At 42.9% G+C, this 72089-nt stretch overlaps 1 protein-coding gene across 1 annotated transcript; it reads left to right on the forward strand.

The window, feature by feature from the left end:
• The first annotated feature begins 27156 nt into the window (after nt 1-27156).
• CUNH13orf42 (chromosome unknown C13orf42 homolog) lies at nt 27157-57582 on the forward strand. The gene is made up of 4 exons (XM_033177659.1): nt 27157-28982; nt 52252-52399; nt 54451-54691; nt 55674-57582. Exons 1-4 carry the CDS (start codon nt 28569-28571, stop codon nt 55846-55848), a joined length of 978 nt encoding a protein of 325 aa, XP_033033550.1. The 5' UTR covers nt 27157-28568; the 3' UTR covers nt 55849-57582.
• Nucleotides 57583-72089: the final 14507 nt, after the last annotated feature.

A 72089-nucleotide genomic window follows, 5' to 3' on the forward strand; every position in this document is an offset into this window, starting at 1 on the left:
CCTGAGAGGTGTGAGGTGGTATCTCATTCTGGCTTTGATTTGTATTTTTCTGATGATTAGTGACATCTTTTCAGATACTCGTTGGTCATATGTATGTCTTCTTTTGACTAATATCTATTCAGATTCTTTGCCTATTTTAAAATTAGGTTATTAGGTTTTTTTGTCGTTGTTGTTTTTGGCTATTGATTGTAAGAAATGAAAGCTTTTAACCTACATGCAAATGTGCAGTACAAAATCACTGTAGTGTTCACAGATAATCACAGGATTTCTAAAACTGTGAAGTCACAATATGGCACAGCAGTGGGGGCTGATAACAGGCCACAAATTTGAAGTTGTGTAGTGAGCATCTTTCCATTTTGTAGGTGTAGCTCTATGAGTGAATCCTGGCATTTGGGGATCCTCTGCCCCTCCTCCTTGCCAGGGCCTGCCCTCAGCTCATGGACATTCTAGAAGAATGGCAGACAGAAAGTAGCATGGAAAGGAGGGCCCTGGAAGTGCGAGGGTGCTGAGGACAGCGCTGATGACACAAACCCTCCTGCCTCTACACCATAGAACACCATGTAGCCATTTAGAGAGAAGCTGAAGAACAGTAGACAGTAAGCTGAAATAAAGCACATCCATGGCACATTTGTAAGTAACAAAAGCCAGTTTCAAAACCAAACTTTGTGCATTGTGGGTCTTCTTGGAGAAGGTATATATACATATGCCAGAATACGAAATTGAGATGAAAAATCCATGAACCCACTGTGGGATTATGTGATTTTTAGTTTTCTGGCTTTCCTAAAACTTCCAGAGTTTTTACGACGAATACGCACTACTTTTGTAATCAGATAAAAGTATTTTATTTTAAAATGCTAATATGCAAGAGAGAGGAAAGAAGGAGGGAGAAAAAAGGGGAGGAAAGAGAAAGGGAAGGGCCCCTTTCTGTTGTGCTTGGTTGGCTGGTTTCCATCTGTCCTGGGGCTCCAGAGAGTGGGAGACAAAAGGACCGAGAGTCAGGGAGTGGTCCTGGGCTTGGAGCCAGCAGGGGGACAGAGTGGGATATATAGAGTCCTCCGACAGCCCCTTCAGGGAGGGACAGTATAGACTGGGACAGTCTGTACTCCCAGTGGCCTCATCACAGCCCTGTTCAAGAGTGGCAGGACCTGGGAACCCACAGACAGATGCAGGCTGTGACTTGGGAGTGACTGCCGGGCATCCCAGGGTTGCGCAGACCCCACATCTCAGAGGCTGTGCAGGGTTCAACTCCCTCGCTGAATATCTCCAACTCTGGTTATTAGTTATAAAGCGTTGTCTAGAAATGTGTCATGGTGTGCAATTTTAGTTAGTTTATATAAACACATGTACTGTTTATAATATAAGTAATTTTTAAATTTCCACATGCACTCTCTTCAGTTTTCAGGATAACAAAGAGTTGCATAGACACATAGCTGTGCAACACACACACACACACACAGCTCTTCTCCCTTATGGGGCCAGGTGCTTGACTTTTGCTACTTCCATTCCTCCCCTTTCCAGCTGTCACATCATGTCCCTGAGGGGTCACCTTGTCCCCAAGAAGCCCTCAAAGGAGTAGCAGGGGCAGCAGAAACTGGACAGCAAGTTTTATGAGGGCTGGGCCACAGCATTGCTCACAGCCGTATTCCCGGTGCCTGGCATCTTGGTGCTTGTTGAATCTTTGCTGGTGAATGACCCAATGCATGAATGCATCCTCAGCACCTCTGGCCTCTCAGGGCCTTGCTCCAGGACTCTGGGGGTCCTGGCCCTGGGCAGGTTACCCTCCTGGTGTCACTTTTTCCTCCTTCAGGACTGGGGAAGAATTGTCTTTGTGTGCTCTTTTCCCACTAGGAGTGGTCCTCTTCCTTTGTGGATTCCAAACTCCAGCATGCCTAAGAATCATTTGGGGAGTTTGTCCCCGACCCCGGTGAGCCCTGGGACCTGCTTTATAGTGAGGTGACTCTGAAGTATACAGCCCCTCCCATGGGGGCTGCACTTTACAACTTTACTTTTTCTTGATAGCACTTAGATGGGAGCTGTCCAAATCCTTCTCTGCCATGACTAAAAGACTCAGAATCTGATTTGCTCCATAGCCATTCGTTGAGCCTTACGGTTCTGTCTTGACAAAGACAAATCAGAGTCACTGGGGTTCTCTGGAGGACTCAGCCAGTCTGGGTTTTAGATTCAAGTTGACCTGGGTTCACCTTGCTTCTTATTTTGGGGGTGGGTTGGGTTGTTATCTGTGTCTTCCTACCAGTGGAATGAAAACTCAAACATGCAGGGTGGTTGTGAAGATTACAGAAATGATCTAAGTGAAGTGCCTAGCACCGACCAGCTCAGCAATGGGAACACAGTGTGGTGGGGCAGGGGGGTTGATCCCACAACCTGGGATCTGGGGTTGCCCAGTGGGAGGCCTGGGGGAGACCAGAGGGTGGGCAAGGGGAAGTGGGGAGTTTGCGGATGGATGGGACTCTTCACTCTCACTGTGACCTTGGCCCCTAGGGGTGGAGGTCACTCCCTGCAAATGCTAATCTCGGGTTTACCCTCATCAGCTGCTTGCCTGCTGTACTCTTCCATCACCTGTGTGACCAGTGCCGTGAATTACAGTCTACAGTTTTCAATATACGAGTTGTTTCTATTTTTTTGGTTAGATCCTGACTGATACAGAGAGGAAATGCCACAGAATGAAAGAAGTGAGAGGAACTGCCTCTGACCAGGCCAGGGTAGGAGACGAAGGCAGATTGAAGGCAGATACCTCTTGGAATCTTGCCAAGTCAAGGAGAGGGGAGGAATCTAGGAAGAAGAAAATTGTTGGGTTAAGGATCACTAGAGGAGTTTTCTTTCTTTCTTTCTTTTTTTTTTTTAAGGGACAAAGTCTTGCTCTGTTGCCCAGGCTGGAGTGCAGTAGCGTGATCATAGCTCATTGCAGCCTCAAATTACTGGGCTCAAGCAATCTTCTTGCTTCAGTCTACTGAGTAGCTAGGACCACAGATGCCTGCCACCATGACTAGTCAATTAAAAACATGAAAAAAAAAAAAAAAAAAAAAAAAGATGGGATCTCTCTGTGTTACCCAGGCTGTTCTCAAACGCCTGGCCTGAAGCAGTCCTCCCAGATCCTCCCATCTAGGCCTCCCAAAGCACTGGGATTATAGCCGTGAGTCACTGTGCCCTGCCAAGGGGGTAGGGATTTAAGCAAAGGCTCAGAGGTCTGTGGCTGCCCAGGGAGCATGAGATCCATCTCAGCACCTTCTCTGGTTCTCTCCACCTGGCCTCTTTCCAGGGCTCCTGGCTGCTCTACTTTGCCTCAGTTGCAGCCACAGCTGCACCAAGAGCCTCTCGTACCCTCACAGTTCCACTGCCAGTCTGGTTCCTTCCTCCTCTGACAGCCACAGGTACAGCTCCAGAGCAGGCCCTGAAAACTGGCTCCCAAGAGGCCTACAGAGGGGTCAAGAGGTTGGGTGAGCTTTGCCCAGGGCAGGCAAGGGGTGGGAGATGAGGGCAGCACCTTCAGTGCTCTGATAACTGCTGGGCAGTGAGATTTATTCTCAAGCCTGCAAAGTGCACAGCTGTGGCAAGGCAGTGGCTGGCACGGTCATGTGTCCCTGGTCTCTGCGTCCCATGGTGCCTGTCTCTGTCTCTCTTCCTTCTTTCTCACTGCCTGGAGGATGTGGGCCAAGACAGGTCTTCTGGTTTCCTGGATGAAGACTAAGGCTGGCAAAGCAGGTTGGGTTCAAATTGAGGAGGCCTCTCAATGGCCTTTGAGGAGCTCAGGCTATGTCCGAAAGGCAACGTGGAGTCAGTGAAGAGTTTTCAACAAGAAAGCGACCAGTTTCACCTTAGAGAGTTTACCGAGTCCTTCCTGGGTGTCAGGTGGAGGTTCTACTGGGGCTGAGTGGGGAATGAAAGGAGGCTGGGTGTGCAGAGCAGATCAACCTTGAGGTTGTACATTTTAACAGAGGTGGGGCATGGTCCTTGGGGTGCTTAATAGGGGCCAGGTAGGACTTCTAGAACCCCCTGAGGCCACACCATGTGACACCACATTGAACTCTGGCCCTGCTGACCATCTGTGAGTTGTGTAGCAGGGCCCATCTCTCCCTGCAAGACCCTCCTGCAGGTCTTCCCTCCCTGAATGCTCTTTAGCTCTGCTGGTGCCTGTAATCAGAATGATGACAATATATTAAAAATAATGGCATCGATGTGTTCAGTACTTCATTTAATCCCTCCAAAAATCCTAACAAAGTGGGTATTTTTGCCCTCATTGATGAAGAAGTTGAGGCACAGAGAGATTTTCTAACTTGCTGAAGGTCACATAGCTACCAAGGAGCCGAGGTAGGAGAGTGGAAAGAGCAACAGTTTCCAAAACCGAGAGAAGTCTGCTGGCACCTGCTCCAGCCTGACTAACTCTGAGATCCTGAACAACTCACTTACCCTTCTGGCTGTCAACTTTCCCATGCGTAAAATGCCAAGAACTACATGAGCTGGGTATAAAACTGTGTGGTGCCTAGAAAGTAGTAAGTGTGGAATACAAGTGAGCAATTCCACTTCTGTTTCTTGTTACTATTATTTTACCACGTAGAAATCCCTGCCTGCTACCAGGGCGCTGGGCAGTGCCCAGTCCTTCCCTCTGCAACCTCACCAGCCCAGCAAGCATTGGAGGAGGAGGCTTCCAGGATCATGTTGGAGGTGTTCTCTTCACAGGCAGGCCTTGCCCCAGTGGTTTTCTTTGCATTCTTCTCTTTGCTCCCCCATCATGAGCGTAGAGAAGAGGCCATCTCAGCTCCTGTTGTCAGGAGTATGGATATTCCTGCTGTTTTTTTCAGAGGTGAACTCTGTGCCTGGAGATAGATCAATGGATTTAAATTTTATAATTAGAAAGAGCCTTGGAGTGTTCAATTTCCCTCATTTTACAAACGAGGAAAATGAAGCTCTAGAGGGGTGAGCAAGTTGCTTAGCTGGGTGTAACAGGGCTTTTTTTCTCTCCCACCTTGGTCTTTTCAGTGTGTCTTTATTTTGTCTGTTCAAATGATACATGCACCAGCTCCTGGGCTACCTTACTCCTTGCTTGCAAGCCTCAGCCTCATCAACTGCATCTATGGAGTGTGATGCTTTCAGCAGTCGTCACTCTTATCCTTAGGCTCTTAAAATCGGATGAACTGAGTGCCCAGGGCAGAGATGATGTGTACGTGGCATGGAGTCAGTCATTCACAAGGCCTAGGGCTCTTGGACTCCTACCCCTCTATGGCTGGTGGCTCCATCCAGATCAGGAGAGAAGACTGTGAGGTGTCACTGCAGGCAAACCAATCTCTGAGACCATCAGACTTGTAACCTGATGTGCTGAAAGAGTTTCTTGTCCCCTTGAGGTGGCACTACAAACAACCCCTTCCCTCTTTCTAGGTGGATTTGGGCCTATTCATAAAAAAGGGAGGCAAACACTCTAAGCAGTCACAGAAATTGCTCTGGGACAGAGAATGTGCTCACACCCTCTCACCTGGAGCTGGGCCCAGCAGGTTTTTGATGCTGGTGATCAAATTAACCTCAGACAGGAAGAATTTCCTGTCTTGCTTGTTTGTTTAATAAAGGAACAAGAACTGGAAAATAGTTAAGTTGGAGAAATGAGTATATGTTCATTCTTGCCTATTAACCATCATAAATCCCAAAGGATTTAGAGTTTGGAGGAAGATCACTGACTCTACACCCTGTAACGGCCCCTTTGCTGAGAGGTGTCTGTCTACAGCAGTTGTGTATCAGATGGGATGGTGGCTCCCCAAACCCCACCAAAACAGCTTGGTGTTAAGGCAAAGCCAAGTTCATTACATACCCCAGTAAAGGAGATTCTGAGACTTAGGAGTGCCTTGGAAAAGTGGGCAAATGTGGTGGTCATTGAGTGTGTTGAATCCTGAGTGAGTGAGTTTTTGATGTGGGGGTGGATTAGAATTGGGAAAGTTTGGGATATATTAGGGTCAGGGGACACAGGGAGGTGAGGATTTGGGCTAGATTGCTGCTATTGTTGGTCCTGAGAAGGGGGTAAATGGACTAGATTTTCAGGAAATTCTACAAACAAACCATAAATTACCTATGGGCTCACCTTCCCAAGGGAGTTTCTGGGAGCAGTGGTGTTGGTGGATGGTGGGTGGAAGGACCATGGTGTGAGTGTGCACAGGATGCTGCAGGTGTGTGGACTGTTCCTGTTCTCCTGAGGGCTGGTGTAGAGGACCCCAGGAAGACGTCCCTGGCTTTTGTTCCCTGTCCTCAAGATAGCTTCTGTCCTTTGTAAAACTCCATGTTGCTCTGCATAGGCCCTTTGGAGTCATAGTTTCCAGATGTCTGGTATCACAAAGCCCCCTCTTCTGTCTCACGTTTCTCTTGGACACACAGTGGCACAGAATTCGAGATGCAGGAGCAAAAGGTTGACAACCACTGGGGAGGCCCATGTGCATCAGACCTCAGTGCACACAGAATAGTGCTCAGACCAAGTGAAGGTACTCGGGTGCCCACACGTTTCCTGGGGCCCATCGGGGCTGTGCTGCAGGGCAGCCTGACCTAGCCCCAGGGCTCCCAGAGTGTTTCTGAAATTGCCAAATTTAATTTAAAAATATATGTTTAATAAATTAAAAATAGTAAATGTTCAGTAGAGAAAATTTCTCTTTGTATAGATTTTTAAATTGTGGTAAAATATACACAACTAAAATTCAGAATTTTAACCATCTTTAGATGTACGATGAGTGGCATTAAGTACATTCACAATGTTGTGCAAACATCACTATCCATCTCTAGAACTTTCTCATTCCCCCAAACAGAAACTCTGTGCTCATTAAACAGCAACTCCCCATCCTCCCCTCTCCCAGCTCTTGGTAACCACATTCTACTTCCTTTCTCTATGAATCTGACTACTCTAGGTGTTACTGGAAAGGGGTACCAATCCAGATCTCAAGAGAGGGTTCTTGGATCTTGTGCAAGGAAGAATTAAGGGTGAGTCCATACAGTAAAGTGAAAGTAGGTTTATTAAGAAAGTAGAGGAATAAAAGAATGGCTACTCCCCAGACAGAGCAGCCCTGAGGGCTGCTGGTGCCCATTTATATGGTTATTTTTGATGACATGCTAAACAAGGGGTGGATTATTCATGCCTCCCCTTTGTAGACCATATAGTATAACTTCCTGACATTGTCATGGCATTTGTAAACTGTCATGGGGCTGGTGGGGGTGTAGTAGTGAGCATGACCAGTGGTCACTTTCATCATCATCTTGGTTTTGGTAGGTTTTAGCCGGCTTCTTTACTGCAAGCTGTTTTATCAGCAAAGTCTTTATGACCTGTATCCTGTGCCAACCTCCTATCTCATCCTTTGACTTAAAATGCCTTAACCTCCTGGGAATGTGGCCCAGCAGGTCTCAGTGTCATTTTACCCAGTCCCTATTCAAGAAGGAGTTGCTCTAGTTCAGATGCCTCTGACATTTTCACCGCTTTTGAAATAAGAGAATTCTGAATCCTAAGGGTTGCAGAGGGATGAAGATCCATTTTCTGTTACTTCTTTGGGCTGAATAGGGGCGATGATATTCCTTACTATTAAGGTCTCTTAGAGTGTTCAGGATATAGAGGAGCTTAGAAAGCATAAGTATGTTGAGGGACACTCATAACTCTGAGTTCCAACAAAAGGTGATATCTGGAAGATTAATAAGTGTTTAAGAAAACACTCGGTAAGTATCCTGCATTTCTACACAAAGAATACAATAATATACTCCACAACAGTAGAGCAAAATAAGCAAAATTGTCCCAAGTTAACTAAATTAGAAGGCTTTCCATGAACTGGGCAACTATTGGAACCAAGCTGATATGGGGTTTCTAGATGATTCCAATACATTCTCAGGATTAGAATATTGATCCAGATTTTTATATTACCCATCCCTCTTGTTTCTTCTAAGCAGCAGCCAGAGGTCACTGGGTGGTTCATAGGAATAAGCAGGGCTAGTCTAAATTGCAGGAAAAAAACTAAAAACAACTTATGAAACTAAAGTTTAATAACAAGTGTACCATAGTTCATGAAACATAATTTTTCTCTCTCCAGTTTCCCATTTTTACTAAAGACAAATCATGGTAAGACTGATTTGGTTTATTATACTTGGCCTGATTATTCATATAAAGTACAGCAAGAATAATTATTTTTCACATAAGCTCTTTTTAAATTGGCTTTGGTGGAATTCTGTTCCATAGATGGAATCTTAGATAATACTTTTTTAGAGGTGAGCCATGGGTTTTTACCCTCAAACACCTATGAGTTGAGTAAATTCCTCTCCTTTTGTGGTTCCCAGATAATTCGGGTCTCCTAGGCCATTTCCCAGATAACTTGGGGGGGGTGGGGGTCATAGGTCTGTTAGAAAGTGACATTCTTTACTTACCACAGGTCAGGAACCCTGTACAGGGACTGTGTAGACAAGGTGTGAGGCCAGTTTTCCCAAGGGGCTTTTATTGGATCTGTAAGTCAAGTTTAATTCCTTAAAGGAAAACACACCATTCCAGTCAAAGCCTTGGTAAAATAATCAGTTTTTCCAACTGTGTCCTGTTGCAAAAGAAACAGATTCTTACTGCAATGTATTGCCATAAGTTAAGATACTCACAAATAGTTTCCAAATTCTGGAGGAATCAGGTAGAGAGAAATAAATATGCTTCAAATTTTGTTCACAGAAGTATAATTTAGTTAATTGTCAAAAGCTGTAAATACCTTAAGTTTCCTTGACTCTGAAAAACAAAACAAAGAATCAGTAACGTTTTAAGCAAAAAGTCAAAAAAGATTACTTTGATGTTTAATTTACAGGAAAACTGAATGCCCCTTTACCTTTAGCTAATATGTTCGCACATGGAATCTCTTTTACAATTAATTTTTCACAAACCTTCTACAACTTGTTCATACCTTCAGCTTTATCCTGACTTAAAACAACACTTTAACCCTGTAATCTAGGCAAAAAAAAAAAAAAAAAAAAAAAAAAAAAAAAACCACATCTCCTTGACTTTTCATAATTTTTTTTAACCAGAAACACATTTCACTTTCCTTTCATGCCTTACACATAGAACTCTTTCTTTAGTAGTCTTAACTACATGTTACAATGTTAACTCTTAGTGACTTTTACTTTTGGTGAAAACCTTGGTAAGTTCAGGGTTTTAATTATGTACTAGTGTGGAGCCTAGGACCCAGTTAGAAGTGCAGATAAGGTCTGATTCTTTCTGTTGTCTAACTCCATGTGTCCCAGGTCTTACCTAGCTGTAAAGCAGGCAAGCTGTACATTTAAGAGTCATAGTGGCATTTTTTTGAAGCATTTAGGAGGCCTAATCACCTTTAAATTGTACATTCTTGCATAAATTCCCTTTATAAATTCTTTTACAATGTACACAGACCATCTACAACCTGCTTGGACTTTCTGACTTGTCCTAAGCATCCCTCTTTTTAAACAACCAGTCATTTTACATTAGGACAAAAATTTACCATATGAAATCCTTTCTTATATAAAATCTCTTTTCTTTATAACCTTCTTTGCATAGATGGGGGCATGGCTAATTTCACATGTCCCCAGGCCGCATCTAGACTCTAATGCTCCAAAATAAATTGAACAATTTTTAAAAGTCAAAGAAGCAGTTTATGACCTTAAAGCATTTAGCAAACTTAATATCTGACCTGCATAATTTAGACCAAATGTCTTTGTTTTACCAATAATCTTTAAAGCTGTTTTTATTACCCAAAAATTACTAAAGTCATGTGAACTAAAAGGCATTACATTTTTTACTTTTCTGACAAAATATTTGATTTAAGCACTTATTTTTAAACCAATTAATCAAAGCTCTTTCATATCACATGCACAACACATGTAAATACACAGATATACAGAAGATAAAGGACTCATTCCATAAGCCAGGAATTGAACCCTGAACCTGGGCTGCCATTGTGAAAAGAGAAAGCAATTTCACATGGTTCCCAAGGATATAGAAGACAGGAGGGAAACCCCATCCAGTTTTTTTTTTTTTTTTTTCAGGCATCTGCAGCAAAGTTTATAACTGACCAGTTTGCTAGCCCATCTTGAACAGTAGGCTTATGGGTTCTAAGGTCATGTTCTATCCTAAGGTACCCCTCTTTATGAGGGAACAATACAGAAAGACACACAGAGCACACCAGATTCACTACAGCTTAAGACTAGGCTCACAAATCCTTTTTTCTATTAATCAAAACTTTACAGAGGAGATAAACAATGATTTTTATCATGGGTTCAACTGGTTTGCACAGAGAAAGAAAGGAAAGGGAAGGGAGAAAAGCATTGTCTGTGGCAGGGTGGGGAAGGCAAGGTACTCAGGGAGGCCAGAGAAAGACATGCCCGTTGCAGCCGATACTGAATCAAAATTTCAGGCAGTCCCTTGTTAGTCATGAAGGGATCTTTTCCAGCCATCCCATCAGCTCTCAAGTTTCCTTTTTTAGGGAGGAAAAAGCTCCCTAAGTCCCACGATCCTATACATGCCTAATTCTGTCATCCCCAGCTGCCAGCATGAAGTATTGCTCCTCACACTTGAGGGCATTAGCTGCCGGGGTCTGCCTGCAGACCGTGACCCAAACGATGGATGAATAAAATGTACACTGACACAGAGATATTCTGTTTTGCCTGTCTAGCTGAGTGTCCGACTGCCTGCACACCAAGAGAGGTTTGTCACTGCTGCTTGTCCAAGCATTTATTTGGTATACAATTAACAACAGAAGCTTTGAGTAAACACACTTGCGGATAATTAACATGGTTAAGAGAGTAGTTCTAGGAATGATTAAAGCTCAGTTACCCCGGTTTAAAGTAAATACCACTGGGGGCAATATCCCTGGTCAACCGCCACCTGAGAGGGCCATCTAGCTCAAAGATTAGTTAATGGAGGTAGGGTAAGCAGACTTAACTGGGAAGCCTCTGTTGTCCCTAGTATTTACCCTATGACCTAATACTCCAAGGTAAGAACCAGCTGCCTTCAGTCTGTTCAATTATTGCAAGCTGTGTAATCTTTCGGCCTTCCAAAAGGTTTGTGACTATTCCCTATAACTTTCCCTAATATTTACCTTTAATATTTCTGCCACCATTCTGAGTGAATCCCGACATTGGCAAAGAGTGCAAGGCAGATTAATTCAAAGAGAATAGCAGTTAACATCCCATAGTGCCAAATCCGTTCTTAGCTGAGAGGGACTTCACTGAGAGGGGCCTCTAACCCCCTAAATCTTAGGAAGGACTCCAACTTTCCTATGTTGAGCCTCAAACCCATGTTCAGTCAAGCGTCCTTACCTTTTATTGAGTGGGGCCTTTAGCCCACTTGTCTTAGGAGAGACTCTAACTTTCTTAAGTTGGGCCTGTAACCCAGTCCCATCCTTTACCCAGGTATATGCACCCCACTTACCCAAAGTTGGCCAATCAGTGCTGTAGTCTATTTCCTTTGGGTAGGGGTTCTCCTCAGTGTTGCCCTTGCATGGTTCAACAGAAAGATATTACCGGAATGGAGTCTCAATCCAGACCCCAAGAGAAGGTTCTTGGATCTCACACAAGCGAGAATTCAGTGCAAGTTCATAGAGTAAAATGAATGCAAGCTTATTAAGAAAGTAAAGAAATAAAGAATGGCTACTCCACAGGCAGAGCAGCCCCAAGGTCTGCTAGTTGCCCATTTTCATGGTTATTTCTTGATGATGTGCTAAACAAGGGGTGGATTTTTTATGCCCCCCCTTTTTAGACCATATAGGGTAACTTCCTGACATTGCCATGGCATTTGTAACCTCTCTTGCTGCTGCTGGGAGTGTAGCAGTGAGGACGACCAGAGGTGACTCTTGTTGCCATCTTGGTTTTGGTAGGTTTTGGCTGGCTTCTTTACTGCAAGCTGTTTTATCAGCAAGGTCTTTATGACCTGTATCCTGTGCCAACCTCCTGTCTCTTCCTGTGAGTTAGAATGACTAACTGTCTGGGAATGCAGCCCATTAGGTCTCAGCCTCATTTTACCCAGTCCCTATTCAAGATGGAATTGCTCTGGTTCATATGCCTCTGACATAGGTATCTAGAATGACTGAAATAATACAGCATTTGTTCTTTTGTGCCTGGCTTATTTCACTTAGTGTAATGCTTTCAATATGTATAGTTTTTTAAAAATGTAAATTTTATATTAAACTGTCTTATCAGCATATAAATTATTTAAATTATTAGCATATTTCAAAATTTGAGGAAGTTATATATCAAACACCCAAGACCCCCACCACCTGGATTTCATGGAAGGTAACACTTTGCAGTGTTTGCCTCATAATTATTTTCATGAAGTTTTCACTGAGTCAGTTTTCACTGACTGATAAGCCAGTCTTCCTTGTGGTTCACACACAGAAAAGCAGGGTAGTAGAGAGGATAATAAGAGACCCTGAGCTGCCTGTCTGAATTCACATCCAGCTCCCTTACTAGCTGTGTGCTATGGACAAGTTACACAGTTTTTCTGTGAATCCACTTCCCTTCTGAAAAATGGGGATGTGTCATACTAATATCTACCTCCTTGTTGCTATCACCAGGATTGAGTGAGTCAGTAAATTGCCTAGACTGAGGCTGGTTATTACTCCTGCAAGATGTGGCTACAACTTCTCTGTGGCCCTTTCCATTTCTTCCCCCTTGTCTCATATTTTTTATTTTTATTTTTTTAAGACACAGTCTGGCTCTGTGGCCCAGGCTGGAGTGCAGTGATGCTATCACAGCTCACTCTAGCCTTGTTCTCCCTGGCTCAAGTGATCCTCCTGCCTGAGCTTCCCAAGTAGCTGGGACTATAGGCGTCTGCCACCTGCCCAGCTGTCTTTTTGTATTTCTCTTCTGTAGAGAAGGGTTTCGTCATGTTACACAGACTAGTCTTGAACTCCTTGGCTCAAAGAATCCACCCACCTTGGCATCCCAGAGTGCTGGGATTATAGGGGTGAGCCACCACACCAGGCCCTTCTCTCATCTTTTAAAATTCCTCAGACACCTGGCCCTTGACCACTACTGAATTCTTCATTTGTCAGAAATAATAAGGTGTGGCATTGGCCTTGGTCCATCAAAAAGAAATGGCAACCATCTCCCCCAGTCTTGGGCAGGAACCCCCCTTGGTAATTCACTCCCCTCGTCCCTGGCCCTCAGTCCCTGGGTAGCCACTTCCCAGCCAAGGACAACACAGGCAGCACTCTCAGAAGTTCTTATTTTGGACCTGGTGAGGGGCTTCCTTTTTGCCTGGCACCTTCCATTTGTAAATACATCACTGTATGCAAATAAAGCATCACAGAACCCTGGGTGCATGTGGACAATTTAACAAATGGAGCCGAAGGTAATGCTTTTTAAATTTGTAGGTAAATTCTGGAATGTTTTAACTTCAAGGAAATAACTTTAATATGCCCTCCTGCATTTGTGTCTCATCGCCAGCTCATTAGAGTTTTGCCTGAATGTAATTAATTTAAAAATGTTATTCTTAATAGAAAAGGTGCTTTATAAGCCAATTAAATGGCAGTTAACAGATTAGAGGGAAATGCTTATTTTACTTAAGTGTCAAAACAAATACACCTCAATGCATTTCACTGGCACTGCTCTTCATATAAAATGCTAATTATAAATAAATTCATATTAAAGACAAAAACTAAGGCAAGTGGCACCAGTTTTGGCATATGGCAGGTGCTCAATGCATGTTGAACAAAATAGTGACAATGCCTTTGCCATAGCTTTTAAGATGTGAATATACATCCACCCGGCCACACACGGCACATGAAATTTGCACACATTCGCTAATTCTGACAGGCTTCCTCTCCATCTAGGTACACACGTTATTGTAATGGCCTGGATGATCCTTGCTTTGCTGTTCACACGGAGCAGGACCAGGGCTGATCCTGCGGACGTGCTGCCCCCTGGTGGAAATAAGAAGACTTGCGTGGTCAGCCAAATGAAAGAAAACAGTCACCATGTTAAGAGCTCAGTTAGCTGTCGTCATTGCATTTATTTAATGACCTGATAGATGAAAAGAAAACTATGAAGGAGACGGAGAAGGAACAGCTCGAGGAAAACCCTCACAGAGCCTAGGGCAGTGATGAGCACAGAGTAGCTCCCAGCAAATATTTGTTCATTGATGGAAAGGATAAGCTTAGGTGCTGTAGATGTTGATTCACAGACACTGGGAGGTGGAGCTTGGTGCTGGCATCCACAGTGAACTGAGTGATTCTTCACAAACACCGAGAATCCTGCTGAGTCTCGAGTTTTTTTAATATTCACTTTCAGCAATTGATTAATCCACCCAGCACTGTTAGAGGGGTGTGTGGCTTCTCTCCATCAGCTTTTTGAGTTACAGCATTGAAAGGGCCAGCCATTTTCCACTCAAAGGGAGTTTAAAAGTGTAGGGATAAAATATACACTATCGACAAGCACAATCTATGTCCTAAAAACCTAGATTGAACCAGGCATCAATATTTGATGCGAAGTAGCAGTTTCACTCAGGTTCCTTCCAAGATGAAGAAAATAACATGCTTTGCTGAAAGGGGCAAACCAGGGAGCTGAGAATTTAGTGGGAAGATAATGCAATTATAGGTCAGGAGAGACACGTTTGCCAATCTTCCTGCAAAGTTTGAAAGATTTACGACCTCTAGCTATACCTGTTCCTAATTTACTTGTCACAAATAAGACTGACACTTTTGCCCAGCAGAGAGGCTGTTAATGAATGGAGAAGCAAGGCAGACTGCTAGCAGGTACTGCACCTTTAGAGCTCTGAAATGATCTTTAGGCCCTTTTTCCAGTTAAGACTTGAGAAGAAACACACTAGTAAACCTTACATAGAGGGCTTGCCTACAGAGTAAATGTAACAAGTTTCTTTGGAGTGTGACCAAAAGGAAAAAAAATTCGTTTAACTCTCAGAAAAAATAAAGGAAGACCCTGCATTAAAGCCACTCCGTGTGTTATGGGGACAACGAAGTTTAATATAAGAATTAGGGTTTCTATGAAGGAACAAGAGCTGGGGGAGTGAAACCAGCTGGAAGGTCATGGAAACAGCTGGAAGGTCAGACTGAACACCTAAGCGGGTGGTTCTCTAACATTTGCCAGGAAACTGCTGCAATTTTCAATTTTCAAGAAACTCTGGAAAAACTCCTACCAAACCTGGTGCTTGACAAGAAGCCTAGAAGCCACTGTGAACCTTCTGTATGCTGTGGCCCCCATGACCTGAGGAGAATTGCCTCTCTTCACTCTCTTCCCAAGCTCAGGCAAGTTTCTCTCATTGGAAAATTGAACTCAACCTGTAAAAGGCAGGAGATTCTAGGAAAGGAAGATCCAGTGAGAAGCAGATGAAAGTGATGTAAAGCTGACAACTAACAACACAGCACAACCTCAAAGCACCTAAATTCCTACCTTTGCCTCCTCATTATGTAACCGCCCAATGGGTTCACCTTGTCCGCAGCCTAGACAGAGTTGATTTATCAAGACAGGGGAATTGCAATAGAGAAATAATAGTTCACACAGAGCTGACTGTGGAGGAGACCTGAGTTTTATTATTACTCAAATCAGTCTCCCCAGAGACTTGGGGATCAGGGTTTTTAAGGATAATTTGGTGGGCAGGCCAGTGAATCCGGAGTGTTGATTGGTTGGCCCAGGGATGAAACTGTAGGGAGGTCAAAGCTGTTCTCTTATGCTGAGTCAGTTCCTGGGTGGGGCCACAGAACTGGTTGGCAGGTCCAGGTGGGGCCATTCAGTTGTTAGAAATGCAAAAACTGGAAAAGACATCTCAAAAGGCGGATCCTAGGTTCACAATAGTGATGTTACCTTCAAGAGTAAGTTGGGAAGTTGCAAATCTTATAACCTTCGGAATAATGGCTGGTAATATTTAGAATTCCAGCCCCTCTTATTCTAACTTGGTGGCTGGTAGCTTTTCATTTGTTTTACAGGGACAGTTTAGCTTTAAACTATAAACTAAATTCCTTCCCAAGGCTAGTTCAGACTACGCCCAGGAATGAACAAGGACTGTTTAGAGATTGGAAGCAAGATGGGGTCAGTTAAGTCTGATATCTTTCACTGTCATAATTTTCTCAGTTATAATTTTGCAAAGGCAGTTTCAATTATGTGGGACACATTGTTCCTTCATGCACTCAATAAATAGTACTTGCGGTGTGTCAGGAATTGGGTTAGGTGATGGGGCAGATTTAACTATGTAGAAGACTTTATTCCTGCCCCATGTGAGCTGACATTGAACTGAAAGGGGGAAATGGTTTGAATACACAAACCGTGATGATATGGAGACATTTTTAGGGCTGTTCACAAATATTCTGGTTCTCCTCCAGGCACATGCTAAGATTGTACTTCCCCACCTACTTTGAAATTTGAAGAGACCATATGACTTGCTTTGGTCCACAAAGTGTGGGCAGAAGTGATATGTGTAATTTACATTTGGAAGGTTTAGGAATGATCCATGATTCACCATGCTGTCTTCCCCCTGCCATGATCAATCTGTTGAGATGAAGCTTGGGTCAGCCTTAGTCCCAAGAGGCTAAGCAGAGCCCCCAGCTGACCTGCAATAGATATGCAATATGATTGGGAAAGAAATCTGTGTAATAAGCCAATAAGAGTTTGGAGTTATTTGTTGTCACAGCAAAAGTAGCCCATCCTGACAAGAGTGAAAACAGTGTGCAGTGCTGGGGTCCCTGGGGGAGGGGAGGAACTGTTTCCAGATTGCCTTGTACACTGGTTAATCATTCACCACATGTGGCTTTGGCTTAGCTTGCTCTCTGGAGAAGATCAAAGAAAACAGATAAGCTAGGGAGATACAGCAGTGGGCAAAACAGACCACAAGTATCAATCCATCTTTCTAATCCTATCAGAACATCTCCTTTCTCCCCCATTGTTTTCAGCATGCACTGCGCCCGCCTCTTGGTTTGAGTTTAGATGACGGTGAACTGATCACCACAAGATTGGTGAGGATAGAATAACAGTGGGTGGGTGTTTTAAAAATTGTTTCTAACATGATAATCAGAAACAAGAACAAAACTGAAGAAAAGAAATGATCAGAATAGAGATCCATAAGGCCCTAAGGATTTACTATCCAATTTTTAGACAGGTCACAGCTTATTTCAGGGGACTTGATAAGGCTCTAGCTTGGTGTATCAGTCAAATCTACTTGTAGTGGGCAGGAATTCAAGCACAAAACAGCTGAGCTAGCACTTTATAACAAGATGATGGTTTAAAAAAATTTTTTTAAGCTTATACATGCTTTCTTTTCTTTTTCTTTTTCTTTTTGAAACAGTTCTTGCTCTGTCGCCCAGGCTGGAGTGCAGTGGCACAATCTTGGTTCACTACAACCTCTGCCTCCTGGGTTCAAGCAATTCTCCTGCTTTAGCCTCCTGAGTAGCTGGGATTACAGGTGTGCACCATGATGCCTGGCTAGTTTTTGTATTTTTGATAGAGACTGGGTTTCACCATGTTGGCCAGAGTGGTCTCAAACTCCTGACCTCAAGTGATCCACCTGCCTCGGCCTCCCAAAGTGCTAGGATTACAGGCATGAGCCTCTGTGCCCAGCCCAATGCTTTATTTTCTAATCATATATTCTGGTTATATATATTTCTGATATATATTCTTTAAATATGTAAATAATATTTTCAGCATTTACGTTATATCATATTTACTATTTATATATTTTTCAACCTTCCTTTTTCTCTTAATATACTAAAGATATTTGCGTATTTAAATATTCTTTTTCTACATGACTTCAAAACAACACATTTGTGTACTTAAAAGCAATACATGAAATATTTATTATACAGACACATAAAAGGGAATGTATTGTATATACTGTTTTACATTGGACTTTTTCCACTTATTACACTGTGAATATCTTTTTACATTATTAATTATTGCTCTAAGACATCATTTTTAGTAACTGCTGTGTTCCATTATATAAGTGTAATTTATTTATCTAATTCTCAGTTGTAGAAAATTTATGAGGCCAGATGTGGTGGTTCAGGCCTGTAATTCCAGCACTTTGCGAGGCTGAAGTAGGTGGATCACGAGATCAGGAGTTTGAGACCAGCCTGGCCAACATAGTGAAACCCAGTCTCTACTAAAAATACAAAACATTAGTTAGGCGTGGTGGCACATGCATGTAATCCCAGCTACTTGGGAGCCTGAGGCAGGAGAATTGCTTAAACCTAGGAGGTGGAGGCTGCAATGAGCCGAGACTGTGCCACTGTACTCCAGCCTGGGCAACAGAGTGAGACTCTGTCTCAAAAAAAAAAAAAAAAGACAAATTTTTTCAGGCTAGATTACTAGAATTGGAATAGCCAAATCAAAGTGAATGCACAATTTTAAGGATTTTGATATGTATTTCCAAACTACCCCAAACAAAAGTTATTCCAATAGATGCTGTCACTCCACTAACAGCATATTAGAGTAACTTTCCCCTGAAACTTTCTCCACCCTTGCAACCCCAGGTATTATTTTTCTCAAAGTCTGGTCTAACAAGTATTAAATGTGGTTTTAGTTTAATTTAAATGTCTTTGGTCGCCAGTGAGGTATGCAGTTTGGAATCATTCCACACTTTCCGCGGCACTGTTCTAGGTCTCTGGGCTCCGATCTGCTTGGTGAATCCTTCACAGTGTTCCTCAGGACAGGTCCCGGCCCTTCTGAGTGCAGGAGGGCAATTCCATCCTGCCCTCAACCCTGGGTTCAGCTACCAACCACTATAGCTTGTGTGGCTCGAGAATCCTTAAAACCCAACCAACAGGGGGCAGAAGAGGGCAGGGTTTATTATGATGGGCATTTATTTGTTTATTGAGATGGAGTCTCGCTCGGTCGCTTAGACTGGAGTGCAGTGGTGCAATCTCAGCTCACTGCAACCTCTGCCTCCCAGGTTCAACAGATTCTCCTGCCTCAGCCTCTAGAGTAGCTGGGATTACAGGCCCGTGTCACCACGCCTGGCTAATTTTTGTATTTTTAGTACAGACAGGGTTTCACCATGTTGGCCAGGCTGGTCTTGAACTCCTGACCTCAAGTGATGTGCCTGCCTCAGCCTCCCAAAGTGCTGGGATTACAGGTGTGAGCCACTTCGCCTATGACGGGCATTTTACTGAAGAAGAAACCAAAGGCTTTGCCAAAGTCACACAGCAATAATTGCCAGATCCGATACTAGAACCCAGGTCTTCTAACTCCACATCTGGTGCCTTTTCAGAACCTCTGAAGTTAGAGACAAATGAAAGAAGCTGGGAAGTGGTGGAAACAGTCTCAAGGTATTTCTCCTTTGACAAATATTCAGATAACCATTTTGATGACCACAAAAAGGTTGAATCTCATTTAACACATATTTATGAAGCTCCTACTACATATCTAGAAAGGCAACGTGGATACAGCAGGGAGCAAGAGCACCCACGGTTCCTGCTCTGGTGGAGCCTCTCATCATGCGGCAAGGATACCCGCTTCCAGTGACACAGCTTCTGCGTTCACACCTCGGCTCTATCACACAATAGATCTAGGATGCTGGGCACGTTACTTAAAAATGTCCGCTTCTAAATGTCCCCATCTCTGTGGTGGGGACAGTAATCATACCTGACAGGTAAAGTGATAGGATTAAGTGAGATGACACATGTAAAAGCCCAGCTTATGTAGTCAGTGCTTGCAAATATTAACCATGATTACTACTGTGATTCTCAAGTGGAACGTCTACAGACGAAACCATTTACATTATTCATAACAATGGCAACTATTATTGAGCGACCGTTTTTTGAGTGCCTATAAATCAGCATGGACTTCAATACTTTCCTAAACTTCCTTGATGGTAATAATCCTCTGGGCTGCTTTTTTTTTTCTTTTAAGGAAAAATTCCCAGCTTCTCCAATCTCCTAGAGTCGGGAGTTCCTTTAGAGGGCCTTGGTAATCTATTTGTTTTTAAATTGATCATTTTAGCCATTTTTAAGTGTACAATTCAGTGGCATTAAGTACATTCACACGGTGCAGCCACCACCATCCGCCTCCAGAACTCTGTTCATCTTCCCAAACTGAAACTCTGTCCACATCAAACACTAACTTCCCATTTTCTCCTCCCCTCAGCCCTTGGCAACCGCTATTCTTTCTATCTTCATGAATTTCATTACTCTGGGCACTTCATATAAGTGGAATCATACAGTTTTTCTCTTTTCGTGTCTGTCTTATTTCACTTCACATCATGTCTTCAAGGCTCATCCATGTTGTAGGGTGTGTCAGAATGTCCTTCCCTTTTAAGGCTGGACGCTATTCCATGGCATGTATAGACCACATTTGGTTATGTATGCATCTGTTGATGGGCATTTGGGTTGCTTCCACCTCTTGGTGATTTCCCTCTCACTCTATACACCATGGCAGCAGGAAAGCATTCAATGCTTTTCTGGCTCTGCTAGAGACAAGCGGATCAGACAAATGAGGACTCTTTTTGAGCATTTCACACCCACTGATGTCACCTGTGAATTCACCAGGTTTAGTGAAGGTTACTAAATTCCGAACAAACACTCCTTTCCCAGTGCACCCCGGTGCTATTGACCCAGTTCTGAGACCTCTCGCTTCCTCTTGATGACTTGAGGGTCTGCAGGTCACTCCATTCTTGCAGCCACAGGGCATGCCATACACCTAGTCGTTCCATACACATGGGCATTTCATACACCTGGGCATGCCATACGCCTGGACATGCCATACATCTGGGCCCGCCATACACCTGGGGATACTGTATACCTGGGCATGCCGTACATCTGGGCACACCATACACCAGGGCATGCCATGTGCCTGGGCACACTGTACACCTGGGCATACTGTACCCTTGGGCATGCCGTACACCTGGGCATGCTGTATGCCTGGGCATACTATACCCCTGGGCATACTGTATGCCCAAGCACGCAAATAAGACCAGGCTGGCTGTGTCACTAGCACCCTAGGCTACAAGATCATCTCTTTGGAGTGCTATTCATAATTATGCCATAGACAAGTAGTAGACAAACTGGATATATGGCCACTCTATGTGCAGGGATTGTTTCACCTAAATATGTTCTGAGTTCTTGCTGCTGCCTGAAGAAGAGTCACCATTTCTCATTGATGAAAGCAGATAGCCGAGGCTGCCTGTGTAAAAAACCACCACCTTGAATGCCCCCATCAGAGCAGCTTCACTCTCTGCCCCAGTGTTGCTGACACTTGATTCTAGGGAAGACTCACTAAGGCTAATCCATCAGCAAATGCCTGGTGGCCCAACACTTTGAGCCCCACAAAGCAATCAGTGTCCCTCCATTGACCAAGGAGGTGAAGACGTGAGGAAGCGTGAGGTAGGAGTCCTGCCGTGCCCCTCTCCAGGTGTCTTCTGGAGGACTGTTGCGGAGGAGGCAGCCAGACCAGTTCCCTGTCAGGGGATAAATAGGAAGACTTTGATCTTGTGAAAAGTTAAAAAGTTGTTTTTCCCTCAATGTCACTACTCGAGGTCCAGATGAAGAAAATGTCTTCTTCATCTTCTTTCCGGAACTTCTCTTTCCTAACTCCACAAATGAAACTGAACGATCTATCAGAGATTGCTAGTTGCCTCCCCTCAACCCCAGAACTGTTATAGCAACAGAAGTTGGAACTGGACACAAGATCATCCCACAAAAGACCATATGTCTTAGCTCCACATGCAGCTCTGGGTACGTTGTGAGTAGATTCTGGTCAATGGGAGGTGATTACAAGTGAAAGGAATGTGCAAAGCCTTTTCTTTCCCATTTTTCTATTGGCTGAAACAAGGATACTTCCTTCTGAGTCACTTTTGACCATGCAGGTAAGAGGAACATACTTAGGGAGTGAGGGAGCAATGACATGGAAGGAGCCTGGGTCCCTGAGTGTTCACGTGGAGCAAAGACATCTCCCCTGGATTAGCTTCCTCTGCACTGTTACACAAGAGAAAAATAAATATGTATATTCTTATCTGAGTTATGGAAGCCAAACTGATATTCTAATATAATAGCCTTAAATTAGAGAAAAAAGAAAAAAAAATAGGAGGGGAGAGGAAGATCTGGGAAGAGAGGTAGGTAGGAGGTAGGTGCAGGAGGTGAAAAAAATACTGGACAGCAGATACTTCATTTATTCCAACCCCAAAAGTACCGTCAGTCTCAGCCTTCTACCTTGGGTTTGGAAAATCACACTCAATTTTCTGTTGATTGTCATGTAAATGTTTGATAACGAAGCATAAGCATTCATGAGAAGACTATATCTTTTTTCTACAAGTTCCAATAAAATGCTGCAGTATATTACTTTAAAATGATTGAGGATAAAGCTGAGTTCCTGAATTTGTCTTTCCAAAGTATTATATAATCCACTCATAATTATTCACTTTCCTTTTACATTTTCGGAAAATGAGACCTATTCCTACAATGATTTATGAAACTCGATTTTGGGTACTATAATCTATTTTCCTACTAATCTTTGCTGAATACATTTAGAAAAATAAATTGACTAGGATATACAGTATTCTCAAAGTCAACTACAAATAATTTGGAGCTTATTCTTAGAAAAATCTGTTCAGTGGCTGCTCTCCAATGAAGTCCTCCCCACTTCCACCTGGCTGGCCATCTTAGCTTCCTAAGGAGTTGTGGCAGTCTACTATACCTGTGGCCCCAGTGAGCCATTCTCACACCCTTGTGTAGTCCCCTCCCCTTAATCTGAGCTGGTCCTGTGATTTGACTAAATCAATAGAATTGGGTAGGAAAACTAGGGCGCTAGTTCCCAGTTTCAGCCTGAAGGCTTGGCCGTGTCCACCTTTGAACTGTTGGATGCCCTAAGTAGCCATTTAAGTATTCCAGCCACCTCCCTGGAGAGATCATGTGGAGAGGGAGAGGCTCCCCATTTGTGCCTAGACCCAGACAACCCACTACTGATTGCAGCCACACAAGTGCCACTGGCACACCCAACAGAAGCCCAGCTAAATTGCAGATTTATGAGCAAATATAATGATCGTTGTTTCAAGCCAGGAAAGTCTTGGGATGGTTTGTACATAGTAATAGATAAAACAAATCATTAGCCTTTCTTGAATCATATGGAACTCCTACTTAAGTTTCCTAAATGGAATTTTCTCACAATTCCATTTGCCACATCATCTTCTGTTCTAAGTTTTTAAGCAGCCAGGTCGCCATATACTGTTGTGTGGACTGTACACTGTACCAGGGCACCTGCCAAGGGAGCCAGTGGGGACTGCTTAGCTAGCCTTCACCTGGAGAGGGCACTTTTTCTAAATTGAAGGAAAATGTCTTATGGCTCCCAGAGGTCTGATAACAGGCACCTTGTAGAATTGAATCCAAAATTGTTGAACTGACCTTTAAGACCCTCCTTTAACTGCCTGCTGCCACCTTGGCCCTTCCCTTCCAACTTTCTCCAATCCAGCCTCTCATTACTCATCTCCAAGCTTGGCTTAGCTGGGTTACTCTACCTCCCACTGTCAGATGTGTCCATTCTGCCTGATGGGCAGCAATGTACACGATCCTCCCAAATTAGGGCCATGCGTTCTAAAGGAGGATATAGTTCCACTACCAGCCCTTCGTGTACTCAGGCACCAGGACATTTTCAGTCTTGTAAACCTCAGAGGATCTAATGGCTTACAGGTACTTTTTTTTTTTTTTTTTTTAGAGGTTTCCAAACACGTTAAATTAAGAGGGGATGGTGTAGCAATGTGTTATTCTGCTTTTGGTCTTCATATGTGGAGGGCTTTGGAGCTGCTCTTTCCCCAGAGAACTGTGCTTCATCTGTCAAAGATCTAAAGCTCAGGCCTTCGCTGTCTGAGCCAGCAAAGCTGGTCTCCAGGGAAAATTCTTTCCTCAGAATTCATAGTGCAACCAGAAAGCTAAATGTTCCAATACACTGTGCAAATGGACTTCGTGACATGGGATACACATTGTTGAACTTTGTAATCTTACCCTTCATTCAATATTCAACACATTTATTTGATCTCTTCCTTTTCTCAGCGTCCCCTTCTTCTTCTGCACTCTTCCTTCATTCCCCCCACCCCCACCTCCCTGCCTCTGGGAAAGGCTGACTCAGAGTCACCTTCCTGTCAGGGGAGTGGTTGAGGGGATTTCTAGATGTGCAATTAGGGACCAAGGTGTTGATTGTTTTCTTTGACTCGGGACTCTAGATGAAGTACAGTTGCAGGCTAGTGGGATTAAAGGAGCCATGATCTTGAGAGGTGTGTGCCAGAGACTATCCCCGGTTACACCATGACACGAGGCAACGTCCCCAACTGTAGGGAAGAAAATGATGAGATGCTCACCTGAATCCATGCCAGAAAGGGACAGGGTGCCTGGTCAAATGCCCTGTAAGCAGGTGTGCTGTTCACGATAGGGGGAACCAATGAACATCTTAGGGAAACTTAGCACTATTCAGAATAGCGGGTGAAACTAGCAGTTTCTAGCTGATTGTTATTAAGGCCCATTTGAGCCTGTGATCTCTACAAATATTGCAGAATGAAAGGCCCTTTGAATTATAATTGGATTCCAAATATTTGCCTGGAATAATAGCTTGGCAACCATATGTTGGGAACTGTGAAGTAGAAATCATATTTTTATATTCCTATAAGTAATAATTACTATGATTGAGCAAATATGCCTATTAAGTGTTCTCTTTTATCTCATTTATTTTCATTGTTTTTTAATTGTATATATTTAAGGTAGATGACATGATCTTTTGATATACAAAGTGATATGGGTACTACGGGTACTACAGTGAAGCGACTTAACGTATCTGTCATCCCACATGGTTATCCATCTCCCTCCTTTTTTGACAAGAACACCTAAAACCTATTCTTTTGGCAGAAATCTCAAATACGACACATTATTATTCAATGTACTCCTCATGTTGTACATTAGAGTCCTAGACTTGTTCATCCTACATATCTGCACATTGCAGCATTATTCACAATAGCCAAGATACGGAAACAACCAAAGTGTTCGCTGATGGATGAATAGATAAAGAAGCTGTGTATCTATCTGTCTGTCTATCTATCTATCATCTATCATCTATCTGTAGTGGAATCTTATTTAGTTTTTAAAAAAGAAGATTCTGCCACTCACCACAACATGGGTGAACCTGGTGGATTCATTATAAGTGAAATAAGGCAGACCCAGAAATAAATATTCTGTACGATCTCACTGTATGTGGAATCTTAAAAAAAAAAAAGTCAAATACACACAGAGAATAAAATGGTATTTACCAGAGGCAGGGTGGGGGTGCAGGGAGGAAGGAGAAGATGTAGGTCAAAGGATATAGTATCTCATTTAATCATTACACCAGCTCTATGAAAAAGGTGATATCTAGTTTTGGTGGTGATAGATCCAGAATTCAGAGGTTTTAAATAACTTTCTTAAGCTGGTAGGCAGTTGAGCTGTGATTCGAACTCTGAATAAGGCCCATACTCTCATTCTCTCCTGCTACCCTGGCCTGCCCTTCCAGTCATGAGCAGCACCACAAGACCAGGCTCATCTAGGAGCAGGCAGAGGCTCAGTCAGCTCTTCTACACCTGCTGCCTGTAGCTGCCCCCGCCCAGCACTCCTACACAGCAAATCCTCTGGACTGCTCAGCCATCACGCTGGGGTTCTGTACTTTACATTTGAGAAATTCTGGAATAAAGCAAGTTTTGTTACACAAGTCACTTTATGCAGATTCTCTGGCCAAGCCTCAAGGTTCTGACACCATCAGGAAGAGGAAGTCTGGTTTGAGCCCAGTGAGGAGCACATAGGCAGTGGGGCTGATGTGGAGGGGCTAGGCTGGGAGAGAGGATGCAGGGTCTTCTCTCTCCCTGCTTACATGTTTGTCCACATTCCACAATGTGTAAAAAGAGTCAAGCCTGGGGAGCCTGATTTGGGGTTTGATGGGCATTTGTTGTTCCTTGTGATACACTTTGTGGCTAGGTATGGTTGCTCACTCCTGTAATCCAGGCACTTTGGGAGGCCAAGTCAGGAGGATTGCTGAGGCCAGGAGTTCAAGACCAGCCTGGGCAATATAGCAAGACCCTATCTCTACTTAAAACACACACACGTACACACACACATGAAATACACTTTGAAAAGCCACAAGGTGATTTCACACTCATTTTTTACAGCTAAGGCCATGAGAAAATCTAAGTAAGATACGTTAGAGGCAGTCACTATTCTGGATGAATTTCCTCCACCAGCAGAGGTGACGAGTATTTTGTAGGGAGAAAGCATTCTTTCCCCTCACCCGACTAAGTAGGAGCTTCAGGAGGGAGGTGGCTTCAGGACAGGACTGGCATCGGAGGTGACTGACGGGAGTCAGCTGCTGGGCCATGGCTGCTGCTTAATGTCCTGTCCATTTCGTGTTCATGAAGTGTTCTGCGGGGTTGATGTCAGTAGAATTTTCTCAATTTTTTTCTAGGTCTGACCCTTGGGAAGAATCCAGTAGGAGGTAGGAGTGAAGAAAGGAGAATATAGAGGAAGACAGTTTTATTCTCTTTGTGATCAAGAGATTAGGTCGCTTGTGGCATTCTGGATATGGAGGGAGACTTCATCTTTATTGATTTAAACTCTCTAAATCCACGTAGAATAAGCGTAATCATAAACCCACTGGCACGAACTACTGAGAAAGAATGTGTAGTCATAGCCTGTGGATACCTCTGAGAAGAAGTTCAGTCAGCACCATCCATCCGGGTGCTTTGATATTATGCATTAGTTCAGGTAGAGAAGTGGGTCGGAGAGAGATTCCTCCTGGATACCTGGGAACTCAGTGACTATGAGTTCATTGCAGTGAGGGGGCATTGGGACCAGCATAATGGGTTGGAAGCCGGACAGTTGGGTCTGGGGACTGGTTCTGCAGTCGCCTGATTGAGACCACAGACAAGTCTCATAACCTCTCCAGGGTGCCCCTTCTTCATCTGTGAATTGATGACAACTAAAGATGATAATGGAAATAATGCTTCTCTGCCAAGGAAGCTACAAATATTCAGTAAGTTAATATGTGTGGGAACGCTTTATCACTGCCAAAGCATGCTGCAACTGTAAAGCTGAAATGCTCCACTAGCACTGCTAAAGCATGCTGCAACTGTAAAGCTGGAATGCTCCACTATCACTGCTAAAGCATGCTGCAACTGCAAAGCTGGAATGCTCCACTATCACTGCTAAAGCATGCTGCAACTGTAAAGCTGGAATGCTCCACTATCACTGCTAAAGCATGCTGCAACTGTAAAGCTGAAATGCTCCACATGTGAGGGGTTGTGCCACCCCAGTGCTCAGAAGAATGCCACAGGCAGAGGATGCCCTCAATAGGAGAACATTTAAAATGATATTTTACAGTCATATAAAGGAAAGTATGGTTATTGTTCTGATGCAGGATAAAAACATTTAAAAATGTTTTTATTTGCATCACAGACCTCTGAATATCTGAAAAAACCATGAATCTTTTCATTCTCTTAAAACACACACACACCCCACACACAAAGCAAACAGCAAAAATAAACCATGCTAATACATTCATTCAGTGATGCTTTACATACAATTTCTGGGGGCTCAAAGTTTCTCTTAGCTCATAGCTTAAAAAAATGACTGAACTAGAGACTGGTGCAGGCTTCTACTCTCTGACTGTAGTCTAGGAGAGAAATAGACTGCATAGAAGAATGAACAAAAAAAACAATGTTTAGCACCTGCCCGAGAAAAATGCTACAGAGAACATCTCTGGAATTCTAATAGATTCATACAACCCTCTTGAAAAAATAGTTTATGTCTGATCTTAACTAGTCGAAGTTAAAAACGTGCTCAGGCTAAAGAAAGGGTCTACCCCACCAATGTGGCCACCCTTCAGCTCACTGATGCTTTTGTGCAAAAAGTCGTGGTCCGGATATCTGAATCCTCCTCCTGCCTCCACAATGGGCTGCTATCCGGTAACGGCTGCGAGGTCCCATTACCGCAGGGTGAGGCTCCTCGAGGACGCTCAGATGCCTGCTCAGAGCCCGGCTTATCGGAGGATCTGCGAGCTCCTGCCAACGCCCTGGTGTGTCCACTCTGGCCTATCTCGGGGGACTAGATTTTACCCTGAGCAACACATGATTTTTGGGTAAGGGCTGTCCCTGCTAAGTAGAATTTCATTTTGGATTCAGAGAATTCAGAACTGGAGCCAGCTCAGCCCAGGTGGAAATGTAAAAATCCACACCAAGATGAGCTCAAATTGAGTGAAACCATGGCCAGCGATGGAAAGTGAAAAGGAAAGAAAATAACTGAGCAGGCAAAGCTCTGTCCCACTTTCTCCATCCAGCTGGGGCCTTCCACGGGAGAGCACAGAAGCTATTTGCACCAAATGCTTCATAAAACCAGCCAGGGCACTCGTTTTTAAGCTCACAGTGCACTACCTTCTATCTTCGGGTTGTTATGGCATCTTGGTCATAGGATGTAAACATCCCCCATGGGAGATGTGCAGGTCACCCACCTGATCAAGCCGGTGCTCACTGGGATCCCAGAGATCAGAGGCCTCCTGGAAGGCAGATGGTGCGAGGCCTGGATGTCGGCTTCTCTCCACGCATCTAGATCAAGTGGCGGCGGCACAGGCAGCTGGAAGGTACCCACAGAAAGAAATCGAGCGCTATGTTCAGAAAGATCCACTCCCTCTTTAACTCCAGCCCGCAGAGAAAGACGGCGGCTGAGAGCCCCTTCTACGAAGGAGCCGGCCCCGCAGTGAAGCTGATTCGAAGCAGCTCCATGTATGTGGTCGGGGACCACGGGGAGAAATTCAGCGAGTCCTTAAAGAAGTACAAAAGCACCAGTAGCATGGACACCAGCCTGTACTACCTGCGGCAGGAGGAGGACCGGGCGTGGATGTATTCGCGCACCCAGGACTGCCTGCAGTACCTGCAGGAGCTGCTGGCCTTGCGCAAAAAATATCTCAGCAGCTTCAGTGATCTGAAGCCCCGCTGCACCCAGGGCATTTCCTCAACCTCCTCCAAATCCTCCAAGGGAGGGAAAAAGACCCCTGTCCGGTCTACTCCCAAAGAAATAAAGGTAAGTGCTACTGAGCAGTACAATTTAGATGAGGGTTCTTCCAAGAGCCTTGGACAACTGTTTGAAAGCTTCTTCCCACCTCTGCGTGGCTAAATGAATCTGACACATTCTGAGCTATGGCGCAATAGTCCTCAGATGCTTTATGTGGCCATCTCCCCAGCCTGGGGAAGGGTGGCTAAGCTCATGTTTATTACTCATTTATTTATTATTAACTTGATTTTAGGTTCAGGGGTACGCATGCAGGTTTGTTATATAGGTAAATTATGTGTCACCAGGTTTTGGTGTACCCAGGAAGCGAGAAGGAGCAGGTAACAGTGTCCACAGAGCAGCTCGGTGGGGAAGACACGGGTTTTGGTGTCAGGCGGCACCATATTCGCGTTGCACATCTGTCATTTACTGCCCAGTGTTATAGGTGAGATAATGCTTGCATGGCATTTGTATGACAGCAAATCATTTTTCAACAAATTATTGGTTTTTAAAAAATTATTGTTGTCACATCTAAAAATTCTGGTGAAAAGTAAAATCATATGACTAGATGTTTTCAAATATTGAGGTGCTTAGCCCTATGCAAGCCAAACAACTGGAAGATTCCTCCATCTGTACCTCAGACCCAGGTATGCGGTGGCTCAGGTATAGCCACAGAGAGAGTCTGTGTCTCTTGGGAGATTCCCGGATGGCTTTGGGCACTGGAGGTCTCCAGACAGTCACAAGCATGAAATGAGTGAAAGAAATAATTTGCATTTATCTCTTTGTTTATGCTTATTGCAGTGTTTTGTATATATCATCTTTTCTTGAGCATCCCAATAAAGCCAGTACAGTAGGTGGGGAGGAACTCCTTCAGTATCACAGAAGGGCAAACTGAGGCTCGGTGACCCGCCTCTACGTGCTAGGTCACCTAATTTTAATTATGAGCCGGCAATTCATTCCGTTACTCTTTCCTTCATTTCCTCAGACTTGTCTTTATTTATAGACAGAGTCTCCTCTGTTGCTCAGGCTGGAGTGCAGGGGCATGATCATAGCTTACTGCAACCTCAACCTCCTGGATTCAAGTGATCCTCTCACCTCAGCTTCCCGAGTAGCTGGGGCTACAGGCACCTGCCACCACATCTGGCTAATTTAAAAAAATTGTTTTGTAGAGACGGCAGTCTTTGTTGCTCAGGCTGGTCTCAAACTCCTGACCTCAAGCAGTCCTCCCACCTTGGTCTCCCAAAGTGCTGGGGTTACAGGTGTGAGACGCCAAACTCAGCCTGCTTTTATTTATTTCTAATGCCCGTAGGTTGAGGCTGTTTTGTTATATACTTCCATCAGTCATTTTCTTGATGACTGGATGAGATGTCTGAAGCAGCAGGCCTGTCTCCCGCTTCCTTGCTTTCTCCCCAGAGTGTCTTGCAGGCCGTGCAAGCTCCATTAATGTTGAATGACTGATTGGCCCACTATCAAATCTCTAGGGCTTGGCCTAACCCAATTGGTTTCAACTGTCTGCATGTTATACCAGGTGGGAGCAGTTAAAATCATCATTTTAACTCTAAAAGTATGTCAGTGTTGGGGGCCCATACAAAAGGGTCCTAATTGTGGGTCCTGGTGCTGACTCTGTGGCCGGTGAGCAGTAGATTTGTGGGCCAGCCGCCTCTGATGACGGAGGGGGTTGCAGTGGTTTTGGACTCCTTTCCAGCTTGGATATTCTGGGGTTCTAGACACTGGCTAGATTTCCTTTAGGTACTACATTTCCCTGCAAATGGAGCTCTCTCTTATAGGACCTACCTCCCTTCCTTGTTGAGCTATCTGAAGATAGAGGGAGGGAATAGAAGCAGAATGACCAGCTCTAGCCCTTTGAATGGCTGTGCAGAGGCACATGGGCCTGCTATGATGTAGGGATCTCCTTCAGAGATGCCTCTCACCACAGTGCAATCAGGAAAGAGTTTTGAAAGGACACTGAAGTCAATCAGACCCAGATTTGAATTTTAGTTCTATTTACCAGCTGTGTGCATTTGTTAAGGGACGTTCACCTCTCTGGGTCTGTTTTTCTGTCAGGTAGTAATGGAAATGATAATGTGAGGAGTAGGCTCCTGCACGTAATTGTTCCTAGCACATACCAGGTACTTACTCCAGTGCTCACTGACCCTGAAATGTTGGGTACAGCAGGCTCTTAGCAGTCTTTTCAACTGTTCTCTTTCCCCATGGCTCTGACAGAAACAGCTGTATGCTGGGCCTGCCTGTGAAATGATGGGTTCAGGTTTCATGGCTGGAGGGGTGGCCCACGGCTGCCTGGGTCTCTGAGCATTGCCAGGACAGGGGACCAGGAGGACTCCTTCACCCTGGAATGCCGTTACCCCATGCTTTGGGAGAAAGCTCTGCTGACATTCCAGATTTAGGGAAAACACCATTCTTTCTCCTGACTACCTACTGTGAGTTGAACTGTATCCCCTCAAAATGTATATGTGGAAGTCCTAACCCCTAGTACCACAGAAGGTGACCTCAGTTAGAAACTAGGTGATTGCAGATGCAATTAGTTAAGATGAGGTCATGCTGGAGTAGGATGGGCCCCTAATCCCATAGGACTGGTGTTTGCATGAGAAGATGGCCATGTGAGGACACACAGATGCAGGAAGAATGCCACGGACAAAAGCCAAGGACCTACCAGAAGCCAGGAGAAAGGCCTGAACAGACCCTTCACCAGCACCTTCAGAGGGAGCATGGCCCTGCGGACACCTTCTAGCCTCCAGAACTGTGAGATCTGTAGCTCTAAGCTACAGAAGCCACCCAGTTTGTGGTGCTTTGTTACAGTGGCCCTAAGAAGTGAATATACCCCTCTATAGAATTAGCCTCTTCTCTTCTCCAGCATTGGTCTGAACGCACCTCTATTTTAGCTTTCATCATGTTCTACTGCGGTTTGTTAAAATGTGTGTCTCCCCTGGTGGATTGCAGTGAACTTGGTGAGCTTGAAGCTGAAACAGTATCTTGCTCATTTTTCTATCTCCAGAGCATAGGAGTGAATACTATCAGTTATTTGTAGATGCTTTATAGCCTTTAAAAGTCTGATGTCTTTTGTGCCATACAGAGGGGAGCGCCGGCCTCCATATAGGGAGGGAGCAGTGTTCTCTGTGGCTCCAGGGCACCATGTCAGGCCCTCTCTTCTGCCCTCCCTCCATCCAGATGCAAGCCCCTGGCCTGGCCACAGGACTGAAGTTCCCTTGTCTGTCCCTCTTTTGTGGTAAGAGAGTGGCTTTTAAACTATTTTGATTAGGATCCATTGCAGTAAGAAACATATTTTGGATATTGACCCAGTTTACCCAAACACACAAACAAAACAGAAGTTTTATGAAATAGACTTACTCCTGTTCCTTGCTTAGCACTCTGATGGTTTCCAAAGCATTCTATGCTATTCTAATTTTTTTTTTTTTTTAAAAAGCATTGTCATGACACAATAACTTGATTTCACAAGCCATTACTGGATCAAGAAAAATGGCTTTCATACTCTGGAGTGAGGCTTTCTGACAGGTCCCATTGACATGTGAATGGCATCCAAGTCCAGGGTACCAAATGGTCTGTTATCCCAGCCCCCTGGAGATACCGAGAGCCTGGGAGACCACCCATGTGGGTCGATGGGGGGAGGAAGTCAGGACACGCTAGAAGTGAGGTGAGCCTCGGGTGGGTCTGGGAGCTCCTCCTGGGACCCTGCATGGTGGAGGTCTCTACCAGGCCCTCTGGCAATATACTCCTCCCTCACAATAGGGCATTATAAAAATGAATGAAATATACTTTTTGCAACATTTTAAAATCAAAAAAACAACAAAAATCCATATCTGAGGATTTTTGTGTCAGTGTTGGGAATGAGCTGCAGTTTGGGACTCATTGGGTGCTAAAAGGTGAGAATTTCTAACTCAGGGCATAATGTGTGGCAGTAGGATGGCATGTTTGAAGTATGTCTTGTCAAGGAATGTAGTCGCTGAACCAACAGGACAAGCCTCCTCCTGCTCTGGGCACCTTGGGTGTTTCTTGCCGGTGAGGAGGAGCAGTGATGTTCTCCTCTACACCCACTTCCCCTGCTGCCGTGCCATAGCCCAGGCACAGTCAGGAATAGTCAGCTGTTACTCCTGACTTCTAATCACCCTCCAAACCTGACACGTTGGCTATTAGCCCCATTCTACAAAGGAGAAAACTGGGGCCTGGGGGCATTAAGAGATTCGTGTAAGGCTATGCAGTTGATGAAGAGAAAGCCAGGATTTGATCCCAATCTGTATCATGTCAGAACTCACACTCGAGTCAATGTATCCACAGCATCTTTTGACTGGAAAACATGTTTTGATCTTGTATAACATGCAAGATGCAAGAGTGTGCACCTTAGGATGCAGTGCAGAGGCTGCTTTATCCTGCACACCTGGTCCAGGGACAGTCATTAGGGAGGCAGCTGCGTCATACTGCACATGGATTCTGTGTAGAGTGAAGCCCTCCCAAAGTGGGAGAGACTGGGCTTCTTTTGTTCAAGAGAAACCTGGCTGAAAGGGAGTGGCCAGAAGGTATGCTTTAAATTGTTTTCTTTCCACAATCCGTGGATGAAATTTATCTCCATCTTGGCTTCTCTTCACATGGCTACATGATTCCAGTTTTACTCTAGGTCTCCATAGCACTGAAATATTGAGTTTGTATATCATCTACTTTTGCACTTCTCAATACACACTAGGAAAAGAGCTGAGGGAACAGTGCAAGCACAGCTACAATCAGAACTTCATGATGGGTAGGTATTATGTCCTGAAATCATTTTTCAATAAAATACTTTCATATCTCTCAGCTCATCCTACAAGGTATCTGATATGAAGTATCTATGGCAGCTGGATTAGCTTCTGCATAGCTGAATTAGCTTCTGTATCATATCAGAACTCACACTATCAATATATCTACAGCACCTTTTGACTGAAGACATATTTTGATCTTGTATAACCAAGATTCAAGAGCATACAGAATTGTTAAGTAGCAAGAGAAATTGGAATATCGGGAGAGAAAAAAAACATAGAAAATCAAGACCACTCAAAATAATATGCAGATCATAGAAGCTAATTCAGCTGCCATAGATGAGCCTTAGATTTGGCTCTGTCCTTGCTGGAAGCTAAGATAAAAAGAGCTGGACTTGTTTCAAAATTCTGATGATCTGAGAAGAACCATACCCATTGCTTAGGGGAGTGAGATTTTTCTTCTGGCTTTGAATTGCAAAATATCTCATATGGCACTTGACTAAGGGAGTCTTGTGTGATGTGGTTAGTGATGCCCTTAATAATATTTTAGTAACAGTTTATTAATATATCACTCACTTGTCCCTTAACGTATATTTATTGAGCACATACTATGTGTCAGGAGCTGTTCTAGATGCTGGTGAAGAAGACAAAGTCCCTGTCCTCATGGGGGGAGTCAGTCTTGTGAGACAGCAAGACCAGAGTTCCTACGGTGATTTCTCAGAGTCCCAGCTATAACAACACAGGATGTTGCCCTGAACTGCATCTTAGTGAGAGACTATGGATTGGCAGCTTAGCTGAGCTCAGTAGCTTCTGCCAGTCCCTTCTGAGCCCAGGGAAGAATTCTAATGCCAGAGGTATGGATAGATCACACACCCTTCCAATGGCCTTTGTCAAAATCCTTTGAAGAATTGGTTCACCCCAGGAGAGAAAAATGTCTGTGAAAAGTAACAAGTTGTCCTGTGTGATTTTTGCTCTTCCCACTCCACCCTGCATCCTAGCATGTTAGACAGCCGATTGCTCCCTGTGCAGTTTGTTCCAGGGTTATATATGGGATGTGACTGGCTTCAGACTGTGTGTGTGCCTGTCCTCACTTTCTTGTTCTTGTTCATTTCTTCAAGCTGCAGCCCTCTCCTGCTATGACGAGCCCTGGGTTATTTTACTTCTCTCTTTTCTCACCTACTCATAAACATCACTTTTCTTAGCTTGGCTTTTTTTTTTTGTTTTTTTAAATAATAGCTTTAATTCACATACCTAAAACTCACTCTTTCGGAGTGTACAAGTCAGTGGTTTTTGGTCTATTCAGTATTGTGTAATCTTCACCACCATCTAACTTGAAAGCATTTTCATTACAAATTTAAGCTTTATTCTGGTGTGGTACAACAAATGTAACATAAATTTTACCATTTTCACGCAGTACTTCCTGGTTCCTGAAATGAGAGCTTTTTAGTGTCCTCAGATTATGGGTAATGAAGTCTATTACAGTTAACAAATTCTTAAGAAATTAAATACTTTTCTCAAACTCCTGGACTCAGGCAATCCGCCCACCTCAGCCTCCCAGAGTGCTGGGATTACAGGTGTGAGCCACTGTGCCCCACGTACTAAATGCTTTTCTTTGAATGACTTTGTATCAATTTTTTTAAAACTAAAAGTACATACTACTAGATATCTTTCAAAATGTTAATAGCCAGACAATAACCAGGGTCTTTCACACTAGTCTCCCATGAGCTTTTCCAAATTGTCATTTATACAAATGCATAATAATTCATCCAAAGGACTATTAAGCCCTAATTAACGTATTTTTAGAACACTTTATGAAAGTATTGTTAGTAGTACCCTAGAAAATGAATTCCTTAAAAGATCGTGGACCCTCTCAAAGTACCTCATTTAGAAATCAGGAGAATGTTTTTATAAAAGGTTTGACAATTATTTCTTTAGATGTGAAACAGCCTTTTAAAGTAAGCTATTTTTAAACTACCATTTTAACTATTTTAAAAGGTACAATGCAGTGGCATTAAGTACATTCACAATGTTGTGTAGTGATCACTACCATCCATCTCCACAACTTTTTCATTTCAAACAGAAACTACACCCATCAAACACGAACTCCTCATTTCTCCCTTTCCCCAGTCCATGGTAGTCTCTGTTCTACTTTCTGTCTCTGTGAATTTGCCCATTTTAGCACCTAAGTGGAATCATACTCGTTCTTCTGTGTCTGGCTTATGGCACTTAGCACAGCGTCTTCAAGGCTTGTCTATGTTGTTGAATGTGTCAGAGCTTCCTTCAATTCTTTCTTTCTTTTTTTTTTTTTGAGACGGAGTCTCGCACCGTGGCCCAGGCTGGTATGCAGTGGCGCGATCTTGGCTCGCTGCAACCTCTGGGTCCCAGGTTCAAGTGATTCTCCTGCCTCAGCCTCCTGAGTAGCTGAGACTACAGGTGCGTGCCACCACGCCTGACTAATTTTTGTATTTTTAGTAGAGACAGGGTTTCACTATGGTGGCCAGGTTGGTCTCTAACTCCTGGCCTCATGATCTGCCCACCTCGGCCTCGCATAGTGCTGGGATTACAGGTGTGAGCCACTGTGCTCGGCCCAGAACTTCCTTTCTTTCTATGACTGATCAGTCTTGGTTTCAATGGGAGGTGAAGAGGAAAAGTTGAAGCCTGTGCTCTGCATCTGACCAGTGTGATTGCTGGTATTTGGGGTCCTCCCTGAGGACAGCTCCCCACACTTTTAGGGCCAGAGAAACAGAAACAACCACAGGCCACTTTGAGAAATGGGCCACCTAAGTGAACCCAGGCCTGGCTAGATCACAGAGAAGAGGCTCGGGAGGCTGGTGACAGAGCCAGGCTGCTGTTTTGGGGTTGGCAGCAGAATCCTATGGAACCCCATGGCTCCCATACAGTCCAGATGGTTCACACTGGACATTTTCTCAGGCGGGGAAACAGTTACTTGTTGATATGGCTTGGCTCTCTGTCTCCACCCAAATCTCATCTCAAATTTAATTCCCACGTGTCAAGGGAGGGAGGTGACTGGATCATGGGGGCAGTTTACCCCAGGCTGTTCTCATGATAGCGAGGGAGTTCTCATGGGATCAGGTGGTTTTAAAAGTGTGGCACTTCCTCTCTTGCTTGCTCTTCTCTTTCCTGATGCCTTATGAAGAAGGTACTTGCTTCTGCTTCACCTTCTGCCATGATTGTAAGTTTCCTGAGGCTTCCCCAGCCATGCGGAACTGTGAGTCAATTAAACCTCTTTCCTTGATAAATTACCCAGTTTCAGGTATTTCTTTATAGCAGTGTGAACACGGACTAACATGCTGGTCACCCACCACAGTCAGAAGAAACCTCATTAATTCTCTCATGGATCCCTGAGTAGCTTGGATTTCTGATATGTCTGCCTGGATGAACTAGTTGCAAAATATACACCCCTCCCTGACCCTCAACTAATGAAACTCACCTGTTATAAGAATGGTTTAAAAAGAGCCTGTTGAATTCTGAAGAATACCTGTCAAAAGTGATTTTTAGTGAAAATAGTTTTATTCTGAAAATAGTTAGCTTTCAGAATTAATTTTCTATTAAGGCCACTCAGCCTTGGTTCATAGAATGAGACCATATCAACAGCCTGTAGAGGCTCCTTCTCCTCTATGGCAGGAGGGTCTGAATCCAGTTCATCTAAAAAGACTCCAAGTCGTCCGTATATTAATTGCATATGTGATAGGAAGTAGGTTCTGGATCTGTTTTATACCATTGAGAATTATTTTTCAGATCTGTTGAGAATTTCTGCAAACACAGTGATATTAAAATGCAGGTTTTCTGTGAGCATCAGTTACTGGCAGAGGCTGGGGAGCTGTCTCTATCACTTGGCCAGTGTCTGGTTTACATAGTTGAAAGGCAGTAAAAATTCAATATGAATTGCAAAAAACTTCCTATTATGCTTGGCAGAGCTCTCCGCAAGATGGCAGATAGTATAACAATGATAACCGTGCATACGATTCCTGCAGTCCCTCTCAGTCAAGCTGCAAGACGTGTAATTATATTCCTAATCTATCCTCTGAGCACAAGCTGTTTGCTCTGCCTAGAAACAATACTTCCTCCTCCCTTTTTTCTTTCCCCTACACCACCTTGTTCACCTGGCTAACTTCTTGTCCTTTGAGACAGCAGCTACAGTACTTCCTGGGAAGCCTTTTCTCACATGTCCACAATTCAACACAATGGATTTCCCTCCTCCCTATGTCTGAGCCTTGTTTTAGCACTCAGCATACTGTAATTGTCTGTTCTTTTGCTTATCTATGCCACCAACTGTGAGCTCATTGAGCAGAGGCGTTGTATCTTATTTATCTTTTTAACTCCAACCTCTAGTATGGTTTTAGGCACATGGCTGATGCTCAGTAAACCAATTACCTGAGAAACTCCAATTGTAATTTAGGAAGGAAACTGTTACAAACTTTGATGGAAGATCTGGAAAAGTCATAGATGTGTGGTTTTGATGAGTAGAGGTTTGCCTTTTCTTTTTTTTAGTGGAATAGAATATAGTTTGAGTATATTCGTGTGGAATCATATCCTGATAATTAAAATACCCATATGTAATTGATTAGAGCCCACCATCAAAAACACATGATATACATTTTTTCTGATAATAAAGTTATATTTGCTTATAAGATGAAATTCATAACACAGAAAAGTATAGGGAAGAAAATAAAAATATCTTAGGATCCTACCATCTAGATAGAGATATTCACTATAAAATTTTTAGGTATATTTTCTTATAGTCATTTTTTTTCCTGTGTATTTGTACATATGTGCATTGAGGTTGTAAGACAAAATGAAGAATGTCTAGCAAAAATTAGAACTTTTTAGTATAAGGATGTCCCATGTAATATTTGGCATGTATTTATATGAAAAATTATTCATTGTTTACCTGAAATTAGTCCTTCAACAGTCATGCTTTATTTTCATTTGTTAAACCTGGCAAACCTAATGTCCATATATGTATAAATGTACTAAATTACTAAATTTGGTTCATACCATATATATATCTTTGTATTCTCTTCTCAGTTAATGTTATATATTATGGGTTCTTTTCCATCTCATTAACTACTTTTTGTAAACAAAAGCTTAAAAGGCAAATTTAACAGCTCACTTTCTTTAAACAATTGCTAAACATTATAAATAAACACATTTTATTCTATGTCTATAAGGCATTTAGCAGAGATTCCTAAAGTGTGATTAATGGGTTGAAGGCCAAAGGTCATTATTTTTTAGGGATTCTTTTACATATTACTTTCCAGAAACATTTTACCAATGTATGCTTTTCATCAACAGTAGGTTTCTAATAAACTCTTCTTACTGCATTTTATCAGCATCAAGTACTGTCGTTAATTTTAAAAGTTTGCCAATTTGATAGATAAATTACAGTATCTTAAGGTACTTTTATTATTGCTTGCATAATTACCTTTGCAAAGGGTCATTAAAGAATGACCTTTTTTATCATTATAAATATGCATACTTCTTATTTAGTGGATTGTTCATTCATGTCTGTATACATTTTCTTTTGGCTGTATTAAAGTTTTGTTATTCATTTATAGGGACTCTTCTTATATTTTGTTTTTTACAGGGATTTTTAAGGATATTAGTGTATTGTCTTCCATATGTGTTAAAATCTTTTCTCCAAGTTATTATGCATCTTTTCATTTATTTGACGTTTTCTGATGTGCAGATGCTACTTATTTTTTTGTCGTCAATTTTCATCTGTGATTTCTTATATTGCTTTCATGCCAAGAATGTCCTTCCATGTTTCAAGGTCAAGTGCATATTTGCCATATTATCCTTTTTATAATAGTTTTGTTTTTCTGTTTTCTTTTTTTTAAAACCAATCCCTTTGTCTATCAGCAATTTATTTGGATATGTAGTAGGAACTGAGAACACAACTTGAATTTTTCCCAAATAGCAAAGTTTTCCAACACTATTTATTGACAACTGGCATGTATATAAGGGTGTACATTCCTTCTCTTAATGGACTGTGACATTTCACTTACTGTCTGTGAAGATTTTACACTATGCTTTAAGTCTATTAATTCAGTTCTATCAGTTAGGCTTCTAACAGTTTGATATATATGAGCAACATTTTATTAACTTCGTGTTTTGTTAAAGCCAAATGATCGTTTAGATGACATATAAGGCCAGGAGTTACAAGGGGCTGGCAAAATAAATAACGGCTTTAAGATTATAAAGCTGGGCCAGGTGAGATGGCTCATCCTTATAATCCCAGCACTTTGGGAAACTGAGGTAGGAGGATTGCTTGAGGCCAGGAGTTTGAGGCTGCTGTGAGCGATGGTCACAGCACTGCACTTCAGACTGAGTGACAGAGAGCTATTCTTCCTCTAAACAAACAAAAACAAATATTACAAAGCTGGGGAAAAAGTAAGCCTAAAACTGTCGGTTGGATCCAGTGAGTCTACAACCTCTATTACCAGAAACAAAAGATATGCAGCTGGTCTCCCAAAACCGTTTTAATGTTTAGCTATAATAGATAATACCATAGTTCAGTTATACTAGAGTTTCTGACAAACTTCTTATTTTTATCTCTTTGTGATAATTTTCTCAGCTCAATTTCACTGATTTTTCTTCAGTCCTGGCAAGTTGACTATTTAGCTCATCTGTTGAAAATTTGTATGTGGCTATGTGTGCTTATGTATTTAAATTTCAGTGATAATACTTTTTTCTAAGATTTTTTCTTCCCAGTTTACAGTTCTTGTTTCATAAACTCCCACTCTTTTTCCGTAAAACCCTATTCAATTATGAGCATACATTTCCTTGGGTGTTGTAGTATAAAAGAAATAGATAAGTATCACTTTTGACTTGGTCCTGTATCTCCATCCCAAGGATAGCAAGAGGCAAAAAAGATGCACTAGATGGAACTTTTAAGGTTTAAAACCAGAAAAACCTTATTTGGTAATATTAAATTGCTTGTGGGTACATTTGACTTGTTTTGCATTTAATTTCACCTAGCTGAATGATCCAAGTATAAAACAAACTTCTCAATCAGGACCAATTCTACATTTGACCCTGGAAATTTGATCACCAATATTGACATTCAGATTCCTAGGCATGATTATCCCAAGAAAGTATTATTAGTACTTCGTAGAAATCAGAAGTATAGAGTTCCTAAAAATTTGCCAAATTAAGTCCCAAAGTATAAATTAGCAACATATGAATTGGTTGGAAAATATAATTAGGTAATGGCATGTATATAATGGTGTACATTCCTTCACTCAACACATAGTTATTACTCCACATCAGGCACTGAAATAGATGCTCGATGTTCATACATAAAGACAATATATTTGCCCTAATACAGCCCATAGCCTGAGGCAGCAACTCCCAGTGTCATTGTTTGAGCCACACTGGTGTGTTGAGGTGCCTTGGATGAGAAACAGGTGGAATTACAACCAGAACGTTGGGAGTTGTGAATATCCTACAACCTGTCTCATGTTTGCAGCTGGCAGTGTGCATTTATCAATAGGGGTATGTCATATTCATGAGTGTTATTTGCCAAAGTCATCTCACAGAAGAGGTTGAGGATCATCGGTCCAGTGTGAATTAATACAGTGTGCAATGTGGATCTAGCCAATGAGATAGAAAATGAGCATAGAAAAGATGTGCCTGGATCTGTCTGCGGCAATTGGTGAAAGCTCCAGAGAGGAGATGACACATAAGCTGACCTCTGAGGAGATGAGGGGCATTGCCAAGTAGAAGAGGTGAGAGGGGGCTGGATGCTTAGCGGTGGTCTCCTTGGCATTGGCTGGGTTCTCCTTTCTGACAGAATGTTGCTGTTTACAACTGGAAGTTTATTTTGTAGAATTTAGATCTCTTGCAGAAAAATACTGACAGAGCCCAGAAGAAAATGAATAGACTGGAGAAGTGGGCAGCCCAGGTACCCAGAGGGTGGAGAAGCCAAACAGGATGGCAAACTGATATGAAACACACACAAAAATAATAATATAAAATTAGAAACTGCCCTCGAGGAATTAGAAATTGAAATGAGAAATGCAAACGAGTTTTGTTTGGAAAGTGCAAAGGATTCCATCTGAGAAAAGTAATCTGAGGCCCAGGCCTGGGGTGGGGAGATGGAGCAGGGAAGACGTGGAAAATGATAACCCTAAGGCCATGGAGGGTTAAATGTGAAAGGCAAACTGGAGTGGAGCTGGCAATGTGATACAGATGCTCTTAGAGAAAGCTTCTCCCTGGGCTACTTCAGGGCTGATGGCAAAGGTGGACCCTGTGAAACTCAGCCAGGAGCTGCAGCAGGAAACATCTTGCATTACATTTGGCATTTCCAAAGACCAAAAGGTCTGGGCTAGAAAAAAAAAATCAAGATTGGGAGGGAAGCAATCCACTTTTGCTTGGAGTTGTGAGTTCAGGGAGGGAAGACTATTTTGGGTTTCATCTAGGGGTGTTGATGACTGAAGTCTCATTTTGTACAACCACCTCTTTGTAAAGTAGATTTTCCTGTGACAATAGCCTGAGCCCTGAAGGAATCACTGTGGGAATGTCATAGTGTAGGTTAGAAAGCCCCATGGAAATTGTGAGAAGACAGAAAAAACTGAACTCAGCCTGAGTTCAATCCAGGAATAGAAAAGGCTCAGCCCTGACTTGTAGTTTAGACTTGGAACTTAGAAAATCATCATAGAATCCATTTGATGACCTTTAAAAGTGTAATTTATGAAAGGACAATAGAAGCTCTATTAACAAACCGTACTTAATTAACTTGCCAGATTACTTGATGCTCACCATTCTTTCGTTAAGACATCCAGAGCAAGCTGGGTATTTATAAATGGAAGCCTATCTCTAACTATAGTATTACAGGCAAAATACAAAATGACATATAACAAGACTTTTCATTGCTGCAGTAATAGCAAAAGATTGCAAACTACCCAAAGATGTATCAATAGGGGATTGTTGTTTGTATCTATGCCTGTCTGTACAATGGAGAACTACGCAGCTATTAAAAGGGATGAGGAGGATTTCTATTTACTGCTATAGAGTGATCCTCAGGATACACTGAGTGAGGAAAGCAATACTCACAGGTGTACATGGTATGCTCCTTTTTGTTTTTTTTAAAAGCAGTAAGTACAAATTTACTTGCTTGCTTATATTTTTGAAGAAATGATAGAAAGATAAACAAAATACTAAAGCAAAGATAGAGGAAATGAAGAGAAGGGACTGACATGAAAGCAAGCCCTCTCTTGAGTGTTAGTTATAGTTTTGGTTTTGGAGCCATGCATATTATTTACATAGTTTTAACATATTAAAGCAAAAAGAAAAAGCAATCCTTAAAACATAAAACCCAACTGAAGCATAGGAATCTAACAAATTACCAAGTCAAAAGCATAATTACACAGCAAAACGTTATTTCAAGAGACTTTAAAACAGAATTTTCGTTTTTCAATCCAAAGGCAAAACACATAACACACACACACATGCACACAGATGCACACATACATCTTAAACTGCATTCAGTGGACTTACTATTGATAATGTTGGTGTTACTATTTTGAAATGATTATATATAGTAGGGTAAAATAAATAAAAATATGAATGTTGCATGGAACCAAGATACTCAGTTTAATAGAGATACAAATATGAATTAAAGAAGTTAAATATGACATCTCTACTATTCAATTTGAATTAGAGAGACTGTCAGTTTCTGCTCAGGATGTGTACAATGGGAAAGAATATCACTCTCAGACTTTCAAGGCCATGGAGAAGGCCACATCCCCAGGGACACAGCGCCTACCTGAGGCTGGGGCTTTATCAGAAAACAGTGAATGCCCTCGTGCCTCTCACCACCATCCTAACAAGCACCAGGTAGAAACTGACAGTGGAATACTGCTAACAGAGGGGCAAAAGTGTGGAGGGAGACCCTTTCTTTAGGAAAGCACAAAGGAAAGACCTAAAGCTGAGGATGCAGCAGACATTGAGGACCAACTCTCTGGAAAATTAGCCTCTACTTTAAACACAAGGTATTTCTGGAGAGATTTAAAGTCTGTGATGCACTTGGAGTAACCATAGCAACAACAGGCCCAGTCCCAGCTAAAATCTTATCTAGATTGACTCAAAGCCAAACTAAAGGCCTAGCCAAAGGAAAGACCATTTGCAGACACAAAAACTTCAGTGTCTACTGACCTACATAAAGTGCCTGGCTTTTGACAAAAAATTGTGAATTATATGAAAAAGCAAGAAAAGAACGATGCAGTGCCAAGCGACAAAGCAACTGATAGAACCAGACTCAGACATGAAATGAACATTGGAACCATCAGATGGGAAAATTTTTAAAAACTATAATTAAGATGTTAAAAGCCCTAATGGAACAGGTGGAAAACACACAAGATCAGATGGATAATTCCAGCAGAAAGATGGAAACCGTAAGAAAGAACCAAATGAAAAGAGTAGAAATGAGCAGCACAGAACAGAGATGAAGAATGCCTTTGCTGGGCTTATCAATAGATTTGACACAGCTATGGAAAACATCAGTAGACTTGAAGATGGGTCCAAAGAGATGAGCAAAACTAACACAAAAAGAAGATATAGTTTAAAAAAAAAAAAAAAAGAACAGAGCATCCAAGAACTATGGGATGACATCAGGCGGTCTAATATATGTGTAGTTAGAATCCCAGAGAAGAAGAAAGAGAGAAGGAGATATAAGAAATATTTGAGGGAACAATGGCTAACAATTTCCCCCAAATTAATGACATACTTTGAACCACAGATCTAAGAAGTTAAGAAAACACCAAACAGGATCAATAACAACAACAATAGCAACAACAATGATAAAACTGACATATATCATAATAAAATTGCTGAAGAGACAAAGAGAAAAAAGACACATTACACAGTATAACTAAGATAAAAATTACAACAAATTTCTCATCAGAGATGATGCAAGCCAGGAAACAATGGACTTGTATTAGTCTGTTCTCACACTGCTAATAAAGACATACCCACGACTGGGTAATTTATAAAAGAAAGAGGTTTAATGGACTCACAGTTCCACATGGCTGGGGAGGCCTCACAATCATGGCGGAAGGCAAAGGAGAAACAAAGGCACATCTTACATGACAGCAGGCAAGAGAGCTTTTCATGGGAACTCCCCTTTATAAAACCATCAGATCTCAAGAGAATCACTATCATGAGAACAGCACAGGGAAGACCCACCCCCATGATTCCATTATCTCCCACAGGGTCCCTCCCATGACACATGGGAATTATGGGAGCTACAATTCAAGATGAGGTTTGGGTGGGGGCACAGCCTAACCATATTAAAAGTGGTATCTTTAAAGTGCTGAAAGAAAGAAAAAAAATACTTGTCAACAGAGTTCTATACTCAGTGGAAATATCTTTTAAAACATGAAAGCAAAAGAAATATTTCTTAGACAAGCAAAACCTGTGAGAACTCATTTTTCAGCAGACCTGTAATATAATAAATAGTAAGGATTTTTTTTGAAGAGTAAATGTGGTACCAGATAGAAACTTAGATCCACACAAAGAGGTGAGGAGGACTGGAAAAAGGTAAAAATACAATTTGTGGGTTTAAAATATTTTAAAATTCTCCAAATTATAACAAATTGTGTAAAGAAAAGAGGGTAGCAATGTATTGTGTATTTACAGCATAATAAAAGTGAAATGTATTGTAGCAATAATACAAAGTGTGGGAAGAGGAACTGTGAACATGCTCTTTTTTTTTTTTTTTTTTTTTTTTTTTGAGGCGGAGTCTCGCTCTGTCGCCCGGACTGGAGTGCAGTGGCCGGATCTCAGCTCACTGCAAACTCCGCCTCCCGGGTTTATGCCATTCTCCTGCCTCAGCCTCCCGAGTAGCTGGGACTACAGGCGCCCGCCACCTCGCCCGGCTAGTTTTTGTATTTTTTTAGTAGAGACGGGGTTTCACCGTGTTAGCCAGGATGGTCTCGATCTCCTGACCTCGTGATCCGCCCGTCTCGGCCTCCCAAAGTGCTGGGATTACAGGCTTGAGCCACCGCGCCCGGCCTGTGAACATGCTCTTTTAATTTGAGTTGCAAATATCAGTATGAACTCAAGATGTTTTATTTCTAAAAATTAGTATTTCCTCATTGTTTTGCACTGAAAAGGCCTAGAAGTAATGACAACCCTGTAGCAATAAAATCCCTAACATGTATATTGTGCTGTCTAAATACCACTTCCAACTAAAAATTAAGGTTTTTTTGGAGAAGTAACAGAATCTAGGTCTGGAGTGGAAAAGGTACAAGATGAATATTGGGCATTTATGTCTAAAAGTTTGGAGGTTCTCAAAGATACTAGGATTGTGTCAAAGAGACTCAGGATCCACCTTGAAAGAGTTCTTGCTATCAAAATACAGGACAGTGTGAGCATCAAAAAGGATAATTACAACTGATGAAAATACATCAAATATGTTAAAAATATGTGAATTTTAAATAATATCCCCCTCCAACCAAACAAGCAAGTGAACCTTATTGGTTACCTCGAAAACTTTCTAGGGTATCAATTTATTATATGAGAGAAAAAAAGCAAGTATTCTGCCATTCCTAAACAGACCATGTGGTTGACATGGGAAAGTTCTTTATACCAAAAGCACAGTTAATAAATGCGGGAAGGTTGAAGAACTGGAAAAGCAATATTTTGCAACTAGTAGTAAAATAATGAATCTAAATAATGATTGCTAAAAGCATTAAGTAAAAGGTAGATGGCAAATTTTCTAGTAGATGGATCCAAGCAACATCACATAAACCCCCAATCAATGTCAACAGTGCATAAAACAGGAAAACATGTGCTGTGTGCCTCCTGGTGTGTGATACACAAAACCACTAACCTTATTATTAAAAAATTAAATCTGAATTGAATTAACCTTTAAATCTGAACTTTGCAATTCAGTAGCCACCAGTCACATATGGCTATTTAAATTTAAATTTAAGAATTAAAAGCTCAGTTCCTCAATCACGGTAGCCACTTTTCAAGTACTCAATAGCCACACGTGGCTAGTGGCTACCGTGTCGGACAGTGCAGATGTAGAACATTCCCAGCACTACAGAAAGTACTACTGGACAGTCTTGCTCCAGATCTGAGTACCAGATACAGGGAATTTGAGGAATAGAGAAACATGTGAACCAATACCCAGAAGAAGGAGTCTGTCAAATCTAGAATGTGAGAGAGTCTGTAGAATAAAAGACGCAGATTCTTCAATTAAATGACCTGCATAAATCATTAAAGAGACTTAAACAGGTAGCAACAAAATGTGGACTTTGTCTGGATCCTAACTTGAACAAACCAACTTGCACAAGACATTTTTGAGTCAGTCAAGAAAAATAGAACTAGGTGCCTGCTGATATTAAGTGCTTGCTGATATTAAGAAATTATCAGTTTTGTTGAGTATAATAATATTGTGGATAATGTTGCCGAAAACTCTTATCTGTTAAAGATACATTTGAAGTATTTATGAGTAAAATTATCTTTAGGATTAGCTTCCAGAAAAAAAAGTGAGAGGTTGATAGATGAACAAGAATGGCAGAAAGGTGATGGTTGTTGCTGATGATGAGTATATGGGGTTCATGGTTCTATTTTCTACAGTTTTTGTATTGAAAAATTGTTTGTAATGAAACATTTTTAAAACTAGGATATGTCTATGTCCTTCTCAGCTTCACAAGTTGAATGATGTGCTTATTAAAATTAAGTTATATTTGTTCTCAAACTGGTTTATATAATTTGGACTTATAATTTATAATCATTTATTTTAATTAAATATAAAATATGAATGATAAAATCTAATTTCTTTTATGGAAACTAAGTTGAGTGTTTTAGAAAGATTCACTAATAGAGAGTTGCTTTTTTAAAAGCAACAAAGTGAGGTTTGGACAAAGCAAATGTGACAGACTTGAAAAAAATATATAAATTATCAAGAGCTAGGATTTTACACTCAAGTTTTTTTCTCAGGTGCCTAGATCACTTTAAATAAACCAAATCCAGAAATTTTAGATGAGATATTGTGGATAAGATTTAGGTGAAAACAAATGAATAATTCAAATGAATAAATCCTATTCAAAAGATTGGTGATCAAAAAACATGGATTAAAGTGAAGAATTTAGGAAAATGTTATGCATATTTATAGTAACTTGATAATAAAATGCAGCTTATTGCAGGTGGTAACAGACTTGGGGGAGTCAGGAGGTGGCACAACTTGTGGTTTACATGATAAAGGACCAGGTGATTTATCCCCCACCTAGGGACATGTTGGAAGAGTGAAAAGAGGTACTATGCATAATCCCACTGGGATAACAGGCATAAACTGAGATGATTCCTCAGCACACCAGGATGTTTAGTCCCCTGGACAGTAAGAGATAGGATCAGAATCCCAAGCCGTTTGTAACACATTAGAGCAACAGCTGTTTCTAGCCAGAATGAAGTCTGGCAGGGATGAATGCCAAACATTAAATTCAGGAAGCAAACAAAACTGCATGAATATAAGCAGAGGAAATATCTGCCCAGGAGGTGGCTTAGGTAAAGTTTGGGAATGGGAAAGTGCGCCCCTATGGGTGAGATGTTCTCATACTTCGGGCCAACAGGAGAGAGTAGCAGGGGATGGATGGAATCCCATTACCCGGGCCTCTCTGTGTGCTAAGTCATAGGAAGGACACAAAGACATGAGCAGTCTGGGCCTCTTAACCCAGAGTTTTGTTTTCATCCCTCAATGACCTGTATCCTGTCCCCTTGGGTCACGTCCCTTGTGTTCTTGTCATCGAGGAGACACTTCTGTCTGCTCTTGCAAACCCAGGGAGTAGAACCAGGATTTGAGGTTTTCCACTGTAAACCAGACATTGAGGTGGAGATTGTGGACCCCTTTGCTGTTTCCCCTATGTTCGGGTCCCTGTAGAGTGATGATTCAGCCACTATGTATTAGAATCACTTAATTGTCTAAATTCATTGCTTTAGGAAAAGGGCAAGCATAGATATTCTTTAAAAGCACCCCAGGAGAGTCTAACAATCACTGGGATTAGGTGCCATTGTTACAGAGTCACCCTGACACTGATCGGGGATAGCATTATCACTCTCAGGACTGGAATCTCAGACTGAGTCAAGGGGCAGGGAAAGCAGGCAGGGAAGGCAGACAGGGCTAAGTAGGAGAATAAAACAATTTGTTTATTCACTTACATGTGTTTATGCCCCTGCCTTATCCCATAAAGGATCTGGGGCAAGGCAGTGGGGGGACTAATGAAGATAATCGGACAAGTGGAGGAAAGCCCTCTTGTGTGACGAGAGTTAGTCACACAAGCGCATATGGGTCAGCCACAAATAATGTCACCAGTGTGCCACCACTGACTCACTCCCCAGCCACAGCAGGATCCAAAAGCTCTTTCAACAGAAACCAGTTTTATAATGACTGTGGATTGACTGGGCCAGCAGAGCCTGAGAAGTGGGACCTGGAAGAACAGGCTCTTCAGTGTCACCCAAGGAGCTCACTTGTCAGTGTTTCTGAGTGATCCTGGGACGGTACTTGCTGCTGAGCTTAAGCAGAAATGACAAGGTGTGGGAAAGTGACCCAAGTCTTGAATCCTAAAGCTGAAGTTTTTGAAATAGGTGATGTGTTTGAATATTTGGAATCTCACCTCCGGCAAAGGTGAAGCTTAAAGGGCTATTGTCTACTAGCTTGGATGACAGAGAGTTCAGCGGCTGAGGTGGTGATTTCTATGCTAGCGTTTTCTTTTTCTAGTTTATAAATGTTATCCTCAGAGGATAATACTTGAGGAGATTCAGGAGATTCACAACAAGACAACATTCATGTTAAGCTAACCAATGGTAGGATGCTTTCTTAGCTTTTAATAGCTAAGACACCAACATTGACTCTTTTCCTAACTCTTTAACAATTGACAGCAACTGACTCAGGCTGCTTTGAGCTGCTAGCCAAACCCTCCCTCCAGAGACACCTAGGACTGAATCACTTAAATTGAATATAAGAGGGTAACCCAGATAAAACAATATGATGGACACAAACAAGATTGAGACCTTTGGATTAAGCTAAACACTGATGACAGTTGCCTTCTGAAGACTTGGAGATGTCCCCTCCATGTAGAGGTGGGTTTTGAGGTACAAAACCACCATGGACCTTGCATTACTATTAAATAATACTCATCCTTCCTCAGGGGTCAGCCAAAGAATGACTTTATCCACTCTTTGTTTCTCTCTTCTCCACTTCACCAAAATCTCTAAAATGATATCTGTCATCGTAGACTTAGGTTAGGTACTGAAACCCATGGGAACCTAGAGGATGGAAACTTAGCCCAGGAGAGGGGTAGGCTTCCTGGAGAAGGAGCAGTCTCAGCCAAGATTCACTGGATGAATTGGAAGTCAGCCAATGAGAACATCCAAGGCAAAGGAAGGAGCAAGAGAAAATGCAGGGAGAATGAACAAGTGTGGACCTACCTCCAGGCACGAGCCTTCTGTCACTTGCCTGCAAGAAGGATGCCTGGCAGCTGGGCCTGCTGCACTCAGTGTTTTAGTCTCATCCCATGCCCGGTCCTTGTTGCACTTGCTGTCACCCAGTCTAGAGTGTCTCCACTTCCTGAAGGTTGAATTGTCCCTCTTCTCAGCTGCCACCCCACCCATGATGCTCTGGGACCTGGTCCTTCTGCTCCATCACATTGGTCACCTCTCCACCTGCTTTCTGACTGGCAGAAGCTTTTGGAAATTTCTCTTCCATGGATGGCCTTTCTCTTTTTCTCTATGTTCTTGAAGTTTCTACTTTTCCTCTCCTCAGTTTCATTTTAAAAGAGAAAGGCCATCCATGGAAGAGAGATTTCCAAAAGCTTCTGCCAGCCAGAAAGCAGGTGGAGAGGTGACCAGTGTGATGGAGCAGAAGGACCAGGAGACACGGCTGTAAAGATCCTACCCCAGACTGGGTACTTTGTAAATAAAAGAGGTTTAATTGACTCGCAGTTCTGCATGGCTGGGGAGGCCTCAGGAAACTTACAATCATGGTGGAAGGTGAAGGGAGAGTAGGCATCTTCGTCACAAGGCAGCAGGAGAGAGAGGGCGAGCAAAGGGGAGGTGCCACACTTTTAAACCATCAGATCTCAAGAGAACTCACTATCACTAGAACAGCAAAGAGGAAACCGCCCCCATGATCCAATCACCTCCCACCAGGTCTCTCCCTCGACATGTGGGGATTACAGTTCAGGATGAAATTTGTGTAGGGACATGGAGCCAAATCATATCAAGGTATATATTGTGGTCCTTCAACATCTTCCTCTAAGAAAGCTCTTAGAGCTTTCCTTTGATATTTTGCAAGTATAAAAGGAAAAAACTTCTCTATTTAAAAATGTTCCTTAGTAGTACGAAATGCATACACTTAATAAACATCTTGTACAGATAGAGATGCTGTCATTTTCTTTCCTGACACATCTGTCTATAACTAAATCATATTCACTTTTAATACCATCCTATTTTCAAAATGCCCATATAAAATAAAATTACATTGGATCAAAAGTGCCCATGTTAACACATCTGTCCCTTTTTTTCTCTCCCCAAGTCCTCTTATTTCCTAAATTCCTCAGAGAGTTTTTATTAGTACACATATTGATTTGGTCAGTTCTAGAGACCATGAGTTCTCCACTGAAAGCCATCTTGGATCATGAACTTCCATGATGTCGGTCACTCATGACAGGACTATTGTGAAGATCATGAAGGGAACGGTAAGGAAAAAGCCTGGAACCTGGTTAGCTACTGAACAGATTCTTGAAACTCTCTATTTTATTATTCTTTGTACTTTTCAAACAACTATACTAATTTTAATTTATTCCATGATTTGAGTGTAAATTTGGTTCCTTTAGAAACTGAAAACATCTTTATTTTAAAAAAAAGTTTATTTTTAATTTTTGTGGGTATATAGTAGGTATATATTTATGGGGTATATATTTATAGGGTACATGAGATGTTTTGAGACAGGAATGCAATGTGAAATAATCACATCATGGAAAATGCGGTATCCATCCCCTCAAGCATTTATCCTTTGTGTTTCAAAAAATCCAATTATACTCTTTTAGCTATTTAAAAATGTACAATTGAGTTATTATAGAAACTGACAACTCTTAGAGCATTTTCAACATATCTGGAGATCTATCATTTCTTTTCTGCTGTAAGCATCTCACCACCTACCTAAGGAACTGTGCAATCTCCTAATTGGGTGTTTATCAGCAAGGAACAAGGCTAAAAAAAGACTAATTATTTTGCCTAATGTCTGACAGCAAATCTGTGACCAAGAAAGAAGAAGATCTTGTTGTCCTTTCACTCTCCCTTCTTGAGATAATTAGAAATCCATTGACCTACAGCAATTGTGGACCTGGAGTATCTACCCTCCTTCCACAGGGCACTTATTCATAGTTACCTTTGAAACCTCACAAATCCCTAACCCCATGCGCATTTCATTTTAGCAACATTTCACCCTTTTCTGAGTCTCTGGCTTACTGCCTCAGGCAACTCTCTCTTCTCCCCTTCACCTCTAGCAGAAAGCAACCCCAAAGAAATACTCGCAGTTCAGTGCCGATGTGGCCGAGGCCATTGCCTTCTTTGACTCCATCATTGCAGAGCTGGATACAGAGAGACGGCCCCGGGCTGCCGAGGCCACCCCACCAAATGAAGACGTGGACTTTGACGGTGAGTTCCAGGAAGGCAGTGGGAAGATGGTGTCTGAAGGTGGATGGGGCTGTGATGCTGTGAAGGCGGGCTGGGGGCTCTGCGGTAGACTTATAGGGTAGGCCACCAGGAATCCCACCTCCCTGATTGCAGGGAAACCCTGCACCTCCAAGCTGGAGCCAGGCCCTCAGCCCATCCTCTGTGGGGATCTCTTACTTCCGTTGTCTCTGCTGCCACCGCTCCAGCCTGTCCCTCAAACACTCTGGTGCCATGTTTGGACAATGTTTTCTCTGCGGTCCACTTACCACGGCTGAGACAGTTGAGACTTTCCTAAGACTCTAAGAAGGACAGCAATAGGGAAATGATGAAGGAAGGAGAATCAATGAGGGGTGTCATTTAAAGGGTACAGTTTCAGTTTTTTGAGATGAAAGAGTTCCAGAGGTCGCTCGCACAACAATGTGAATATACTGAACGCTACTGAACGGCACACTTAAAAAATGGTGATGATGGTAAATTTTATGCTCTGTACGCTTCACCGCAACTTAAAAAAAAAAAGGGAATGGACAAACTGTATTTGAGAATCCAGCTTCGGACCATGCCTAGGTTAGGCAGTAGCGTGGTGCATAGGGCAGGAGAGGCCCACCGTGGCTGCCCAGACCCAGCCTGGACTGCTAGAGCTGGAGTGGGGTGAGGCCTGAGGCCATGCTTCCCTCCTCACTAAAGCGTGTCGTGGGGCATCCCTCCCGATGGAGAGCAAAAAATCCAAACACATCAGCTGAGTCCCCTTTATATTCCATCATGCGACTGTCAGACAGTTTGTTTAATCTTTGACTTGCCCCCCATGGCGTAAATTAATGATGGTTTTATTCAGGGGGCTCACTGGCCCCTTATACTAAGGTCAAAGCTTTTGGTACCAATATTAAATAATTCATGAATATTTTCTCTAATGCTTGAAAGAAGCTTGTGATTTATTGTTGTTGTTCTGGCCTTAATAGATATGTGTCTGTGGGATTTGGGGTTTCACATTGGGTTCTTGCAGTTTCACAGAAGGTTAACCCTGCTCCCCAAGCTTATTCTTATCCTCCTCCTCTCCCACGCAGCCCCTCCAGTCCCTGACAGATGGCAGCCCTGCCCCTGGGAGTGAGGAGGCCTAGGAAATTCAGGATATTGGTGAAGGGATGACAAAATCCACTAAGGATGCAAGGGTCATTTTCAGAGTTATGATTTTTAATAAAAATGAGTGTGACCAAGTCATTTTTATTCAGTTCATGAAATGGCCACTTTTCTCCTCTGATAACAAAAAACATACCAAAGCATAAAGAAGAGAGCAAAAAAATATGACCTGCAAAACTACCACCCAGAGATGATCATCACTATTAACATTTGGGGGTATGTCCTTTTGAGTGTGGTTTTAACACACACACACACACACACTCTCACACACACATACAAACTCACAGACTCATTTTAATTTTTTTGAAATAAAACTAGGATCTCCTTTCATTTAACAATTTACAATACATCTTGGGCTACTTTCCAAGTCAATAAATACAGATCTGTGTCTTCATGGTTTTTTTTTCTTTTTTTTTGAGATGGAGTCTCGCTCTGTCATCCAGGCTGGAGTGCAGTGATGCGGTCTCGGCTCACTGCTACCTCTGCCTCTCAGGTAGCTGTGATTATAAGCGCCTGCCACCATGCCTCCGGTTAATTTTTGTGTTTTTAATAGAGATGGGGTTTCTCCATGTTGGCCAGGCTGGTCTCAACTCCTGGCCTCAGGTGATCCGCCTGCTTCAGACTCCCAAAGTGCTGGGATTACAGGCGTGAGCCCCCGCACCCGGCCTATGTCCTCAATTTTAATGGACATATATTCCATTGCATTCCTCCTGCACTGCAACGGCAGAGTCAGATCTGCTTTGCTTGGCTATCAGGCCTTTCTAAGAATTCACTATTACGATCATGGTTGCCTATACCCTTTTCCTGTGAGTGTTCAGTCCAATCCGCCCTCTCCTTTGCCTTATGTGCCTCCCAATGGCAAGTCCTTCCTTCCCAGGTCACATGCTTTTCTCTTCCAGTGGCCACCAGCTCCCGGGAGCACAGCTTGCATTCTAACTGGATCCTGCGGGCGCCGCGCAGACACTCCGAGGATATCGCTGCTCACACTGTGCATACTGTGGATGGCCAATTTCGAAGGAGCACTGAGTGCAGGACTGTGGGCACTCAGAGGAGACTTGAGAGGCACCCCATTTATTTGCCCAAGGCTGTGGAAGGGGCCTTCAGCACCTGGAAATTTAAGCCCAAAGCCTGCAAAAAAGAGTAAGTGCTTGGGCTAAATAGCATGACCAAGATGTTCTCATGGCCTCCAGACGCTTGGGGTGATCCTTAAGGTGCCTCGAGCCCCATCTTACATGCCAAATATTATATATATATATATGTATATAGTGTTGGGGAGGTCTTAGTTTCAACATTTTTTTTGGTAGTCTGCACTCTAGCCTGGTGCACTGCTGTTGCCTGCTCCTAACTTGCTTCTTCCTGGGTGTGCCTCCCTTTCTTTCTGGCCCACTTAGCCCATGCACTGTGCCATCCACCTTCATGGATTCCCCCCAGTGCCACTGACGCATTGCGTGCTACAGACTTATAATGATTTTGAGGTTGAACAGAGCATAGCACCAAAAGGAAACCAACATCAAATGAATCAGATGCCCCTCTCTAAAAGGCACCAGGCGGGCTCCCAGATGTAGAAATTCTTGCTGGCCAGGCCCCTCTTGGGCCATCTTACCACCATCTCCTCTGGCCTCTTTCCTTTTAGATCTTCTTCCTTCAGGCCTAGTTACCATTACTAACCATCAAATCCCTGTTATCTACTCACTCAGAGAGGTAAGTTCTTTCTGGGTTTGGGCAACCCAGGCCATGCTGCAGGGCCCCTTGCCTGTCACAATGGAAGGGCCTGTCAAGCCTCACCAGCTGTCTTTCTTTGCTTCTACAAAAGCCACTAAACCCTGTTGGATTTAGGGGTTTTCTAGATAGCATTTTCCTCCCACAGTAACAGACCACACACTGGACATATTAAAATCACAACCCAGCCCTCACCACCCATCCTTCCCCTTCAAGGCCAGGCCAAGGTCCAGCTGATGTCCACCCATGGCCCCCATGGTGACACCATTTGGTCCTCCCCAAGACCCAGGACTAGGGCAGCAATCTGAGGGTCTCCATGAGAATGGTGGTAATCGAGCATCCCTTCCCTCTGTGTGGCCAGCCAAGCCGAACTTAAACCTCCTGCCTCATTCCTTCCTTCCAGCCTGGGGAGCTCCAGACAGATCCTTTTCAACTTCTCAGGAGAAGATATGGAGTGGGATGCAGAGCTCTTTGCGTTGGAGCCCCAGATATCTCCTGGGGAGGACTACTATGAGACAGAGAACCCCAAAGGACAGTGGCTGCTTCGAAAAAGACTTTGGGAACGGACAGTGCCCTGACCCCATCTGGATTCCTTGACGTGTCTCAGGCTGGGTCCCTGAGAAGCTGTCCACTTTCAGTGCAGCACGAGGTGTTTGGTAGAGTTGAAAATGCAAATTGTAACACAGTCAACCCCCTTGGCACACTGCCTGCTGGTGCTGTGCTAGTGCCAAACAGACCTGTGGCTTCCCAGGGGACGGGTCTCAGGACACTCTCAGAGCCTGAGTTTCTCTGCATGGGCTGATGAGCAGGGACTTACAGCCTGGCTGGTCTTCAAGAGCTGAAGGAATGGAAGGTGTTGAGTGGAGTGTCTGGGCTCACTCCCCTGACCTCACCCGGCCTGTTCCTCATTCTCCACGTGTCTGTCCAGGTGGCTGCTGGCGATGTGCTCAGTACCAGAGATGAACTCACCCATAGATTTCTGGGCCAAAGCTTCAGAGAGGTAGCTCTTCTTTCTATGAGGCTCAGAGACCCGCTGGATCTGCACTGAGGTTGTCTTCTTGTGTGCAGAATGCAGTTGAGAAAGCAGCTCCCTTTGCTGTCTTTTCAGAGATTTCCAGAAACTCCTGCTGCATTAGGCTAAGATGAGGCTAATGCCCTGGCAATGGGGTGAGAGAAGGGGTATGTCAGGGGCCTGCCTGGGGGCCACACTGTTTCCTCAGGCCCAAAAACTTAGCACCCCTTCCCGTAGGCAATTGACTAGAGAAGAAGGAAGACGGGGTGATTCTTTTTCTTTTTCTTCTAATTCTTACCCAGAAAAATCTCTTTAAATATCCATGGAACCAGTTTATGACAGGCCATGCCTTTCCCTTTCCCCAGTTAAGAGAACAATCAGAATCATTATGTTCTTTTGGTATAGAAAGGATTTCTGTATTTTAGGAAGTATCTGAATCAGAATTACATTTAAAATATATTCTTTGTATTTCTAAATACTTTTTGTATTTTTGCAATAGTTGTGCCCATTCAAGCTTGAGAACCACTGGTTTGGAGAATATACTGAACTTTATCCATTCTCACTTCTTTTTTTGGCATTTTCTTATAAACCAGTCTGTACATGTATAAGGGCCTTTGGGCAGAAGGAAGGGAGAGAGACTAAAAAGCAAAAACAAAAACAAAAATAAAAAACAATCACTTAAATTAAGCCAAGGATGTTCTAGGCTAAGGTCAGGCTAAGAACTGAACAGAAGCTTCCTTTCTGCCATGACTGTGGGATGATATTCTTATTGTTCCATTTTTTAGGAAGAACCTTTTGTTTATGTGAACCTGATCATATGCATCTAAGAATATGTAACTCTTAGAAATAAAAGACAGCTAGTAATTATATTGCATTCTTAGAAATTTCATCTCAACATGTTTTCAGAATGAAACCATACTGGAAATGTTTTAATACTTCTCTTTATTATTTTTCGAGTGCCAATGTCAATGTTTGGAAGGATTCTTTCATTTTGTTGCTTGTACTAACCCAACTATAGCCAGAAGCTTGTCTGGAAAATAAATGTGTAGGAGATTTGTTTTATAAACTGCATTAAAGCACTGCCATTTATCACCACAGATCTTTTCTTTTCTCTAAATGTGGCCTTGTTTGAAACTTCATCTATAAAAGTTCATTGTTGGGGATAAACTCAGGATAAAGGTGTCTTTACTCTGCCTCTTATCAAACTACAGTTTATCATAGATCCACCCTGAAATTATGTAGTGAAGATACTGTGTACATTTTGTTTTCAAAGATAAGAAAATAAACATGGCTGAGAGGATATTTGGAGTCCTGTTTTTTATTTTTTTAAAGCATTTATTGCTTATGGGACATGAAGCTGTGCCATCTTATTTTGCTTTGTTTTGTATGTTTTTGTTTTCACTAGACTATACACAGACAACCTGAAAAAATTCCATGATTGGGAAACAGAAGGTTGTCTCATCTTTGGGGATAATTTTTAGGTGTTTGAAGTTGGTGATAAACCTAAGGATCTGGGCTCTGCCTGCGGAATCTTGAGATGGTGTCTGGTGGGGTTTGAGATAAATCAAATCTGAAACAATAAAAGTCAATTCCGAAAACCCAGTTGAGTCGATGGATTCTTTTCTTCCTTGGATTGGCCAGTTATTCAATGGAATCAAGCTGGTCACTGGGACTGTGTTAGCATCTCTGGCTTTCCCAGGATTCTGTTTTGATACATGAAAATCTACCTATCCTCAGACAGAATGTCAAAAAGAGAGGATGTGCGTCCCTGGCATCTGGCTTGTTTTTTAGTAGCCCCTGGTTTCTAGCTCCTGCTACAGACTGTCTTCTGCTTCATGGGGCAAGATGCATGGAGCTGCTAGTTCAATTTGAATCGTGTGTACCCAGCCATGTACCATGCAACTGAGAGCATGGCTGCTAAGACTGACCTTCCTGGTGCCCATTCTCAGACACAGAGCCCAAAGTGTGTCTAACAGGACACTTTGTTCCTCTTACCATTGATCGCCTTTGCATAGAGGATGTGTTTCCTGTTGCTGCTATAATAAATGACCACAGATTTTAACACTTAAAACAATATATATGTATGCTCTTACAGTCTGGAAGTCAGAAGAACCTAAACCAGTTTCACCAGATTAGGTCAAGATGTTGGCATGGCTATGTTCCTTCTGGCAGCTTTAGAGGAGAATCCATTTCCTTGCCTTTTTCAGCTTCCAGGGGCTTCCTACATTCCTTGGCTGGTGACCCCATCCTGTGTCACTCCAACCCATTGATTCCATCATCATGTCTCCACCTGCTCAGTCTGTGTTCCTGCTTCCCATTTATAAGGACTTTTTTTCTTTTTTGAGACAGAGTTTTGGTCATGTTGCCCAGGCTGGAGTGCAATGGGCTCGATCTTGGCTCACCGCAACCTCCGCCTCCCGGGTTCAAGCGATTCTCTTGCCTCAGCCTCCTGAGTAGCTGGGATTACAGGCATGTGCCACCACGCCTGGCTAATTTTGTATTTTTAGTAGAGACAGGGTTTCTCCATGTTGGTCAGGCTGGTCGCAAACTCCCAACCTCAGGTGATCTGCCCGCCTTGGCCTCCCAAAGTGCTGGGATTGCAGGTGTGAGCCCCCATGCCCAGCCTATTAAAAGGATCTTTGTGATTACATCACTCTCACCTGAGCAATCTAGGGTAGTCACTCCATCTCCAAATCCTTACTTAAATCAATTGTGCAAAATATCTTTTGCCATATAAAATGACATTCACAGGGCATTCGGATGGAAACATCTTTGGGAGGCCATTATTTAGCCAACCATACAGCATCACAAGATGTTCTAGTCCTTCTTACAGACCCAGCCCAATTCCCTTTTAAGCTTCATTATAAAAGCCCAATATCTGTGACTAATTCTGACTTTACATTTACATTATCTCATTTACAAACTCCTTTGGTTCCAGCTCTTCCCTTGTAATCTGGTTAAGTTGAAATTCTGTCTTGTCTGACAGGTTCCAATTTCAGAAAGACTTTTCAATTATACAAAATTCCCAAGTGGAAAAAACATGTCATTTCAACCCTATAAGGATGAGGAATGGGCAATGGTTCTAGATAAACATTGCTGCTGGTCAAGAGTGATGTTTTTCTTCAATGAGTCCATCACGTCTTTATTAAGCAACTATGTGCCAAGCAAAAGAACACTTGATCTGCTTTCTGCCCTTCAATAGTTGGTGATCCAAAGGGAGAAAACAGGATGAACACAGAGAATCTGTGCTGAGCTCCTTCTGCTTCACTGAGTGTCACTGTCTACCTACAAAAGGAGCTCTGGGAAGGGAGAGAGCCCACAGAGCTTGAGGTGTTAGGGGAGAACGTCATGGCTGGGTTCGTGAAGCCTTGAAAGATGGATTTGGACTTTAACAGAAGACTGTTGGTGGGGAACAGCATGCAAAAGCACAGCTATGGAAACAGTAGTGGAAAGGGTAGGGGACAGTAAATAAGCGCCCTTGACTGAAGGGCAGGGTTTCTATCGAGCAGCCATGGAAAATCAGACTGAAAAGGTTGGAGGAAGTCAAAGGAGGGGCATAGAGTTGGGCAGACAGGGATAAAGAATTGCACCATTATTGCATCTCAAGTTGGAGAGTGGAGAGGTGAAGTAGAACCAGGTATAGTTAGGGGGAGGAGTAGGATCCCCAAGGCTGTCCCCTGAAACATTGTGAGCTTAAACCAATCCAAGCTGCCCATGTCCCTAGCAAGAGAGACTCTCTAGCCCTTGTCCGACTCCTGACTGTCCCCTGGCTCCCTTGGTTTCTCCATCCTCTTTGACTTCTTTCCTCCCCACGATGTAGTGTTTGCCCCTAAACTCCCCAGATCTGGCCAGATCAGACTCTTATGGCAGATCTTACCCATGGTCCCATGTCATTCGCCTGCATCCTCAGGGACTGCCTTCCTCCAGTCGTTCCAGCATCCCTGATCAAACACTGGGTGCTCAGCTCCCCCCCGCCCCAGTTCTTCACCAACACCTGGTTCTATGCAGGTCTCTTTGCAAGGAGGAGGGGGAGCGTGGTGAGATGAGTAGAGGTTTGGGCAGGCACACTTTGTAAATCAGTTCACATAGTCATTCATAGTCATTTTGGATGATCTCACAGGCCACAGAGAATGCCAAAGCCTACTGGACATTCTCTTGGGAGAATTGCCTGTGTTTGTTTATCCTTTCATCTGTCATTTGACAAATACTATTGAGCATGTGCTATGTCCCAGCCGTGTGTCTGGGGATATATCATAAACAGAGCCTCTCACAGAGCTTCTAGTCTCACAGAAGAGACAGACGTTAACCAAAGGATTGCACCAACACACATGAATCAGAATTGTAGTATGTGCTCTGCCAGAGGCCCAGGGTGTCTCCAAAAAGTTGTCAGATAAATCTGAGCTAGTCAGGGTAGGGTGCCTTGGGAAGAACATTCTAGATCCCACATGGTTTCATTTTTTAGGCTCCGGCACTCAACAGTTGCCTCCTCAGAGAGGCCTCTCCTATCCACCGGATCTCAAGCATCACTGCTTCATCCCTACAATGCTGAAGTTTTATTTGTTGTGTTTACTATGATCTAATGCATGTACACACACACACACACACCTGCACCCATGTCTATGTCCCCATTAGACTGTGAGTCCCATGTGGGCAAGGGCTTAGTCTGCTCTGCTCACTGTATCCCCAGGACTTAGAACTACACCAACTGTGTGTTGACTGAATGATTGACAGATTGAATAAATGAATGAAATGACCATGAGATGAGACTGGCAGGAGACCATGAAGCATCAGAATGTCAAGGGCTGGAGGTCACTTCCAAGATGGCCAAATAGGAACAGCTCTGGTCTACAGTTCCCAGTGAGATAGATGCAGAAGAGGGGTGATTTCTGCATTTCCAACTGAGGTACCTGGTTCATCTCATTGGGACTGGTCAAACAGTGGGTGCAGCCTATGGAGGGTGAGCCAAAGCAGGGCGGGGCATTGCCTCACCCAGGAAGCACAAAGGGTTGGGGGATTTCCCTTTCCTAGCCACGGGAAGCCATGAGTGACTGTACCCGGAGGAACGGTACACTCCTGCCCGAATACTGTGCTTTTCCCATGGTCTTTGCAACCAGCAGACCAGGAGATTCCCTCCTGTGCTTGGCATGGCAGGTCCCACACCCATTGAGTCTTGCTCACTGCTAGCGCAGCAGTCTGAGATCAACCTGGGACACTGGAGTTTGGTGGGGGGAGGGGCATCCACCATTGCTGAGGCTTGAGTAGGCAGTTCTATGCTCACAGTATAAACAAAGAGGCAGGGAAGCTTAAACCGAGTGGAGCCCACTGCAACTCAGCAACGCCTACCACCTCTCTAGATTCCACCTCTGGGGGCAGGGCAAAAGCCAGCAGACAACTTCTGCAGACTTAAACATCCCTGCCTGACAACTCTGAAGAGAACAGTGGTTCTCCCAGCATGGTGTTTGAGCTCCGATAATGAACAGACTGCCTCCTTAAGAGGGTCCCTGGCCCCTGTGGAGCCTGATTGGGAGACACCTCCCAGTGGGGGCTGACAGACACCTCATACAGGTGAGTGCCCTTCTGGGACGAAGCCTCCAGAGGAAGGATCAGGCAGCAATATTTGCTGTTCTGCAGCCTCTGCTGGTGATATCCAGGCAAAAAGGGTCTGGAGTGGACCTCCAGCAAACTCCAACAGACCTGCAGCTGAGAAGCCTGTCTGTTAGAAGGAAAACTAACAAACAGAAAGGAATAGCATCAACATCAACAAAAAAGTCATCTACAACAAAACCCCATCTGTAGGTCACCAACATCAAAGACCAAAGGTAGATAAAACCACAAAGACGGGGAGAAACCAGAGCAGAAAGGCTGAAAATTCCAGACACCAAAATGCCTCTTCTCCTCCAAAGGAACACAACTCCTTGCGAGCAAGGGAACAAAACTGGATGGAGAATGAGTTTGACCAGTTGACACAAGTAGGCTTCAGAAGGTCGGTAATAACAAACTTCTCTGAGCTAAAGGAGCATATTCTAACCCATTGCAAAGAAGCTAAAAACCCTGAAAAAAGGTTAGACTAATGGCTAACTAGAATAACTAGTCTTGAGAAGAGCTTAAGTGACCTGATGGAGCTGAAAACCACAGTACGAGAACTTCGTAAAGCATATACAAGCTTCAGTAGCTGATCTGATCAAGCAGAAGAAAGGATATCAGTGATTGAATATCAAAGTAATGAAATAAAGCTAGAAGACAAGATTAAAGAAAAAAGAGTGAAAAGAAATGAACAAAGCCTCCAAGAAATATGAGACTATGTGAAAAGACCAAATCTATGTGATTGGTGTTCCTGAAAGTGATGGGGAGAATGGAACCAAATAGAAAACACTCTTCAGGATATTCTCCAGGAGAACTTCCCCAACCTAGCAAGGCAGGCCAACATTCAAATTCAGGAAATACAGAGAACACCAAAAAGATACTCCTCGAGAAGAGCAACTCCAAGACAAATAATTGTCAGATTCACCAAGGTTGAAATGAAGGAAAAAATGTTAAGGGCAACCAGAGAGAAAGGTCTGATTACTTACAAAGGGAAGCCCATCAGACTAACAGCAGATCTCTCGGCAGAAACCCTACAACCCAGAAGAGAGTGGGGGTCAATGTTCAAAATTCTTAAAGAAAAGAATTTTCAACCTAGAATTTCATATCCAGCCAAACTAAGCTTCATAAGTGAAGGAGAAATAAAATCCTTTATAGACAAGCAAATGCTGAGAGATTTTGTCACCATCAGGCCTGCCTTACAAGAGCTCCTAAAGGAAGCACTAAACATGGAAAGGAACAACTGGTACCAGCCACTGCAAAAACATGCAAAATTGTAAAGACCGTTGATGCTAGGAAGAAACTGCATCAACTAATGGGCAAAATAATCAGCTAGCATCATAACGACAGGATCAAATTCGCACATGACAACATTAGCCTTAAATGTAAATGGGCTAAATGCCACAATTTTCTTTTTTGAGATGGAGTCTCGCTCTGTCGCCCGGGCTGGAGTGCAGTGGCCGGATCTCAGCTCACTGCAAGCTCCGCCTCCTGGGTTTACGCCATTCTCCTGCCTCAGCCTCCCGAGTAGCTGGGACTACAGGCGCCCGCCACTTCGCCTGGCTACTTTTTTGTATTTTTTTTTTTTTAGTAGAGATGAGGTTTCACCATGTTAGCCAGGATGGTCTCGATCTCCTGACCTCGTGATCCGCCCGTCTCGGCCTCCCAAAGTGCTGGGATTACAGGCTTGAGCCACCGCGCCTGGCCAATGCCACAATTAAAAGACACAGACTGGCAAATTGGATAAAAAGTCAAGACCCATCAGTGTGTTATATTCAGGAGACCCATCTCACGTGCAGAGACACACATAGGCTCAAAATGAAAGGATGGAGGAAGATCTACCAAGCAAATGGAAAGCAAGAAAAAAAAAAAAAGAAAAGAAAAACAAAAAGAAAACAAACAAAAAAGAAAACAAAACAGGGATTGCAATTCTAGTCTCTGATAAGACAGACTTCAAACCAACAAAGACCAAAAGAGACAAAAAAGGCCATTACATAATGGTAAAGGGATCAATTCAACAAGAAGAGCTAACTATCCTAAATATATATGAACCCAATACAGGAGCACCCAGATTCATAAAGGAAGTTCTTACAGACCTAAAAGAGACTTGGACTCCCAGACAGCAATAATGGGATACTTTAGCAACCCACTGTCAATATTAGACAGATCAACAAGACAGAAAATTAACAAGCATATCTGGGACTTGAACTCAGCTCTGGACTAAGCAGACCTAATAGACATCTACAGACAGAACACTCCACCCCAAATCAATAGAATATACATTATTCTCAGCACCACATCACACTTATTCTAAAATTCACTACATAATTGGAAGTAAAAACTCCTCAGCAAATGTAAAAGAACAGAAATCACAACAAACTGTCTCTCAGACCACAGTGCAATCAAATTAGAACTCAGGATTAAGAAACTCACTCAAAACCACACAACTGAGTGGAAACTGAACAACCTGCTCCTGAATGATTACTGGGTAAATAACGAAACGAAGGCAGAAATAAAGACGTTCTTTGAAACCAGTGAGAACAAAGACACAACATACCAGAATATCTGGGACACATTTAAAGCAGTGTGTAGAGGGAAATTTATAGCACTAAATGCCCACAAGAGAAAGCAGGAAAGATCTAAAATTGATACCCTAACATCACAATTAAAAGAACTAGAGAAGCAAGAGCAAACAAATTCAAAAGCTAACAGAAGAAAAGAAATAACTAAGATCAGAGCAGAACTGAAGGAGATAGAGACACAAAAAGCCCTTCAAAAAATCAATGAATCCAGCAGCTGTTTTTTTGAAAAGATCAATGAAATAGATAGACTGCTAGCAAGACTAATAAAGAAGAAAAGAGAGAAGAATAAATAAATGCAATAGAAAATGATAAACGGGATATCATCACTGATCCTAAAGGAAAACAAACTACCATCAGAGAATACTATAAATACCTCTACACAAATAAACTAGAAAACCTAGAAGAAACGGATAAATTCCTGGACACATACACCCTCCCAAGAATAAACCAGGAAGAAGTTAAATCTCTGAATAGACAAATAACAGGTTCTGAAATAGAGACAATAATTAATAGCCTACCAACCAAAAAAAGTCCAGGACCAGATGGATTCACAGTCGAATTCTACCAGAGGTACAAAAAGCAGCTGGTACCATTCCTTCTGAAACGATTCCAATCAACAGAAAAAGAGGGAATCCTCCCTAACTCATTTTATGAGACCAGCATCATCCTGATACCAAAGCCTGGCAAAGACACAACAACAACAAAAAAAGAATTTTAGGCCAATATCCCTGATGAACATTGACGTGAAAATCCTCAATAAAATACTGGCAAACCAAATCCAGCAGCACATCAAAAAGCTTATCCACCACGATCAAGTTGGCTTCATCCCTGGATGTAAGGCTGGTTCAACATATGCAAATCAATAAACATAATCCATCACATAAACAGAACCAACGATAAAAACCACATGATTATCTCAATAGATGCAGAAAAGGCCTTGAACAAAATTCAACAGCTTTTCATGCTAAAAACTCTCAGTGAACTAGGTATTGATGGAACATATTTCAAAATAATAAGAGCTATTTATGGCAAACCCATAGCCAATATTATACTGAATGGGCAAAAACTGGAAGCATTCCCTTTGAAAACTGGCACAAGACAAGGATGCCATCTCTCACCACTCCTCTTCAACATAGTATTGGAAGTTCTGGCTAGGGCAATCAGACAAGAGAAAGAAATAAAGGGTATTCAGTTAGGAAAAGAGGAAGTCAAATTGTCTCTGTTTGCAGATGACATGATCACATATTTAGAAAACACCCCATCGTCTCAGCTCAAAATCTCGTTAAATGGATAAGCAACTTCTGCAAAGTCTCTGGATACAAAATCAGTGTGCAAAAATCACAAGCATTCCTATACACCAAGAACAGAGAGCCAAATCATGAGTGAACTCCCATTCACAATTACTACAAAGAGAATAAAATACCTAGGAATCCAATTCACAAGGGATGTGAAGGACCTCTTCAAGGAGAACTACAAACCACTCCTCAACAAAACAAAAGAGGACACAAACAAATGGAAGAACATTCCATGCTCATGGACAGGAAGAATCAGTATTGTGAAAATGACCACACTGCCCAAGGTAATTTATAGATTCAATGCTATCCCCATCAAGCTACCAATGACTTTCTTCACAGAATTGGAAGAAACTATATTAAATTTCATATGGAACCTAAAAAGAGCCCGCATAGCCAAGATAATCCTAAGCAAAAAGAACAAAGCTGGAGGCATCACACTACCTGACTTCAAACTACACTACAAGTCTACAGTAACCAAAATAGTATGGTACTGGTACCAAAACATATATAGACCAATGGAACAGAACAGAGGCCTCAGAAATAACACTACACATCTACAACCAGCTGATCTTTGACAAACCTGACAAAAACAAGCAATGGGGAAAGGATTCCTTATTTAATAAATGGTGCTGGGAAAACTGGCTAGCCATATGTAGAAAGCTGAAACCGGATCCCTTCCTTACACCTTATACAAAATTAACTCAAGATGGATTAAAGACTTAAATGTAAGACCTAAAACCATAAAAACCCTATAAGAAAACCTAGGCAATACCATTCAGGACATAGGCATGGGCAAAGACTTCATGACTAAAACACCAAAAGCAATGGCAACAAAAGCCAAAATTGACAAATGGGATCTAATTAAACTAAAGAGCTTCTGCATAGCAAAAGAAACTATCATCAGAGTGAACAGGCAACCTATAGAATGGGAGAAAATGTTTGCAATCTATCCATCTGACAACTGGTTAATATCCAGAATCTACAAAGAACTTAAACAAATTTACAAGAAAAAATCAAACAACCCCATCAAAAAGCGGGCAAACGGTATGAGCAGGTTCTTCTCAAAAGAAGACATTTATGCAGCCAACAGAAATGAAAAAATGCTCATCATCACTGGTCACTAGAAAAATGCAGATCAAAACCATAATGAGATACCATCTCACACCAGTTAGAATGGCGATCATTAAAAAGTCAAACAACAGATGCTGGAGAGGATGTGGAGAAATAGAAATGCTTTTACACTGTTGGTGGGAGTGTAAATTAGTTCACCCATTGTGGAAGACAGTGTGGTGATTCCTCAAGGATCTAGAACTAGAAATACCATTTGACCCAACAATCCCATTACTGGGTATATACCCAAAGGATTATAAATCATGCTACCATAGAGACACATGCACACGTATGTTTATTGTGGCACTACTCAAAATAGCAAAGACTTGGAACCAACCCAAATGTCCATCAATAATAGACTGGATAAAGAAAATGTGGCAAATATACACCATGGAATACTATGCAGTCATAAAAAAGGATGAGTTCATGTCCTTTGCGGGGACATGGATGAAGGTGGAAACCATCACTCTCAGCAAAATATCACAAGGACAGAAAACCAAACACTGCATGTTCTCACTCATAAGTGGGAGTTGAACAATGAGAACACATGGTCAGGGAGGAGGAACACCACACGCCAGGGTCTGTTGCGGGGTGGGAGGCCTGGGGAGGGATAGCGTTATGAGAAATTCCTAATGTAAATGATGAGTTGAGGGGTACAGCAAACCACCATGGCATATGTATACCTATGTAACAAACCTGCACATTGTGCACATGTACCCTAGAACTTAAAGTACAACAAAAAAAATGTCAAGGACCATGGGCCATGGAGAGATACTCAGGCTGAGGGAATACCATGGCAAGGCATCTGTGCTGGAGGGAGTATGGCTCATGTGAGGCTGCTCCAAGACGTCCCTTATTGATCTGCAGTGCATTACTGAGCACCTGTATTTGCCAAGCACTCTTCTAGGCCCTGAAGGCAGAATAGGACCAGATCCCTTCCTTCAGAGCTTTCAAATTTGGGGGCAGAGGTGTACAGGCAATAAGCAGTCATCTATGACAGGAATATATATTTATGTAGAATAAAGGGCCAAGGGTGAAATGCTACGAAGTCTGGTGGAGAAAGGCACAGAGCGTAGAGAGGTGAAGGTGGGGTGTTCAGTCAGTGGAGGCCTCTCAGAGATGGTGACACTTGAATGGAATGAAATAGGGGATTAATGGAGACCAGAAGGAGAACTGCCCAGGCAAAGGAAGAGGAGAACTGCCCAGGCAAAGGAAGGCTCCACGTGGAACAGCATCAAGGGATCTTGAGGAGAAGAAAGGAAGGTGCCCAGGAGTGCTCGAGGGTTCTGAGCAAGGGAATAACATAATCTGATCACATTTTTAAAAGATGATTCTGGCTGTTGGGTGAGGTTTTGACTGGGGATGGGGGCAGGGTGGGGACAGCTGTTGAGCAGCTCTGTCGGGTCCAGATGGAGTAGTTTGATCAGGGTGGGGAGAGGGAAGTAACAAAAGACGATTGGATTTAGGATCAACTCTGAAGGAGAACCTTCCAGTATTTAGGTTTGCTGTGAATTCGATATGGAGACATGGGTAGTGATAGAGGTTCGCTTTATTGAGTTGAATGAAGGATGGGTTGATGGGCAGGGGTGTTTGGTGGCGAGGGAAATCAAGAGATCTATTTTAGGTGTGTTCACTTAGAGCTTTCTGTAGACCTCCAAGTAGAGACGTCAAATGGGAAATTAGATACCTTTGTGTAGAGCTCAGGGGAGTGGCTTCGTCTAGGGTGTAATCCCGGGGCCATCCTTGCAGAGATGGAATTTGAAGCCACAGGGAGGTGAGGTCACCTAGGTGCTGAGTGGAGATGTAAGAGGGAGGAAGCTGACACCTGAGGCCTGGAGTACCCCAGCATGCAGAAGCTAAGCAGAAGAGGAGCAAGCAAGGTTTGAGGAAGAGTGGACCAATGAGGAGGAAGTGCTCAAAGGGTGCCGACTGAGCCCAGAGGGTGACAGGGGAAGCGGCTTGGGAGGCCGGCAGGGTTGGTGGAGTAGGCTCCACAGCCAGGTGAGAAAAGCAGTCTCAATTTTGATTCAAAATCAGACTATCCACGGCCTAGAGAGCTCACTAACCTGTCTCATGAGACCCAATCTGCACTACTTCTGACTGTTTCTAAAACTCAAGCCCTGCTGAGAGACAATTGCCTGTAGCAGGAGCCCATGGGCAGCTGAAGCGTCATTCATGACTTAGGTGCTCCTTTCACTGGGTGGCCTGCGCCGGGTGGGAGTGCGGACGGACTCTGGGTCCCGAGCACCCCCTTGTGCAAAGAACAAACTACCCAACCTCACCCCATCTCACACCGTCTCATCCAAGCTGCAGGCCTGAGGCCCTGGGTGTGTAAAAGTGGGCAGATGATTTAGGCTCTCTCTGCCTTATTTTTTCTCAAATGGGAATTGGGCATGATAATAACATTTCTTAACACAGTGTCATGGTGAAAGTTAAATGAATATATACTCGTTAAAGTGCCTGGTAGATAGTAAGTGTTAAGTATTGTCATAATGAAAGAATGTTGATTTGCTATCACTTAGGATATTCAAAAATTGTGCCACACACTCTGAAAAGAGCTGTAAAAGAGAAATTCTCAAAATGTTTCCATTGCAGGAAGTATAGTCTCTTGAGAAAGCTGTTTTGAAGAAGACAGCCCTGCTCCAACTTGTTGTTAAGATTGGGCTCTGTAGGCAGGAGGTCTGGCTTGAATCTTGGTTCCTCCACCCACCAGCTGGATGTCCTTGAATGTGCTACTCACCTGCTCCCAGCCCCAGCTTCCTAACTGTAAAATGAACAAAGCTCAAGTGCCTACTTCATGGGACCCTCATAAGCACCTGATAGGTGATTTACAAGGCCAATGCACGTAAAGCCCTTGGCCCTGTGGCTGGCAGAGTAAGTACAATAAATATTCAGTTAATATTTATTATTATTATTATTATTATCAGGGTTCTCAAAATACATAAATCTGCAAGTTACATTCAGTTGGTTACAATGTGACAATCCTTTTTTTGTCATGCCTCCTTATATAGGGTCCCCAGATCACCTGGTTTATTTGCAACTTTTCCTTTATCAAATGGAAGTATAGATTAGGTTAGATTTGAAGATTGTTGACTTTGGTCTTAAGGAGCCCTTACCTCGAGTGCCAGTGTAGTGAGACCTCACCTCCATTCTTGCCTGGGTTCTCTGCATAATATGCAAAGTCAGATTTATATTCACTTTGCAGTTCTGGGACCACTGCACCTGGAGAAGGTTGTAGCCTTATTTTACACTGAGGGACACTATCACTTGGGGAAGACAGAGGACTTTTTCATGATTAATCCAGACCTCAAGTACCAGTTCCAGGGTGAAGACTGACTTGAGCCCACTCCTCTGAGCCATGATCCTCCACCTGGTCAGAGCCACACATCTCCTGCCTCCCTTCCCTCGGGAATGACTTACACAGCGGCCTGTTGGCATGTGGGGCTTTGGCCACACGGTGGCGCTTTATACCCACCAATCCCGCTGGTCCACTTATGCATCATTGATTTGAAAATCAAATTGAAAAGGAAAGAGCCCTGCCCTCTAGTTCTTCTTAGAATACACAGATAGCATTGTCAACGAGTATGGGGCTGTTAGCAATGAAGGAGGTGAACTGGGTTCACTAGCTGGTTACCACCCTGTAGGAAATGCCTCAGTTCTTGCTGGTTTCATCCGTCCTAACGGAAAATCAAAGGACCTCTTGTTTGAAATCAAAGGATTCAGAATTCCACATTCAGAGCCCATTTTCAGGTGTTTTTCACAACATTGTACTCGACCACATGTGTGAATCAAACCTCACTTTCCAGTGTGGTAGATGAAATAAAATGGGCCCACATAAGCCAGAGTTTTGATTTTCCTGGAAAAAGAGATTTTTTCTTAAGATATTGCCTGACTCCAAGACAGGCCTAAACCTCTTCCAGAAAAAAGAGAGGGGTTAATGGCAGCTGGTTTTATTCTTCTCTTGAAGGTGATATAGGACATAGGCCTGGGTGTGAATACCAGCTCCGACACTAACTAGTTTTGGAGCCTCAGGGAAGCTACTTCATGTCTCTGCACCTCAATGCTCCCATCAGTCAAGGGTGTTCATGATAATAGGACCTACACGATAGGATTGTGGTAAGACTGAATTAATATTAAGTAGAACCAAATGAAAGTGGTTCAATTGGTTCAATTCTAAAGTCTTTGACCTGTAAAAAATGGCAATTTCATGTGGCTCATTCTAAAACATGGAAAGTGCTTTGTGTCAGGCATATGGTGAGGCTTGGTAAAAGTGAGTGATTATTATCACAGCTGGCATGAAAAGAGTGCAAGCACTTACTATGAACATTTAAGAAAACAAACCGCCCTGTCTTCTGGATATTTTTTTCCTGAAGATTCTTACTGATCGATGACTCAGTTGTTCCTGCATACTAAAGTTTATAATACACAAATACGTGGAAAGAAATCTGACTCTTTATCATAGCTCTACCTTTAGCCAGGTTATCCCAGCCTCAAGACATCTTTCAATGAGATATTAAACCCACCAAGGGAGAAAACACAAGGCCAACCCAGTACCACCTGCCACACGAGTAAAGCCGAACCCTTTCATTCTGTGCCTCCGCAGTCCCTAGTGATGGAGACCTCCCTCTGCAAAGCCTGCCTCTCAGAGAGCACTCTATGCCTTGGACTGATGTAGAAATCGGTCCTCTCAGTCCCTCTGAAGCACACACATCAAAGTTGACCTCTTCTATGTCCTTTTCCTTCTCAGGTGAATACTAGCTAATCTGTTTGGCCAAAGGGATAATATTTTTATTCTGTCAGAAGTTTCCCAAATTATAGCTAAAAGGAATGAGAATTTCAGAGACCTGGCAGGCCTGGGGGGTGGGGCTGGGGGGCGTATTTTTTAACAGACGGGCCTCTGGCAGCCCAGCTTCAGCCACACCCTGTCTTGTGTCCGGGGACACTTTCCCCTGCTGATGTAGACCCTGGAAAGAAAGCCAGCAGTAGCTCAGGAGCCAGGAAGTCTGAGGTAGACTGGGGGCAACACATCAACCACAGGAAAGGCTTCCTACCAGGAATGAGGCAGCTGCATTCCCAGAAATGCACAAACAAAACACCAAAAACCAGATCAGGGTTCTGTTTTCTTCTCACTCTTACCTTGTATTCTCCCTCTAGTTTCTTTCCTTAAATGATAGAGGTTTACTCCAGTGACCTCTCAATGGTATCCCGCCCTCCCCACAAGTATGAAAAAGAAAAGCGTT

The sequence above is a fragment of the Trachypithecus francoisi genome, unplaced genomic scaffold (assembly GCF_009764315.1).
Source record: "Trachypithecus francoisi isolate TF-2019V2 unplaced genomic scaffold, Tfra_2.0 Lachesis_group18, whole genome shotgun sequence".
Classification (NCBI taxonomy): Eukaryota; Metazoa; Chordata; class Mammalia; order Primates; family Cercopithecidae; genus Trachypithecus; species Trachypithecus francoisi.

What these genes read in the sequence shown, in the direction of transcription:
- CUNH13orf42 (XM_033177659.1), top strand. Translation starts at nt 28,569, where the DNA reads ATGTTCAGAAAGATCCACTCCCTCTTTAACTCCAGCCCGCAGAGAAAG. An exon ending in CTACTCCCAAAGAAATAAAG is followed by an intron (nt 28,983 to 52,251) that starts GTAAGTGCTACT and finishes CACCTCTAGCAG; the next exon opens with AAAGCAACCCCAAAGAAATA. An exon ending in TGAAGACGTGGACTTTGACG is followed by an intron (nt 52,400 to 54,450) that starts GTGAGTTCCAGG and finishes TTTCTCTTCCAG; the next exon opens with TGGCCACCAGCTCCCGGGAG.